Raw genomic sequence first — 67,665 nt, 5'->3', positions numbered from 1 at the left:
GTCTCTAAAACTCGATTTTCAGCGCAATTTTTTTTCTCCAAATCGAGACTTAAAAACTCGAGTTCCATCTGGAACTCGAGTTTTAGATACTCGAGATGTTATTTTTCAAAATTGTTTTGAAATATGACAATTAACTAAATTGTTTAATATTTATTGTTATTTTAAAAAAAAATTCCAGGGGCAGGACAAGGGAGAAAGCTGTCAACACCGCAGTATGGAGCCCTGCATCTGACAGGCCCATATTCCAGACCATGCTATTTAACATTTCCCAACCACCCCCAACCACTCGGATGTATGGATTGATAGGACGAGTCTGTATCTCAAAAAGCAAAACTTACACGTGGACACTAAATGGGAAGTAAACACTAGTATAAAAGGAAAAGAAAGCCAAGGGGGAGGGGGACCCCCCGAAGAAGGAGGAGAAAAATCCTACAAACAGGGAGAATGGGAAGGATATGATGCTCCTCAGCGAAGTCCGAGGACTAAAACCCTCCAAGCTACATCGATGTAAGGCTTAACTATTCAGGCCAAACCTACCTTCGTATGAGCTTCCATAAAAATCATGACCAGACCGCTGTCCGGCGACCAAGGTCCAGCCTTTCAAGCCCACCGTCTATAAATTATATTGTTCGGGCCCTTTACATGCGAGCCCAATGTCATTCTTGGGTCGTTAAAAATCGTGTCCCTAGAATTACCTTTTTGCAATTATTTTATCACTTTGGTTTTTGTAATTATGGATTTTAATAACATTCCAAACATGTTAAATTACTAATTTTCAGGAAAAATTTAATAAAAAAAATTTTTTGTAATATTCAATCATGTTTATATCTTTGATAGAGGTTTTTACAACCGCTCCTATACGAACCCTATAGTTGCGGTTGTATTTTTTCTGTAATAACTAATTTATAACAGAGTGTAAGAATGGGAGAACTAGTGGTTTTTATTTTATTTTATAGCAGCATTTTATAAAACTGTTGTTAAAGAATATCAAGTAGCAATTACCAATTCACAAAACCGTGTTAAAAATAATTTATACTAGAAATAAGGGAAGGGTATACTAACATTTTTAATTTTGTTTAGCAGCGGTTTATAGAACTGTTACTAAAGAATCTATAGCAACAATTACATAACCACTGGTATAATTAATTCTAAAAGGAACAGCCCTTTGTACTAGTGGTTTTTTAATTCTCTAGCAGCAGTTCTATGAATTGCTACTAAATAATCTAGTGCAACAGTTACGTAACCATTGGTACAAAAAATTAATTACAAAAGGAAGGGCTGTGTGTACTAGTGGTTTTAAATTCTTTAGCAGCAGCTACATGACCGTTGGTATAAACATTTTGTAGTAGCGGTTTAGAAAACCACTAGTATAGACCTATTTGACTTTTAGCAGCAATTTTTAATAGTTTTAATAGTGGTTACAACCACGGCTAAAAATCAAGTTTTTTGTAGTTACTACAAAAAACTATTAAAAGTCAGATAGGTCTAAAAGTTAACGCAAATTAACCTTAAGTTAATTTTTTTCAAAACTATTTTTAGAAATATTTAATGAGAAAATTATAAGAAATTTTTTTTTGACAACTTTTTATATTTCCTATAAAAAATGTGTCAAAATGATTTTAAAATAGTTTATTAACAATTGCCTTAAAAGCGCCCGTTAACATGACTTTTAATATTTTATGCTTGGTTTGGGTCAAGACAGGAGGAGGAGTTGAATTGTCAAGATGAGACTTAGGTGGCTGCGCATACAACATTACAATATTCATTTTTGGGTTTTAAGAATGCTAGGGGGCTGAGTGCATAGCGCATGCTTGGTCACAAATATTCATTTTTGGCCAAATTGAACTTAATTAGTTTGAGATAGGGTTGTTTAATATTGGAGGGCGTTAAATTGCCATACATTTAGTATATGCTTGATCACCAATATTCAATTTTGTGTCGAATCAGAGCTGGGGCTAACAAATTTGAAGTGTATCCATTGAATAATGTTTTGTGAAGATTAAAATAAGGTATTAATAGCATTCCTTTAAAAAAAAATTGTACCTAATTTTGGTAAGGAGCTAAGCTTGGAACTACTTCTCAAGGATTTAAATCAAAGAAAATGCACATAAACTTCCAACCAGATGTACATTATAGTTTCATTTTGAAATTATTTTTAGGTTTTTTTCTCTATTACCCGTGTATAATATTCGTTTTGTAAACATAAATTGCTACAAATAATAAAACTAAGAATACCAAAGTATTGGTTAAATAAATTCACAAATTTTTAATTATTTTGGCTAACTTAGATTTACAATAATCTTATAGTTGTCTAAATAATGTGTTTGTTTGTTTGTATTTTTTTTTTTTTTTTTTTAGTTTTACTTTTACTGGATTCTCTTGAATAGATTGCTAGTAAAGTAGAAATGTATTGGATCCAGTAAGCATCTCCTTCTCTCTCTCTCTTTTTCATTTATTTATTTATAATATATATGGATAAAGTTTAGATATAAAATTGGTTATAGCCTAAGATTATATAACATTACTCAATAAAATAAACATTACTACGTATTTTGAAAATCTAACGTTGAATTGTATATTTTTTGTGCTCTTAATATATACACATGTCAAATTTTGTGTCAATCGAATATTATTTACTATATGATCTATAAGCTTATATTTTATGCATAATTTTAAATTACAAAAACTTGTAATTTAAATAATTTATTGATGATACAGCTATAGATCTTTAACTTTCTATAAATTTTGCAAGCATTGAGGAAATAAAGAGAAGATGTAATCCAATGGTAGATTTATTGAAATTCACCTATAATAAAAATATATTGAGTAAGGTTGTAGTTCGAGATAAAAATTGACTAATCATAAAATCTTTTTGTGTTATGTTAACTCATTGTCCAACAATTTTTTTTTTTTTTTTTTTTAGGGTTTACTTGTAATGAAAATCAGCAACTATATCCATGATTTTTTTCCCTCACAAGGCAACGTGTTTGTGGTAAATTTTTCATAGAGATGCTACTTGACTATGTTCATATCATTTTCACAATAAATCATAGGTAGTTAGTTGTTATTGGTTCTAATTTAAACCTACAATTGAAATTACTTTTATACCCCCACCAATAACAACCCGAAATAACTTGTCATATAAAATTTGTTATGAAAATATGATGAACATAGTATTTCTCAAATTTTTCATTAATAAATGCTAGTATAAAATTTTTAAGACGGTAAGTCCAACAGTGTTGAATTGTGCAACCTGTGAGTACCTCCAAAAAAAAAAAAAAAAAAAACTCATTTTTTCTAACTAAATACTAATATATATTATACTATTATTGTAAGGACTCAATTTGTAACGATCCCAAACTGATACTGGGTTCGTACGTTAAAGGCCCAAACAATAAAATTTATAGAGCGTGGGTGTTCAAGAACTAGATTAACTTTTAAAAGTAAAACGATTCAACCTCACATTTATAGATGGATTAGCACCGATATAACAATTAGTTTTTCTTTGAAACAAGTACAGTTCTTTGGTTTCTAAGCTTTTTTCCTGAGTGTTCTTTGTGTCTTTTTTTATATTCCGATCCCTTTTCTACATGCTTTCCTTTCATGTTATATACTGCCCTCTTCATATCATCTTCACCACACACGTGTAGGTTGGGTTCAGGGGGTTTCTTTCTGTCCCATCTAACACATTCTGGAACCTCCTACTAGTAGCTGTAAGGCTGCTTCATCACTGTTCAGGCATCACCTCCACATTAATGCGGCCAGAGAGTTGGTTGAGAGGCAATTAATGCGGAGGCAGCTGTTGTTATAGATATTTGTTTGCCTTCTCTTTCTTACCCTTGGTCCCTTATTCCACCTTTAGTGGTAACGTAGCTCCGAAGTACGTTTGTAACAAGGTGGCGTTCTGTTCATCCTCGGATTCATATTACCGAGAAGGATTTTGTCCTCGGACGAATACTGAACTCACCTTTCGTGATATTCACTCTTCCTTTTGTTTGGTTACCCCTACAACCTGATATGGGCCTCCTCGGACAGATTTGCATCCTCGGATGGACCACAAGCCCAATTAACTTGACTTTAATAATTTTTAGTGACTAACTAGCCCCCACAATTATTTACTTAGTTACGTCTTTAATATTTTCAAATAGAATATTTAATGTTTAAATGGCCTCACCCCACCCCACCCCACCCCCACCTCCCCTCAATTATCAAATTACCCAAAAAATAAGACAATTTTTCCAAATAAATTTAAATATATGATTTTTTTAAAAACAAATTATGGGAACAAACATATGGTTTTATTAATCAATAAAGCACAAATAATAGTATTATATTTTTCAAAGACAATTTTTTTTATAAAGATAATTAAATTCAATGCATTTATATTTTTATATGTTTAAATTTAATTGAAAATTTAATTATACTACTTATTACCTAGCTAGTAATAGTAGTAGATATATTTTATCTTATTTTTGGCAGTGGAAAAGGATACAAACGTAGTTATTCGGTTAATTTGTCTTCTCAAAAAAAAAAAAAAAAAAATTAATTCCCTTTGGATTTTCCAAGTAGATTAAAATTTAAAATTTGAGTAATTCAAGTTCTGAACCATTTTAGATTGGCTGAAGTTCAGCATATTGGGCGAACAGTAACAGAATTAAAATAAAATAAAACAGTAATAGCTGAAGTTCAGCATATTGTGAGTTTGATTTTTTTTTTTTTTTTTTTAGATTAAAAATTAAAATTTGAGTGCTTGAGTTTTTAAGACAAGATAGTGTTTTAGATAAGATCAGATTTTTTTGATTGATGTTTTCAATTTCATTCTGGTGCAATGAAATGTGAGTTTGGATTTTTTTTTTTTTTTTTTTTTTTTAAACAAAAGAATTCCAGATTTGAGTAATTCAGTTTTTAAGACAAGATAACCTATTGATAAGATCAGATTTTAATTCTTCAAATTGAAACTTGAATAATATTTCAATTGTTTAAATTGAAACCTAAATAAAATCAGTTAGTATTTTGAAAAAACATGTTTAAAATATTTTAAAACCAATAAGATTATTTTGTTGCTTTTAAATAGAAAGCCCCTTAACCCAAATACTCCTATTAGACAAAAGAAATTACACTAACCGCTGTGGGTGGCTCTCCTCTCTTCCGTCTCTTCTTCTCATTTTGTATATTTTCTTTATTTAGATTTCTGGTTCTAGTATCATTTTTTTTTTTTTCATTCCATTGAATAATGCTTTTGAATTTTTAATCTCTGTACACAGGTGAAAATCAAATGAACATGGGTTCAACCTGATACAAGTTTGCTATTTCTGTTTCCATAGCACAAAGAGTTTTAGTTCAAGAGAGAAAGAGTGACAGCCATGGAATCCATCGAGCTTAGATTGCTACTACTTTGTGCTTTTGTTGCAATGTTTCCAACAATCATGAGGGCTCACATTGCTGATTTTGATGAGGTGTGGCAGGAGCGAGCTGAAGAAGCCAGAAAGGCAGCCCTCAAGGCCTATCAGCCAAATACTCAGGAAGTCCTTGATCATTTCAACCACCATGTCCACAAGTAAGACCATTTTCATGCATGGTTCAACGATGTAAAGGTGATTGAGTTCCCAATTATATCATTATGTTAAAAGTAAGACCATTTTCATGAATGGTCTATCACTAATTATGCATGTATAGGTGAATTTCAAATTACATCTTTAACTAATTTTTCATTTGAAGAATATTAATTTTGAGAAATTTATTGTTAGATTATACTTTCTCTCTATCTTTATGTTTGTAAAATATCATGATATTTGATTCATATGAATTTAGTTTTGTGTATAAGTGTTAGGTATAACAAGAACATGTAATTTAATGTTAAGATTGTAAAAATATTAGTGCAGTTGATAGTTATTGAGTGAATTAATATCAGCATAGAATTATACTAAATATAAGTGTATTACATAAACAAATATTAAGAGTTTAAGACGTATTTATATGAAAAGTAAAACTAAATCATTCTTTATATAGTGTTTTTTGTATGGCTGGGTTGGTAATTCTTTTTTTCTTTTTCTTTTTTGTCTTTTCCTAGAAATTTAAATAATTAGTTTGTCACTGTAATTTTCATGTAGAGCCTTGAATGGAACCGATAGCACAAGAAGAAACTTGGGCAAATATAAAGGGCCATGTTTGGCTACAAACCCAATTGATCGGTGCTGGAGATGCCAAAATGATTGGGCTAAACACCGTAAGAGGCTAGCTGATTGTGTCCTAGGCTTTGGGCGTAAGACAACAGGAGGCAAGCATGGGAAAATCTATGTGGTGAGGGATTCATCCGACGATCACCTAGTGAAACCTAAACGAGGAACCCTACGCCATGCAGTGATCCAGCCTGAGCCACTATGGATCATATTTGCTCACGACATGAGGATTAGGCTAAGCGAAGAGCTAATAATGACCAGCAACAAGACTATAGATGGGCGTGGTGCTAATGTACACATTTGCGATGGTGCTCAAATTACACTTCAATATGTGGACAATGTCATCATCCATAACCTCCACATCCATGACATTAAGTCAGGCAATGGTGGCTTAATTAGGGACTCAGTGAATCATTACGGCCAACGTTCGAGGAGTGATGGTGATGGGATCTCAATTTTTGGAGCCACAAATCTTTGGATTGATCATATTTCCATGTCAAATTGTGACGACGGAATCATTGATGCCATTCAAGGATCCACAGCCATTACCATCTCCAATTGCTTCTTCACCAGACATAACGAGGTAACATCAACCATAATAATTCAAACTTATACCAAAAAAAAAATTTTAAAAAAAAAAAAAAAACACTTTATTTTCTCAAGGATTTATTAATGGTAATGAGTTTGTGTTTATGTATGCAGGTGATGCTTTTTGGTGCAAGTGATAGCTTCTCTGGTGACGAAATCATGCAAATAACTCTTGCTTTCAATCACTTCGGTAACGGGTTAGTGCAAAGGATGCCAAGGTGCCGATATGGGTTTGCGCATGTTGTCAACAACGACTACAATCACTGGCTCATGTATGCTATTGGTGGTAGCCAACATCCTACCATTATTAGCCAGGGTAATCGGTTTATTGCTCCTTCAAAGGCAGGTTGTAAAGAGGTAAGCATACCCCAAGTGTAGGCATGCAAAATATTCACATGCGCACACACAAAATTTAGTGTATATGTAGAGATTATAATGATATTCATGTGGGTGTGATTTAGGTGACGAAAAGAGACTATGCACCTGAGAGTGTGTGGAGATCATGGAATTGGAGATCAGAAGGTGATTTGATGGAGAACGGAGCCTTCTTTGTCGAATCTGGAAGCCCAGTTAAAACGGAGCACAAGCACGATGTGATCAGTGCAAAGCCAGGGCATTTTGTAAGAAGGTTGACTCGCTTTGCAGGTTTTCTTAAGTGCATCAAAAATAAGCCTTGTTGATATACATATATGGATCTTAAACTAGACTGAACCCTGTTGTTAAAACAGAGGTTGTAGGGGTAAGCAATTAGGAGGGAATAACTTTAATGTTCTAATTGGTCATGTAGTTTCTATTTTCTGTGGATGTTTGAAAGATGAGAATGAAAGGAGCACTTTTAATATTCAGTGATATCTTTCCATAAAATTTGCAAAGTATGGTCAAGAAGAAAGAGTTCCGGTTTAGGAATTGCATGGAGATTTTGTTAGGTACATGGCTAAATTATAGTCTAGCCTTTAACTTTCTGCTTAAGCATTACCTGGTTAAATTTTGAAAGAGACTTAAATGGTGCGCAATATAACTGTTATGGGAAGCATTGCCCAATATAGACTCCCAGATCACTGATTTCATGTGCTATACACCTGTTAGAGATATATATTAGACATATTAGCCCAATGTAATAGGCCCAAGCCCATTCATGCTTGTACTAGTAGTCTAGGGTTTAGTCGCCTATATATACTCATGTTAGGGTTCATTGTAACATAGGAGATTATTGTACTACACTCTCATACAATAAAGATGTAGCCCTTAAGGGATTTCTCCGTGGATGTAGGCCGTCAAGGCTGAACCACGTAACCCTCGTGTTCTCAGTGTTCCTCTTCTATGCTTCCACCCAAAAATTATTAATTTTTGACTGTATGATATAAGCATCTAATACTGATATAGATTCTCAGATCATATTTCTGTGGGGAATGTGGCCAGTTACAAAGGCAAGATTAACTTAAATTAGCAAAACAATAGTTAGATTATTATTTCTGCTCACCAACAACCAGGTTTCAGACATGCGTAGCCTGATTAACAATGAATTTGAAATAAAATTTAACAGCAACCAAAGTGGAAAGATGGTTAAAACCAGCCAAATATGAAAAAAACTTGGCGGGTTTTCCACTTCAAACAAAGCCAGGTCAACAATCTGAACCTACAACACTATCTTTAAGAGCCAACGCTAACCACTATACTCCTCCATATTTTGATGTTAAAATTGTAAGCTAAAATATTTATTCTTAATAGGATTTGATGTTTCAACTTTCAACGAATAAAGCATAAGTCCTTTTTTTATATATAAAAAAAAATCTCAATAGTTATCACAGTGATGGATGGTGGATATAAACTTTGTCTATTTCCATTGAAAACATCATAAAGTACTAGTTACAATATATCAATAAAATAAATAAAGTTTCATTTTAATTTTTATCATAATTAATATATTTATAAATATTCATTGTATAATTTAATTGTAATTAGTCTTCTTTGAAAATAAAATATATATTTGGTTCAAAATTTGAAATTATTTCCTTGTTTATGTAATTATGCCATGTACTTATCTTTTTTATTTAAACTCATGTAATATGTTTGAAAATTATTTTACAATTCTTTCAACGATCTTTTTTTTAAACCTCTCCCATATTTGCATTTGCAACCAAAAAAAAAAAGTTATAAAGAATCATATAATATAAATACAAAACTAAACTAAAATTTCTTTTTCCCCAATAAAAATTAAAATGAAAAGAAAAAAAAAATCAACTACATCAAAAACTAGAGGTTTATCAAGAGATCAAATGGGAATTAAAAATAAAACAAGACAAAATTGAATTTTCCAGTTATTTGTTTTGAATTATTTGGTTTTCCAGAAATAAACCAACAATGTCATCCGATTGAAAAAAAAAAAAAAAAAAAAAGACCATGTCAGTATGTCTTAAAAAAATAAATTAATTTTTGATTAACCCTTGGTTTTTATATAGTTTATTTATTTTTATTTTTTTGACATTTCTAGTATAGGTAGTTGATTTTTGTCTTTGAAGTTGAAAGGAAAATAAAAGTTGATTTCGTTTCCCATTCATATTATATGGTTTTTTCGCCTTAAAATTCAATAAAATTTCAACATATGACATCCGGTTTCATGATGATTTATTTTTTATCATAAGGTCAAGACTACAATTAGTTTTTTGTGCAGACAAGATTCAACTCCTATGTTTCTTATACATTGAAAAAAGTTTTACCAGTTTATCTAACTAGAATTTACTTATTTAATTCTTGATAAATTTTTTTTTTTTTTAAATACAAATGCTAAAGTGAGTGCAAGTTTTTTTGTTTTTTTAAAAGACTGTTGTGAGAATCATAAAATGGATCAAATTTTTTTTCATTCTATAATATTGCGTATACCAATAAAATAATTAAACTTTAATTTTAATTTTATTATTACTATATTTATTGTTTTTAATTGTATATTTTTATTGTAAGTAGTCTTCTCTAAAAGAAAAGTATATATGTCTTTGGAATTTTTGAAATTATTTGTTGCCTATGCAATTATGCCATTGTACATGAAGTATTATCTGTATATATTAAGAGGATTCAGAAAGTTAGTTATTGCTTTTTTTCCTGTCAAAAATATCCCTAAATTAATTAACCAACAATTTAAAAATGTGGTTAAAATAGTAAATTAGAAAAAGAAAGTTAGTTATTGCTTTTTTTACTGTCAAAAATACCCATATCTAAAACTTAAAAATGGGGCTAAAATAGTAAATTGACAAAAATAATAAATTCCTACTTCTACATTGAAATGTCTTCCTACTTCTAATAAACTCCTACTTTTACGTTGATTTAAATTCCTACTTATATTCACTAATTCCCTACAAAATAGGATTACTCTTTTGTTAGTTTTAAAACTCCTCTAATCTACAAAACTCACCCTACGTATTATTATTATTTTTTTTACTTCATCACGATGTATTTGTTTCTTTGACCTCCTTTTTTTTCAATTTTTTTTTTTTAAATTTCATTACACCCTTAGTTTTTTTTTTTTTTTTTTTTGTAATTGGAAAAAATAGAAATTCCAAATTATAATAAATACAAATTATTAATTTTTACCCAAAAAATAGAAAAGTCTCTGAGCACGCGCGTGAGCGCATGCTCAGAGGCTAGTCTATATTATCATCTCTTTCTTTCTTTTTCGAACTTATATAATATGTTTGAAAATTATTTAAATTTTAGAATTTTTTAAATTAAGTTTACTATAATTGTCCTAATTAATTATACAAAAACTGAACACACGCATACAAACTAATGGATTCTTCAATGCTATTTTGGTTTTCATTTGTTGGAACGAGGTCTCATCACACTCCTAACTATATAAGTGATTGGAAAATGATAAACATGGTTGGACAAATGCATAAATCTAAATGAAAATTTTGACATTAAATCAAAAAAAGAAGTCTCTAAGCATGCATGTGTGTAGCGCTTGCAAAGAGGTTAATATTCCATAATTATCATCCATTTTTGTTCATTTGTTTTTATTTGAAATTTTTTTTAAGGGATTAAAGATTATATTTGTGGGGTCAATACTTTTTTTTTTTTTTTTTTTTGAGAAGGAATACTATTTTTGTTGAACCCAAAATTTTGGGATTCTCAAATTAAGGTGTCCAATAACTTCTTTTTAGGGTGGTCGAGACAGCTTAGTTTAAAAATAATTATTTATGTACTTTTTTTTTTTGCAAGGAAATTTTTTTTTCTTTTGCAAGTCAGGGTGTTCATCTCAACATGCCCCCACCCCTTGTTACGTCTCTATGAGACAATGCCCCCTCTCACCATCAAATACACAAAACAACCAAATCATGATATGAAAATGAGATAAGAAACTCGCAGCAATTGATGAAGAGATCAAAGACAAGAGAATAGCAATAGAAACGTAAGAAAACACATGGCAAAGAGTGGTGTACTGCCGCTAGGGTTGGGGTCAATGGTACTTATGTCTTTTACTAAGGCTAATATACATCTGGTTCATCTCAACCTTACATGGATAAGTACTATTTCAAAAGATAAGTTCATAAAACACCATAGGCCATACTCTACTCCAAAAAAAAGTCTACTACATTAAGTGTTAATACAACAATATAAATATATATATATATATATATATAGTAGTATTAGGCAAGATATCACATCCACAAGTTAAAATTGTTGCGATAATGACTTAAAAATGCTAAATTATTGCATCAACAATAATTAGTTGCAATAACTTATAATTTCAGATGGAATAGAAACTTTAATATGTTAGGAAAAATTGTTGCAATAACTTAAAATGAAAAAATCATTGCAATAAATTGATACCAATTATTTTTGCAAACTATTGCAACGAAAATTGTGAACTAATAGCTTATTGCAACAAAGTTATCATTGCAATAGTTTGAAATTAATTCTTTTACAATGCCTGACACCTTACCTTTGACAATTAAAAATTGTTGTGAAATTGTTATGGACATAACACTTTCCAAGTCTCCATTATTTGCCTACACATTAAAGTCACTAATATTTTTGTGCGCCCAACGCACGTGTTATAATTCCATATGTTTGAAGCAAAACTAAATGGAGCTAAGAAAGTGAAACACTGTCTGTTCCCTCTTTTTCTTCTCTTTTCTTTTCTTTTCTTCCATTCTATCGTCATTTTCCATAGCTATGAAGTAACAAAGCTAAGTCCTTGAAAGTGCTCTGAATCCGACCATGTCTCTAAAGAAGGTGATCCGTAAGTTCATTATCGAGTTTAGAGAAGCGGTAGTGGAGGTGGACTTGGTTGAGTGGACATCATTTTCACATAAACACACTACTAATGCCACTCACAACCTACCACTTCAACAAATTGTGCAAAAAAAATTGTTTAGCTAGACTCGTTGCTAAACTTATTCCTTTACTGAGTCAAATAGCAAAAATGTTTCTTTAATATTTGGTGATGTCTTTTCATAGAATTTTTAAGTATGGTCAAGAAAGAGTTCTGGTTTAGCAATAGCATGAAGCTTTTGATCTTTTGTTGGTTGCATGCTCTTTGACATTCTTGAGCATTACTCGGTTAAATTCTGAAATGGTGGGCAACCAATATATATAAGCAGAGATTTCATGTAGGAGAATATGGAATTGTATCATGTGACAAATTTCTTGAAATTACCTTCATTTAGACTTCTACTTCAACAAAGTTTGTATTTATATCAAAATATTAGTTCATTGAATTAAACAATAGAGTAAATGCATATATTAATTATTTATAGTTATGCTTTAATTATTTATATCAAATGAATTTATATGATTACTTTTATAAAATCTATATAAGAAATAATTTTTAGTTAAAATAATGATAATAAATTTAGAATATGACATTCTTTCTCATGTTTTGTTGCTTTGATAATAATTGACTCAAAAGGCATAAAAAATTAAATATTTGTTAATTCATATAGATGTGTTTATTGTATGTAATTAGAAAGATTAAATATGTTTATTGTGTTATATTAATTATTTTAAGCATAATAAAATTTTAATATCATTTTTCTAAGATTTATACGAGAAACAATTGAATTTTTTGTTATGTGAGAAACAATTGATTTAAAACATGTTATTCTTGCTCAAATTTATTTGTTTTTGTAAAAATTGAAACAATGTCTAACAAAAAGGGGGAAACAAAAGTAGTTATACACAATCAAGAATGTAAAAAAATTATTGAAGGACATTTGCATTTTTTAGTAGACATGAAACATGCCTATCTATATTATCCACTATATCATGCAATTTTCAATTTGTAAAACATATATAGTATGATAAAATCATTATCACACTATTCATAACGTTTTTCTATTTCGTCTATAAAAATAACTAAAATTACAATTTCTTACAAATAAATTTATTGAATTTTTTTTTTATGCATCGATAGTTAGGGTGGGGATTTAAAGCCTAGATGTCTCTATTAAAAACATTATGAAATATCAACCAGCTAAGCTAAAAGATTCTTACCAAAACTTATTGAAATATTAGAGAAAACTAATAATAAGTTGCACTATACATCGTGCGGAAATTTAGCTAATATAACTTAAAAGAATCATTGCCCAAAGTAGAATCTAGATCATGGAAGGCTAAACTAAGTGCATGAAAATGATTTTATTTAGGTTGCTTAAATTCTATCCCTCTGAGTGAATGGAACTCATGGTATTGGAGTTCAAAGGGTGATTTGATGTTGAATGGAGCCTTCTTTTTCCAATCTAGAGGTCCAATTAGAAATATGTACAAAGAAGATATGAAACCAAAGACTTTTGAAGTAAGCTCGACAGACTTTGCAGGTCATCTCAAGTGCGATGGGCATAAGCCTTGTTGAGATACGTATACATGTATATCTATATGGATCTCAAACAAAACTAAACCATGTGGTTAAAATAGAGGTTGTAGACAACTCAAGAGGAAAGAATATCATTTTTCTAATTGGCTTTGCTGTTTCTATTTTCTATAAATGTTTGAGAGATGACACAGAGAGAAGATTTGCATTCTTTATAGAATAATATTTTCCTGTTTTTTGGCTAATAGTACTTTATTAAGCAACTTTGACATGGACTATTCTCTTTTCATAACTTGTGGTAAATTGTGATGGTTAACATCACATTTACATGAATACTAATGCCACTCACAACCTAGCACTTCAACAAGTTGTTCAAAAAAATTGACTAACTAGATCTGTTGCTAGACGTATTCCTTTACTAAGTCAAATAGCAAAAATGTTTCTTTAATATTCGAAGGTTCTTTTCATAGAATTTTTAAGTATGGTCAAGAAAGAGTTCTGGTTAAGCAATAGCATGGAGCTTTTGTTTAACAGGTTAAATTTGAAAGGGCTTAAATGGAAGGGCAATCTAACTTAAAAGAGGTATTGCCCAAAATAGACTCCAGATCATGGCAGCTAAGCCAAGCCATAGAGCTTGAAGATGATTTTATTTAGGTTGCTTAATGGGCATAAATAAGCCAATCTGGAACTAAAATGAGTAGCTTTATCATCTATTCCATGGGCTATATACCCAAAAATAATTAATTCTGACTACTTAATATAAGCATCTGAAATAAATTCTCAGATTATATTTCTGCTAATACAGGAGTAGTTCTGACTACTTAATATAAGCATCTGAAATAAATTCTCAGATTATATTTCTGCTAATACAGGAGTAGTCAGTCACATGGGAAAGATTAACTTAAATTAGCAACGCAATAGTTAGATTATTATTTCTGCTAAATTCATTCAAAAACATCCAGGTTCAGAGATGCTTAGCAAATTAAAAATGAACTTGAAATAAAATTCAACAGAACCCAATGTGGAAAGACGGTCAACCAGCCAAAGATGAAAAAACTTGGCAGTTTCCATTTCAAACAAAGCCAAGTCAACAATTTGAACCTACAACACTAGCTCATGGAACTACGCTGGAGCGAAAGATTATGCAATGCAACTCAAAATAGGAATCAACCAGCAGGAACAATCCACTCTTCAATAAAGAAATCCAGTCTCCAATTTAGGACATCAGTCGCCACATAAATTTAAATTTCTAATTTGTGGTAAATTATTAACACAAAACCACTCAAATTTACAACCTCCAAGAGATGCAATTTCTGCAAGAATGTTTTGCTTAAGGCATGTCCCTCCTATATTTGAAGCCAAAAGGATACTGAAATAATACTACCAAGGTCACAGCTTATTTGAACAGGTATAAGACATGTAGATGTTTAACACATTCAAATTAAATAGATGTAATGGAGATAAGACTAGTTCTCCGGATGCTGCATAAGACTGAAGTTATATTTCAGAAGATCTGCGATGACATAATCTACCACCCTGCAACCTCATTTCCCCATGAATATTGCAAAGCCAGAGTTGCTGTATATACAGTTTGCCTATGATTATTGTAACTTCTCCAGCAACTTGACCTTTGTTTTAATGCTTACCACTGGTTACTACACCAATCTGGACAAATTGAACAATCAGAATAAGTTCTAAGAATTTTTAAGGAAAATATAGGGTACAACTAGTTTGGAACATATGAACTGTAATCTATTTGTCTCATCAACTCAGTAGCAAACTTCTCTCTCTGTAGAATTCATTGCGGATTCATACAAAGAAGAAAGAGAAAGAAACAAACTTATGTTCAGAGAATGCTGCAATCAAAAAAGACTATGTCACAGCGACTAACCTTTCAGTCTATACTCCTCAAGTTATCAACTTTTGGTGCAGAGGCACTTCAAGCTTAAGCAACTTGGTAAACTGCAGAACAGACATATATAAATGGCATTCAGCAGCGTGTTCCAACAGAGCTGATGATGATGCAAAAACATTGGCTCTTAAGAGTTGAAGCAAATACAAACACAAACACAATGGCTCTTAACAAAGTTTGTGCCCTTCACACGCATAAGCTTGGATACATATAAACCAGATTATAAAGAGCAACGACACACGTTCAAACAAACACACCTCACACACCCATGCAAAACCCATCCATATACATCCCCATCCACCCACCCATATGCAATTGCATGCACAGGTATACCTGAGATGTCTTGAGTTCCAGCTCATCCCACTCTAAAGATGGATTGCTTCCTTCCACTATCCCTGTTCCAGCATAGATCAATGCACCAAGACCCTAGGTTCCAAGTTGGTAAGCAGTAAGATGTTGGCAACAGCATGAATACAATTCTTATGAACATCAACGTGGGAGAGGTATTTATCCAAAAAAAAAAGTAGGAAACAGCAATAGAATTAACTTAGGTCAGCGTGACCCTAGATAAATTATTCTTACTACTACTAAAAGCTTACTATTAATAAAATTTCTCTTATTAGTTCTGCCCCATCTTAAAAAAATGGGGAACCACTACTCAATCTAACAACAACATCATAAGTTTTGAATGTAGTTCCTACTAGCTAAAAGAGAGGGAGAAAAAAATAAATAAATAAAAGAATTCACTTAGCTCACCTTTTCCACTAATGCTGACCTGATGCCAACAGCAAACTCACTCTCTCCTCCTCCAAACCAACCAACAGGCCCAGCATACATTCCTCGGTCAAATACTTCTAAAAAAGATATATAACACAATTTTACAAACATTAGCAACCAAAAACGCTCTTTGGTTTTAAAAAGTAGGTTTTAGAAGGCATATCAAATCTTTTTTTTTTTTTTTTTGGGTATAAGTTAGAAAATTTATTAAAGAAAATCAAAGAGCCTCCCAGTACACTAGATTTATACTAAGATGGCCAAACTCAAGCAAAGTCACTGCAATCTAGAAAATAAATAGAGGTAGGAAAGGCATGGCCTGGTAACACCACCATCTAATCAAACAGAAATGTAAAAGGATCAGCTTCAAATCTGTCGTACACCGTTCTGAATCTTCAAAGGCTCGCTTATTTTGTTCCCTCCAAATAGTGCACCTGAGACAATCTGCCTACGTACAGTACAGACATCAAAACAGGTGCTGAACTGCTTATACAATAAAGTTTCCTGCACTGTCCAGACCTAGGTGACCCATCTGCAGAGCAGGAGCACCTCCACAGTGTGTGTGTTTTAACTTTTTCTTTAAGTTACATGCTATGTAGCCCGATTAAGAGTACTTTATGTTTGGTCCATGAGGTATATGGTTCAATTCTTAATACTCTCACTTATTATACATTTTCTATTTCAATCCCAGTTCTTAGAATACAGTTCTTGCAAGTGCATAGGGTATCCAAAAACCATTTTGAAAGTAGGTTCATCCTCTCCTTTCAACAAATTGGGCTCCAAGGTCTAGGACAGCAGTACTACATTAAAGCCATAACTCTGTATGACACCACACCACAGTTCCAAATTTAGAAAAATCTAGTGCTCAATTTACAAATTCTACCAACACTACCTCCAACACCACTGCCCCAACCAACACCAACAAGACAGACTTTCTGTAGGACCACCACCACCACATAAACCACTTCATCACCACAAATAGCATAACCAGCACAAACACAACCACCACCTTCCCTTTCACACCCATCACTTATCAGTATTACTAGCATATCCCAGCTATTCCAAACATTATACACTTCCATGGTCTTTTATACAAGGTCTACACAGTTTTTGAGGTCTTGGTTTCCTTATCATGTTCTACCTTAGTTGTCAACTCAAGACAAAATTCTCTTCTCTTAAACTAACACAATCAAACAATACAGATCATTAAGCCAAAGGATTATGGAATGTCTTATTTTAAAAAACCAAAAAAATAAAATAAAGAAATTGAAGACAGCGCAACTGAAAAACTACAGTAAAATAGCAATTACCAGTTTCTGCAATAAACAGACGTGCCTCTTCTGTTGGAAACCCACAAACTGCTGGACTTGGATGAAGAGAAGCCAAGATGTCAAACTGGAAAATAGAAAGACAAAAAAGTAGAACTCTCTAAATAATACAGGTAACAGGGGAATGAAAGGAAAACTTCATTTTAAACCTTATAGTGTGGGGGTGGTTTCAAATTTAGACCTTAAACATTTGAAAGTTCCAATTAAAACCTTGAGTTTTTACATACATTTCAATTCACCCCCTCCATCTAGTTTTCTCTCACACTGTTTGCTAAACACGTGCCTAAAACAAGAAAAAAATTATGCAAAAACATCATTTTGATCCCTAAACAAACAAACAAAAAAGCCACATGGCCACCTACACACTGATCCAACCCTAGCCCCTACAATCCCCTCCCAAACAAACTATTGTATCTTCCATATATTAAAAATCAATATTTAAAACTTTTGGCCAAATTACATTTTAAACTTTATATTAATGGTTTCAAATTGAACCTTAAACTTTGAAATCTTGCATTTAAAACCTCAGACTTTCTTAACTGTAACAAAATTTCCTTAAATCTTTTGTTTAGGGATGACTGAGAAAGCCTAAGATTTTAAATGCAAGATTTTAAATTCCATGGTTTGATTTGCAATCACCCTTAAACAATTGGATCTAAAATGTAATTTGTCCTAAAACTTTGTGAACGTAAAGAAACTGCACTGTGATGTAATTTGGTTTCAAGAGAGTAAACAAGCAGGATGCGAAATATGCAAATTGAATCTGAATCTAAGTTCTACAGGATGGAAGGGAACTTATTATTTTGGACACAGCACTATATTGCTTTCACCTCATCATCCTCGCTTCTTAACCTGCCTGCCAATTGAGCATATAAATGCTGGACTCTTGGGAGTTTCCTTATCGCTTTCTTTGGTTCAACCACAACCCCATTACATACAGCCTGCAAAGCAGAATTCAACAGAATAAGAGTGTAAAGTGTGCACTACAAGGGTGCTGGTGTCAGCTGCTAATGCCATGTCACATGGCAATCTGCTTATATAGATGTTCTAGGTTTAAAGGCCAAAACGAAAAGGCAATTTATGAATGGTATCATAATTATCAAAATGCCATAATATGAAGAAAATGATGGTGGTTGCTTAGACAACAAAGAAAAACTCAAAAGTGCCAACAGGACTGCAAGAGATAAGCAGGTCACATATGGACTGCACTGGTCCATTGCCATAGAAAAGGCATGTGACTCAACATGGACAATTAATAGGCTTACTATCCACATACCTAGATCATCACAGTAGAGTATTTGAGTTTTAGGTGGAATGACAATATGAGATAAACTCTTTTACTCTATACTAGCCATACTCTGTCCAAGGAAAAATAAAAATATCCTCTCTCTCTCTCTCTCTCTCTCTCTCTCTCTCTCTCTCTCTCTCTCTCTCTCACACACACACAACATGAACTTGAAAGGGCCGAGAATAATAGATCAATTACAAACAACCTCTATGTTTTTTTCAAGTAGTTCAATTACATACAACTAATGGACAATATACAAAAAAAATCTATGCAACAAATCAGTTAAATTGGCAGCAAAATTAAACTTGCCTCTAATTTTTTTCGTATGCTTTCTCGCACTATTGTAAACTCAAGGTGGTCCTTGGGACTGCAAAATCAATACAAGAATAAGTTATTTAATACAAGTTGGATGTTAGCTAGTCACACGCAATTGAAATTATATCCATCATTGACAATGATATAAACATCCCTTCAAATGAACAACCAATAAGTTTAAAGTAATGAAATATTAACCTGGAAAGCAAGTCCAGTTCTACTTGAAGATCTAGAGTTGTTGATCTACCTCTACCACGGGTTCCAGCCAAAGCCTCACTATTAATGCTAAGACATTTTCTGTGAAATAGTTGCTCTGGCTATTCACAAATTTGATATAAGTTAAACTAAAATAAAAGAGGAAGAGACCAAGAAAAGAGGGAGAGGGCGAGGGAGCTTAATACTGAGTATAATTTAATGAACTTTTGTAGGACGGGCAAAGACAAATTTAGTTTAATTTAATTGGTTCATTGGATTTTATTAGCTAAGGGTTTAGTCATGGTAATCTATATGTGCATTATTATACTCCAACGGAGACAAGTTTATAACGAGAAACATTTCTATTGGAATTATTTCAATGCCTTCGTGCTGATTCCTAGATTTCTGCCCCCACTTGGTGCTAACTCCAAACAACCCTAGGTGCTTATTTCTAGATTCTATTTTTATTTTTCTGTTCTAATTGATTCACTGCATCAATTTTTTTGCATTAGATCACTCACTGTTCTGCATCAGTTTTGGTATCAAAGCGTAACTTGTTCCACATAATTTTACCCTTAAAAATGTTCCAAATGGACAATCATATAAATTAAAACTACTAATTTTATGCTTTCTTTGAATGAAATTGATATTAAACATCCCAAGAAGGATAGGAAATGAAGTTTAATGCTGGGCATCAAGTCCAAGGAATTTGAAAGTGAAATGATTGTCAAGTATCACCCAGTTATGGGAACAAGCAATGTAGCTGGTAGCTGAACAGAAAAATGAAAATTCTATAATAAAAAAAATAGTTCCTTTTTGCAAAATTAAAATGAAGGAAAGAATACTTCCTTCATGATCTAAGAAGAAACTGACTGCCTTGTTAGAAACATAAGGCATTGATAATATGTATCCCATCCTTAGGGAGTGATATAAGGTAAGAAAGTAACAATGAATCCTCACAAGGAACCTCTGCCTCAGCATATTATCTTAAAGTTGAGTCATGCTACCATCAAAGTATGAATAAAGAAAAAGGAAACCATGCAAAATCTATTTCATCAGCAATAATTTCAAATTGTGCAACACTGTTGTAAGGTTGAATTTATTCAACCATCTAATTGGCTTTATTCCGTGCCAAATTTGCTTGTAATTCAGCATTTAGTAACCCTGTATTTAGGTGGGATTGTTGTAAGGATAGTGAGTGAGATAGAGTGAAGATTGCTCAAGAGTGTGCAAGAAAACAGAGTGTCGCGGCTGGGACTCGCGGGTGGACTCGCGGCTGCAAGTCGCCAGAAGCTGCACACGTGCCAAGCATGCTGGAAGATGAACAGTCATGCTAGCTAGAGCACTACAGGACAAAACAGGACAACTGGCCATACGGTTAACTCGCGACTGGATCTCGCGACTTGGTCAAGCCGCGAGGTCAAGCCGCGAGCCACCCCTGTTTTGGAAAAACCTGACGTTTCACATTCCTCTTCACTCCAGTATAAATACCCTTTTAACCCACGATTGAAAGAGAGCTTCCAGAGAGAATTTTGAGAGAGAAACCCTAAAGAAAAACAAGATTGTTTCACACACAATCCCTACCTTAGAGTCTCATCAAATTCCCTCACTCTCTTCCTCTCCATTGTTAAAACCTTGAGAGGCATTATACCAAACCTGGTTCTCACCATCATCATCTCTGTGAGACAGTCGTTTGGAGTTCTGGGAAGCAATTAGGAAGGAGCCAATCTTCATTGGTTGATGCTACGGTGTAGTAGCGGAATCCGGAAAGCTAGAAAAGAAAAAGGTTCGGCGCAACCTCGTTGGAGCAAGAAGCTTGGAGGGCTTAAGTGCACTGGGTAGATTAGGCTTGGAGGGTCTATTGCTGTCCTTGTATCCCAACTGTATTTTCTAGTGAATTTATTACCGCTTGGAGGGCGGCGGAGAGGTTTTTCGCCGAGGTCTTCGGTTTCCTCTTCGATAACACATCGGGTGTTATCTTTGTGTTTGCATCTTCCTTCCTCTCTATCTCTGCCTTTATATTATCTGCTGTGATTTTATTATGTTATGGCTTAGATAGTTTTTATCCTATTTCACATTATAGCATATGTTAAGTTTCCGCACACTTGTTGTTTAACATATTGCTTGTGTTGGTTAAGTTAATTTTTGGGGGTCTAAACGTTCAAAAGTGTATTGGTACACGTTTTTGAACTTTCAACTGTATAGAGAATAACAGAAAAGCTGTGTACAAAAACATAAGCTTAATTAATGTGAGATAAGACATGTAACCCAGTTACCGTGTTTCCAATAAATGCCCTTGCATTAGGTGGCTGTAGGCAAAACTGATAAGCATTTTCCCCTTCAACCTGCAAGTTTAGCTCATGTATGCTAATCTTAATTTGTTACTACAATTTTTACAGAAGTAATCCATTTATCAGTGAAGAAAGATTAAAACCCCCCCCTCACCCCCCCCCCCCAAAAAAAAAAAAAATAGTACCTGTAAACAAGCCAACCATGCTATAGGGTCAATATCAGTAGTGGTTACCACTCTGCTGCTTCGTGCAAGTACAACCTGAATTTTCAAGACAAGATTGATGTTCACAAGTAAAGAAAATGAAATCCTCAAATACTAATACTAAAGAGAAGCTCAGCAGAGAGATTATTTAGCACCTTAATCAGTGCTGAGTTTCCTGTGTCTATCAGCTGCAAAGCTCTGTTAACAGCAAGATCCCAATAGGTCTTACTGGGAATGTGATTATTGCTTAGAATAAATGTTTTAGGAACTTCTTTCCGCAACTTTACAACAATGGCAGAAACCTGCTTCATTAAAGAATGCATAAACAGGATGGTGTAAAAGACAAACACCCAATATCTAATCATCGTCAAACCAAATATATGGACCTGGCACATTGTAGCCTGAAGTGCATCAATAGCCATTGCCCATGTCCATGAAAGGGAAGTGTCCCATGCAACAGTTGTGGCAAGCATTGAGCTTCCTTCAAGCTCATCTAGCTCAACCTGTCATTCAGTATCTAGCAGCAGATAGTATTAATACTAACAAGAAACATGACCTAAAGTTACTAACTACATCGTGAAAGAATACAACTTCTCTACCTGAGGGACCATAAAGTAAAAGGAACCAAAATCCTTCCATTCAGATGATATGTTAGACCGTGCATCAAAACGGATAGCCCCATAAGCACGGATTAAAGGGCACTTATTTGAAAGAAACCTTCAAATAAAGAAAAGAGAAATCAGGATTCCCATTTATATGCTGGCTTTTAAAATGCAGAAACACCAACAATATAAAATTGATCATTCACCTTAAAATTAGTCCGTGAAATAGACTTGCATTAGTTGTTACTATGTTTCTTGTCCAAGTAAACTAACTACTTGACCATTGCATGCACCAAGCACTAGCAACACTTCTTCTAAAAGAAAAAACAGAAATTTACACCCTTCATTTTGTAACATGCAGATGAGTAGCTAACAATTCACTCGGAGTCTTCATTGCTAATTCTTTAGAAATATGAAGTTTGAGCTTACGAACGACAAGGATTCCTCCAAACCATTATATGGCAATTCATAAAACCATTTACATGTGTTAAATCAAATGACACATTAAATAAATCATGTAACTAAAGTTCATGTGGATGGCCGTTTTTTTCTCCAAATCAGTTAGAATGCATGCAATTAATGAACCGTTTACAAAAACAACTTTCATGTGTTCAAAAAGAAAACAATACAATAAATACGGTAAGGTGGTTGCTGAAATAAGGCCTATTCTAGTCTAAACTTATCACATTTTCCAATTTGCTATTCTAATTTATAGAGTAATACAAATCTAATTATTAGCACTTAATAAGTAAATGATCACATGAGATAAGAGTGTATGAGTTGGATAGTAAATAACAAGAATCCGATTAGCAAAAACAAAAACATTAATGTAATTATAACAGAAAGAAGAAAAAGAAGAATTTCTTGCAATAAAATTATGGTCATGTTAACCTAGGAAGCACAGACACTGCATTTGGACCCATATCATACTAATATCCTATATGTGTCGTACTAGTGTCGTACTCATATTATAATTTTTCAAAAATTACTCATATCATACCAGTGTCGTACCTGTACCCATGTCCTTGTACTTCCTAACCATGAACAACTGCTTTTAGGGCATTTGGTAATAGAATATTTTAAAAAATATCTCCAAACTAATCTATCTCTTAACTTTTCCCATAAAATTATTCAAAAAAATATATATATATAAAATGAGAATAGAATGAGAAGAATACCTCTTAATGGACTTCCAATCGGAATATGAGAAGGGATTGATGTGGCGAAAGAAGATGGCGGAGCCGACACCAGCGACACTGACCAAATTGTGAGATTTGGGGGTTGAATTGTGGCCATTTCCGTTGAAAATATCGGAATTGCAAGTTCGAGTTCGACCAGAGAAGAAGCAGCGAGGAAGAAGAAGGTAGTGTTGGGCGTGGAGCCAATCAATGGCTTCGATTTTCTGTTGGATTGGTACCTTCACTCACAAATCACAATCAAAAGGGTTTACAAAAATTGAATCGGAGCCAGGAATGAATAGAAAACTGGAAGTTGCGTTAGTTATGTGCGCGGGAAAGGAGTATAGTACCCGCCGGAGTTTTGTATTATTTGTTGTAAAACCATGGGAAACTCCTTCATAATTTGACAGTGGCAATATAATACTTGTATTAGAACAATTTTAATGTGCCCTCTTTGTGCGATGTTTATTAAAAATTGTACCGTTAACGGCCACCCAAATGGATTTCATTTTGAATGGAAAAAAGAAAAAGAAAAAATAGGCACGCTGATAATGATTTTGAATAATCAAGGATATAAATTGTGAATAATATCTTTCAATCAAGGAAAAATATATAGAATTAATGTTCACATGGATGTACTACTTATTCTATTTTCAATTACAATTGACCACTATTAAAAATTTTAAAAAAAATTAAAAGTCACTTCTAACTATTTCTAATTTACTATTAGTACCATCTTCTTGGGCCTAATTTTTTTTATGTGGGGATAATTTTCTTGCATGACATGCAATAATTACATCTTTGTACAATGTTTATTTCACGAAAAATGCTTAAGTATTTTCAGACTATAGTGAAATTATACTTCCTCTGCTCACATTTATAATAAATTTCACCATAAATTTAATATGTAAAGCCCATTATAAACGTGAGAGGAATAAATATTATTCTCATGACTATTATTTTCGCACGCAACAATATACACATTTTGAATTCACGATTTCGTTGCAAATTGTAGTCCACAATCACGACGGTATTTTCCCATACCACTTATGGTCGGCCTATCCTATGCACTGTAGATAGGATAGCGGGATAAGGAACAATATATTCATAGCACACCAGCCAGCCACGTGGCAGAATCCATTTATCTTTCACTAGGCCACTACAGATAATTCCAAGTTCCAATACTGTGTAGTGGCAGAGCTCATTGGATTACACGAAATATAGAAGTTTACCTGGAGACGAATAATTCCAGATGTAAATGGCGGTGGATCTGATTTTAACTGTGAAATGGCCGAGTTGAGGGTGTCCATAGCCAATGCAGGTGATGGAACTGTTGGAAAAGTGCGCGTTTCAATGGTTCCGATTGGTGCTCTGGGGTCTCCTCGGCAACCATTCATGGACAATGAACATGATTGATATTTCTGCATTAAGAAACATACATATATATGTGTGTGTGTGTCAAAGCTGAGTTTGTAAGATACAAAGAAATATACAGACATAACCATAACATGTTGTTGGGGATAAAAAGCGTGGCTTACATGGTGAAAGAAATGAATAGATGATTGTCTACTGCAGGAAATTGGTGAGGCAGAAATACTGCATTTTGCTGGTTCTGGATCGATGAAACGTGCAAGAAAGTGCCCCGAAATACAAGCTGTGGCCATGGAGAGAGAGAGAGAGAAAGAGAGCTTTTGGACTATACTACTTTTTTGATGGAATGGTCTATACTACTGTAGTTGATGGCATAATCCGATATGATAGGATATGTGTAATAATAATACCAAATCATAGGGAGAGGGAGGATTAAAATGAAATACATATGCACGGTTGTTAATGTGACACGTGATAGGTCTTTCACTTTCTGTAATCCATCATTCTCTATGTAAAAATTTGATGTCCCTTTTTTTCTTTAGGTAAGTAATTTTAAGTCCTTAATGGCCATAAATTTTTTTTTCTTAGTAAATGATTTCATTGAAAGAAAAGAAAATAGCCATAAGGGACTCGCATATCTCACTCTTTAACAAAAACCCAAGAGGGTAAAGGAGATGGGTATAGAACCCCAGACATTACAAGATATGTGCTAGATTATGGACAAGAGAATTAGACTGTCTTGGGGAAATGAGAAGGTTTACTGTGCCACTGTTAGGTAGCAGCGATATAGGAAGAAGATAGTTGAGCAATGGCAAAATTATCTCTGTATCTATTCGACCATATTTACTTCATAAGTTCATATGTCAAGCAGTAGCAAGATAGGAGGGAGGTTGTAGAAGCACTTGTCTGGATCTCCATTCGGTCACAGAGAGAGATTAAAGAAAGAGAGAACATTTTTTTACCAAAAAAAAAAAGAAAGAAAAAAAAGAGAACATTTGAAAAGTGTTATTTGTGAGTAGGTTAGAGGGATTTGGATAGGAAATTGTACCCGTACAATTCACCCCTCCCCACACAAACATTTTTACTATTTTTACATTTTAATTTTAACTGTTTTCACTTTTTTTTAATTCTAACTGTTTTCAGTTTTTTTTAATTCAAGGACTGAGATTAAAAGTTGTTTTTTTAACTCTTAATCTCAACCTTGATAACAATTGAGTATTGCACTTGATGTCAATAAAGATAATACAATAGGAAAGAGAAAAGAAATATTTTAAAATAGTAATTAACAAAAAAAACATTAATCTAGGAAAAATCACAAACAAATAAGATTACACATCACTTTATATCGGGTGTGTACTCTCAAACAACACCGGTACTAAAATGTTCCGTTCCAGTAACCAATCTAAAACGGTCTCTAAAAAAAATTCGAAACTTCAAATAACTAACACTCGAACATGCTAAAAAAATTACAAATTTTATTACATAACTTTGACAAACTAACGTAACAATAAATATAATTAGTGAATTTCAAATTTATGATAAATAAATGTTAGAATTACTTTTTTTCTTTTAATTGATGCACAACAATTTGTAAGAATTACATAGTAAAATTTATAGTATCCTTGGCTACACTCATCTGTCAATAGTTGGCTAACAAGTTACAACAAAAGAATGCAGACGAGAATACAACACAATCGCTCTTCAACCAAACCCTCACTCCAATTACCAACCCCACATCCTAGTGTTTTGATCCACCCTTATGCCTAACATCACTGACATCAAAATCAATCCAAACCCTCACTCCAATTCCCAACCCCACATGCGAAGTATTTTGATCTACCCTTATGCCCAACATCACTGATGTTAATTGTTCGGTTATTGCAAAGACACATGGTGTTCCAAAGCCCAAAGGTTCAAAATGACAAAAAGTCAAAAAAAAAAAAAAAAAAAAAAAAAAAAATGTAAGAACAAGCAACGAACAAACAATTTTACTTTGCAAAATTTTTCATTTAGTTATTCTAACAAAAATTATTATTACAACAACATGAAATACAAACCCTCGCAATCAGAAGATTGTGTGTATGAAAACTATTCAACTTCTAATCAATCAGTCCCCATCCTGACGGTGACACTATATGATTGCAGAAATGGGACTGAACCACCCTTTCCTCAACCTCTGCACTAACCACACCAACCCCGCCCCCCCCAAAAAAAAAAAAGAAAAAAGAAAAAAAAATGATGATACAAGGTGAATTAGGTAAGCATCATTAAATGTACTTATTCCTCCTCCAAACCAAGTCCAATCCGTTGTCGTCTTCTGTCAAAAACTAATTTAAATGATTCACGCTCTGCACGTAATCGCTCTTGGAATATGCTCTGCCTCTTTGACTCACCAGCACCAGAACTTGGTGCTGAGGTTTCTTCACGTAATGGGTTGGACTTCTGCAAGTGTTGAAAGCAAACATGGCAAGCTTACAACTAATTACGATTAAGAAATGAAATAGTAATTTATTTTTGCAGAGAAAATACACACAAGAATGGCAAAAAAAAATATTCTATGCTACAAGCACAAAAAGTACACATTCGTGTAAAACAGATATTTTCATGATAGAATGCGGAGTAAAGTAACTTATCCCGAAAGAAAGAAAAATATGAATATAAATAAATATATATATATATATATATATATATAGTTTAAATTAGTCTTCTAAAAAATCCAGATAGTCACTAACCAAGTTGTACCCAGTGCCAGGTCCAATCACTAAAGATGACACATCTGCCTTCTTGGTTGCATGTAAAGAAAATCCAGTGTTGCCTACCTGTGGAGGGGGTAGTGGGGCAACAAAAGATACAAGCAGCAAAATTAAAAAGCGTAGGCATGCAACTAAACCCAAACCAAAAGTAATTAGAAGAAGCCTTCAGCTGTTAGGATAGATAGCCACCAGGATTATGCAAAGCAATCAGATAGGAGGCTAATTACTTTCTAAGCACACAAGCAAAATCAAAATCAAAACATTTGTAGCCTTATTCCTTTATTTAAGTGAAATAACATATTCACCTCTTAGAACAGAGTAACACTATTATCCCTCAAATAGGTCTCTATCAATCCCATTTTTTAAACATCTCTCACTGACACTTAAAAAAGATAAAATGCCTAATAAAAAATAGACTTACCAAAAGAATTATACATACAGAGGCAATCAAAATTGCAGAGCCACAATTAACAAACAAAATTCCCCCCAAAACATGCGTAGAAATTTAACATTGTCACAAATGGGATATAGCTGCAGTTCCTAGAAGTCATCCAGCAGAATTCAAGAAGATAGAGAACAAGCCTTCAGATGCTTAAGATTCCTCCAAGTTAACCACTTCATGTAGTCTCCAATCACTCAATTCATCAAATGCACAACTAATTTCTCATTTTTGAAGTGCCTTGGGTAAACTCTCACCACATAGTTCCACCACAAAGTCCATTTAGCCATATATCATGATTTTATTCATCAATACAAACATATGGTTATGAGCTTTACATTAAAACTCAGTACCTAATTTAATCACATTGATCTCTCATGCACATGTCATTCTCGATAAAATAACCATTTAGTTGCTAACCCAGTCATCACAGAAGATAAAACTCCCATTTAGTTACATTACAACTCAGTACATAATTTAATCATACTGATCTCTTCTCCGCCTCTCATTCTCAACAAAAAAACCATTTAGTTGCTGACCCACACTGTCATCAATAGAACTGCTACATGTCCAATTAAAATCCAAAAGGATCTATATAGTCTGGTGACTGCCTCTATGGCATAGGTAATTGAAGGTGATAGTCATGAACCACCACAGATAATCAAAAATGTTTAGGCAATCGAAGGTGGTAGCCATGAACAACCATGGATAATCAACAATGTAAACATATTCTACCTATCACATCACAAAAGATACTCAAGAACTAGATTCCAGAGAGAAATCATATCTTATATCTGCACATATGCATCATACAGTTATTGTTGGTGCGGACAGGGACCAGATAGAGGAAAACACTATTTGGGTGGCAGTAATCTTGATACATATACCATGATATATGTCTTGATTGAAGCAATCCTTCATGGAGATTACCAGCCTGGTGACACTGCAGTCATTGATTTGGATGCTTCTGGAAATCAGTTTGTCATAAATCTATCAGATAGGAGACACCGTGTGTCTGATTCGGCACCCATGTTGTAATTAATTTTTGATTTCACGATGTAATTTTATAGGCATATATATGTCCAACTGTTGTTTGTAGTTTAGATGACAGTCATTCAAGTGTAAATAACTAACATATATCCCCACTGACTATTGAAACCTACTAGCATATTACTTAACTAACTCACCCAAAACAATATACAACTCACTTATGAGAGCCTAATTGCGTTACAATACAATGTCAAAGAAATTTGAAGTTTTCCATGTCTGTTTCTCAATTCTCTCAAACACATAACAAATGCACCAGATACCAACATGCGCATATTAAAAATAGTGAGAATCAGTTTAAAATTATGAATCAGTTTAAAATTATGATCAAGCAAAATACATGAACATTCATATGTAATCTAAAGTGGTAAAAACTAATAGCACTAACTAAAAACAAAATACCTTGTCAGCCCAACGTACAGATTTTGCACCCTTGCCATATGCTTGAATCAATCCAGAAAGAGCATTTACATTACCTTTCACACGTTCAGTTCTTTCAGTATCTTCTTCATCTAAATCATCTGACCATTTACTCCTACCTAATTCTTTCACTTCTTCCGTCAGATGGTCTCCTTCAGAGTCCCATCTATTCCCATCCTTTGAAGAATCTAAAGATTAAAATACTCAAGCACATTAATAATATTTTTTTTATCACAGTCAGTCCTTAATGGATTTAAGAACAATGAATTAAGCAATGACTTCTGTATTTGTACAATGCGGAGAAGGATTTTGCAATATTAGTATTAGATATTTCTTCTATAAAAAATTTGGTACTTGCCTAGGGGACATTCTAAAAAGTAAACAACAAACAATTAGATTTTTTTTTTTTTTTTTTGAGAAGGAATTAGAATTTAAATTTGATAGTACAGAATAATGAACAAGCACACTCATTAGAGATCAAATCATACCTAGACGTATAAAGTTCATCATTTACCCAGCTGACCCAGCCTTAACCAAGCTTAAACATTAAAAACAAAAGGAAAAGGGGAGGTGAAAAAAAGAATAATCAATATAGACAATGCTAACTCCAACTGGCATGACACAATCCTTGTTTTCAATGAGTGTCTTGATTTTTTTTTTTTTTTCCTTTTTATCCTTTTCAATTTTAATTGTAGATCTTCCACATCCACATTCCTTGATTTCTTCTTATGTCAAATGTGGTTAGAGATATATTAACAAAAGCGAATTTTTTTATGGAAAACAAGTCAAGAAAGAAAAATTATGGAACATTTGTGTAAAATTCATTCTTACCTAACCGGATCAATCCAACCCAGCCTTAATGCAAGCTCAAACATTATACAGGAAAAAGGCACATAAGAAATAGACACACTTTTAAAGAATCTATTATAAGGATTCTAAGTGTAAAGCAAAGAGTGGCGTTAAAGATACAAAAGTATACTTGCTAAATGCATATAAATGCAGAGGCAGTAATACTATGGAAAACACACAAATAGAGATACATACAACCCCCGAGTCAAACCATATCAGATAAAATCAATATTATGTAAGGTATAAAGCCAAGGATTGATGCATACCATCAGGTGTATCTTCTCCTAGAGGAGGTACTATGTTATTCTCAGGCATTCTTTCTTGCAGTCCAGATAAATTTCCATCAACATCCTCATCTTCCATGTCCATTTCTACCTGCCAGAATTACATGCAAAATGAATCTTAGATCAAAGCAATTAAAACACTGACTAAAAAGTTCCCTATCCCATAGGAAATTAATTAATAAGAAGCACAACACTAAACAATGAGAGGCTATAGCTCATATTTAGATACAAAAACAGAGTAGATTTTACAATTTTTTTCCTTAAAAGGCTAAACTATTCCTATAAATTATACAGCAAAACAAATAATCTGTCAGAAAGATTGCACTGAATATAAGCACCAACTATTCTGTATAAATAAAAGTGAAGAAAGCTTTAAATTCATACCAACAAATCTTGAGTGGTATGGAAACTAATTTTGATTGGTCCAGATTGAGATGACTATAACAGCCCTAAAGGCCATAATAATTTTAAAAGTCCATGCTACATGGTTTGAGGGCCTCAAGGCTTCTTTATTGTTAAGTTGCACATGCAACCTGTGGTTCTTGAACCAATAACCTCACCCTCAATCCCATAATTATGAAAGGAGGAAGTGCCACTTGAGCTATAGCTCATTGGAAAATATCCCAATATAAAAGTGAAAGTCATAATTGGCCACCCATCTCTGATATATCTCTCATAGAATTTGACAATAATATACCTCCATCAGCCTGCAACAAGTATAGAAATAGATAGGGAGAGAGGGGGGGTCGGGAGACCCAAAGCTCAGTGAATGTGTGTATTATAATGAGAATCATGCCTTGTATGGTGTTTCACTTGATAATATAATAATCAACAAAACTAATGAAAATAAATTTTCATTTACATTTGGTAGAATTGATGGGCATGTTTTAGCTATTCAAGCATTTCACACCAGAATATATGCTAAAAAAATTATATTTTTAATAAAGAATAAAAGAAGGTAAGTAATACTCAGTTACCTCTTGAATTCCACTTTCTTTCAGGTCATCCCCATGGAATAATGTCTGTCAAGACAGCAAAAATACAGCATCAATATCCAAGTAGCGAAGCAACCACAAATTGTTTCTTAAAAATCTTCAAACTTCTTCGGTTAGTGCACTAACTAACAGAATACAGCATTTTCTTCTATTAAAAATGACCAAACTAGTTAAGTTCATCTGAATTCCATTAAATATTTTTACCCACCCCAAAACAAAAACTGAGACCATTATTACAACAAACCTTGACATCAAGTTGCAAGTACAAAGATGGAGCTTCCTCCCATTGCCTGGCCATTTTTTCAACATCATCTTGGGTAAAACCATGCACATTCCTAGCTGCACAGCCCTAAAATCCAAAAACAAAAAAATACAAATAAAATCATTCCTCAATTTTGAGATAAGTTTTTCTACTTCATACAGAGAATTACTAAATGCCATCATTAGGACCCCAAAAAAGACACCTTTTACCAAGACCAGGAAAAAGCAAGCAACACAATTGAACCACTAGACCATTCTTGCGCTAGAGCATCATTTAAACAGACTTTACATGCAGGATGCCACCTAATAAAATGTATGCCAATTTCAACAGGAAATTTGACTGGCAAGAATACGAACTGAAATTCTTGCACTGGACATAATAGAACCAAACATTGAATGACAATATCATGCAGTGAATGAAGGATAATTTAAAATGGTGATAAACCAAACTAGTAACTGTCAAGTAACACAAACTTACCGCAGGGTCCTTATATGTAGCTTCTAATATGTAAACTTCATAACCCGAACTCTGGCAATAAAGAAGAAAGGGAGCAATGAGTGAAGCAAATAATAAAATAATAACACCACAAGCTACCACTGCTTCAACCATCCTCAAAGACATAGAAACACACTAGTAGGAAATAGCAGTAGAAAGAACATTGGTTTCCAGATGGAAACAGTAAATGAAAAATTCTCATATTTGGTGCCTGCATGGATCAGCTTCCTTATAACAGGCAAAGATATTCACATAGACAATAGTTCCTTGAATATTCACCAACTCCCACCATCTTATGATTAATAAACAACACATGCAAACAGCATTATCATATAGTTTGGAAAAGAAATAAAACATTAGGCGAAACAGAATTCAAGGTAGCTGCTTGCATCGAATAGCATGAAGACATGTACAGGAAGATGCATCCTTTTGTATGAAAATTCAACCAAATTTTCTAATATTTTGGCAAGGGACAAAAAACCATTGAAATTTTGTCATCAATTTTTCTTAAAGTATAGTTATCAGATTCAACCAAATCTTTGACTAGCCACACCAAATTTAAGAAGAAAAAAAAGGCCAAAGGGCAGCTAGGCATTGCAAATTTTGAGCCAAAACAAATTCATGCACAGCAAAATACCAATAACTAGGTTAATTATAACAAGACCCAACACCATGCAACAATGCAATACAAAATCTATTTTTATTACTTCTTCTCGTTTAAAATGTAACCAAACAATTTCATCTACTACAATTCACCATATCAAGACTGGACAATATGATTTGTTGTGTAAGACTGTGAAGAATGCCAAAAGACAAAATGCACTATTTACTATAAAGTCAAAAGTACCCAATTAGCAATTCACAATAACATACAAGAACACCTTCCTCAAAATATGACAGCTCACAAGCACACCGAGACCTTACACACAAACAAGACACTGAAAACTACACAAGTAAGCTTGGCAAAACAAGTACCACCAGCACAATCCACCTTACACCTGACACACTGCCACAGGGACTTTTCATAACTCACTCATAAGTCATTCCTAACATCTCAAACACGTACAGTGTAAGGCATGTGTGATTTTTCTAGTGGCTGAAAATTAGTCATTGGGGAAAATATCTAAGAAGGAGAACTGCTGAGAGCAAGCACTGATTTTCAGGTATGGTTTTTACAGAACTATGCAAAGAATTATTTTGTGCAGAAAATTATGGATCAGATGCAAAACTTGAGGTCGGGACAAACCATATAAGGCTCATTTTATGTGTCCCCAAACAGGAATGTAAGTCTCCTATTTAACTTGAATAAAACCTTTTAGTATAATAAAAAGATTTATCCAGGAAGACCATTGATAGAAAACAGAACTTGTGAATATTACAGCATTGAAAACATTAACACAACCATAACTACAATAAACTCACTTTGACCAATTTCCAAAATAAAAAATAAAAATAAATAAAAGTAAAACAGCCCATATTCACAGACTGGGCACATCAGTAATTTCCTCTAACAACCATTCCAGATAAAGTCAAAGTAAGAAAGTATATATCAACAGTAAAATCAGCTAAGGTACATGAAACATAAGCTACCATCCACGCTATGTTGGGTGTATTTCAATTTTATTGAGTCTTCACTTCAGAACACATGGCAGAGGTTGTTAAAAAGAGAGAATTGAGGGTATACCTTTCCAATTGCCCAAAACTGAGCAAAATCAGCTACCCGCAGATTGCGGTCATCCACTAAGACGAAGCACACATACCACCAACAAAAGGGTCAATAGCCGAAGAAAACTGCATCCGTTGTTAGTGAAAATGAAGGCAGTGCATGGGCACTGCATCACCACTTTATCTATAATCAAACTATATTATTGAACTTATTGAATGCTGAAACAAGCCAGCATAACCAGCAGAACCATTTATACCTTTAATTCCTTTATCTTATATCTATGCCGAAGGTCGAAATTTTTTTTTAAAGAAAACAGAAAAATATTTCACTTTCTTGAATTATTAGGCATATCTATATACACCTGTGCTCTACAGGAGATAAATTCATAAAAGCCTATGGCTTGGTGCCAGCACTAGCATCAAAACCAAGTAATTTAATATGACTAGTAGGAACCACGTCAACATAATTAAATAAGAGGACATGACGTCACCAAATTGAGTACAAGATTTAAAACAGAAAATGAAGTAATTACATCTTCTAAACTCTCAATAAAGCAACTAACTTAGAGATACCCATACCATAAAGAATGGAAGTGATAAAAAAATTAAACAATGCTATAATTATTTAATCTTCGAATTAATCAGAGATTTAGAATAGAAAATGCTTACCAATAATGAAGGTGAAACCCCCCTCCTCAAGGGTCTTCTTGAATGCTTTCAACATGCTTGAACGATATGCCTGTCGTATATTGCATTAGTATTTGAGAAAATATAAAGAAATATACATTTAGACGCACAAACCCACATGCATATACACAATACATCATTTGGAGGCAAGTGCTTAATAGATATCAGTGATTACTTGCATTAACAGACAAGTGAAAATATCAACAGTTTGAGGATGTAAAACCATCTCTCATGATAGGGAAAAAAAGGAATTGGGGGAAGAAATGACAATGGTAATAGTTAAAAATAAACCTCAGAGAACTTGATTTGCCAATCTATTCATATGCATTGGTAAGTTTTACATGTTGAAACAATGTTCCAGACAAAACAAAATGCATACCTCCTCCATTTCAGGTTCATAACAATACTCCATCACCATCTTCATTATTGGTTTCTTGCCTCTAACAGAACTCTTTGAAGCATCACCTTCCTCAATCTTCAGGGCAGAAAAAAAAAATCTTACTAATATATTATATATTTTGGTAAGTATATATTCTATATTGTTTAAACCTTACAAAACAAAAGGCATGAAGGGACTCCTTCTTGTTTTAAGTTAAGAAAATGATTTTATTCAAAAGAGGAGAGATATCAAATGTACCATGTGTGCATCTGAACCACTCCTAAATAATTACAAGCTAGAACTCAAATGATTCTATATTGATAATCAAACAGACAAAAAAAGCCAACAACAAACCTTTTCAACCTCAGTCATGAAATAATCATCCATAGAATGAATACGTGGAGCATGACCACCGTTTTCCACCTCAAGGTCACGTAACATCTTTGCTAAGTAGCTCTTCCCACTACCTGAAAGTATGAGAAATGCAACAAGTTTTCCATAATATGATTCATAAACTTGGAGACTTGGTTGACTGGAAATGAAGACAAATTTTCTCACACACACACACACGAGGTATGAGTTTTGTTAAATAATACAGAAGAAAATAAATTTTTTTTTTTTAAAAAAAAAAAGGATTAAGATTAAAACAACATTTGTTTACAGATGAAGAACAAGTATTCACAAAATTTACAGAGTATATTAATCATTATTAACTTTACAGAATTACAGCAACATCATTCCTCAAAGTCTAGTAATGAAACTAGCAAAAGATGCATAAAAGTGCACAATCAAAATAAGATACCTGGAAGCCCTCGAAGGATTATCACAATATGATCAGGGCGGGTAGCTCGATGTGGCCGCTTAAATAAGTGGGAAGCATCAATAACTTTTGGCTTATCTGAAGATAATTGCTTTAGAGAAAAAGGTTGCCCATCCCCCACAGCCTGCTTAGAAAAAATTCAGTGGATCGTTTGAGATTTCTTAGAAGTAAAGAGTAAAGAGATGAGTCAAGGGGCAGTGCTGAAAATACAAAACACATGTCACAAGGCAACCATACCTCTGAAAAAAAGCCAGTGGAAGCATGCATAAGAGGTTTATTATGGTAATAGGGTGGTGGGCTCAAAGAGTGGGCCTTGGGAATGGGTTGATAAGATGTAGGCACCATGGCCGATGAACTAACAGCAACAGGAAAAAGAGAAGCAGTTGTTTTAGGTGGTGAAGAGTATGCTTTCAACTCTGAAGAAGGGCGAAATGTCGGGTCAAAAGGAAGAGGTGGTGGTGGAGAAGCTGGAATAGGAGGCTGCCCACTATAAAACCGAGTAGCCTCCGTTTGACCCGTATTTTCAAAAACCATGCTACCACCAGAAGGTGATTGAAAGTATCCTCCACGCTCATTCAGATTTGGAGCACCATGTTGAGTAACTCCAGGCATACTATGATGCCGAATTGGACCACGATTGCCATCTTTTGATTGAAAACCAACATCAAGTGGCTGTCTCGTATCAACAGGATACTGCATTCCATAGGGTTGTTGTTGCTGCTGATTTTTAGGACCACAATTATCCATTGCAACACTGCCTCTTTGTTCAGGGTACATAACACTTGGTCCATGCCAATTGTTCATATGAGAATACCTCAATTCACTTTCTGGCACAGAATCACTAACTTGACGCCATTGCGGATTATGGGTATTATGATAATGATCATTAGGAACTTCAGAACCCGGATAAGGTGGCACGCGCTGAGATATATGCGGAGGAGGAGGAGGAGGAGGCGCCTGATCCACATTATTAATCCCATATCTAGACGAATGCACAAATTCTTCTTCATTGAGAAACCCATTCCTATTACTCTGCATATATGGTTGCCCTACTCTATCACCGGGACCAAACCTCGGGTCATGGAAATTATTCATCTCCATATTCCTAACACCCATTGGTCCCAATTCACTCCTACTCTCCCAAGAACCATCAAATTTCCCATAATTCCCATCAAAACCTAAACTTTCTTGAACATATCTATTGGTTTCGTGATTATTCATCCCCAGCATCGGTCCACCCAATGAGCTACCATGATCACGAATTAGCTTCAACCTACGCTCAATATCAGAAGAAACCCCAACAGAATTCTGATTATTAGATTGCATATCATCAACCCTAGGTCTTTTAGAGTTCCTATCATACTCATTTGCGAATCCATTACTGTAAGACTGCTGTAATTGAAATTGATTGTAGGGTTCTCTATCTAAGCTAGGGTTTCTATGCCACGGCGAGCGGGGCGGACCCGTGGGCAAAAGGTGCGGGTCGAATGGGGGTCTAGGGTTTTGAATTTGATTGAAGGGAGGGCAAAATGGGAAGTGGGAATTTGAGCAGGTGGGGCAGATGTTACCTGGAATTGGCATGGGACGCCATTGTTGTTGATGATGATGATGGTGGTGATGGTCCATTTTTGGATCTTGATCTGACCGATTCGGAGAAAGTAAGAAAACCCTAGAATTTTTGGGGGAGATTGAACCAGGAATTTGAGGAAAGAAACAGAGAAGAAGGCAGAGTCATGTGTGGGGCTATATGGAAGCTTCCAGAGAGGGAAAAAAGAACAAGAAAGAAAAAACCCTGCTCTTTTGCATTTGTGTACTATTTTCCTTTTCTAACACCTAACTGTACAGTCCTCTTGTCTTGTGATAGAATTTATGCCCACTAATTAAATTCATTCAAGGTGCAGAGATTTAACCAGACCAAAAATAAATAAATAAATGAGCATGGCAATTGCCATTGGCCTCAGTAGCCTATAGGCACCCAGGTACCCGTTTGACCTGATGTTCGGGGGTTCTAACCCTTGCAATCACCTAGCAAAAAAAAATGAGCATGGTATTTTTTTTTTTTTTTTTTTTTTTTTGGTGTAGTGTAAAATTGCTGTGGAGTCAAAGAATTTGGCAACCTCGATCCACTTTATACTAAGCCCAAGCCCCAAGCCGAGGAGGAAGAAATGCCCGAGGACGAACAAAGAAAGCTCAAATTGTCTAGAAACATCGTCGAGGACAATCCTGTTCTCGACCAACTGAGATCATAGAAGGGAAGAGCAGCACGCCATCGAAGGCAGCCTCCCAGAGCATCCCAAGAAAAAGACAAGTACAGTGGGTCAGCCATGGGAGCATGGTGAATGAGCAATTTAAGGAGAAATTGTCACCTCCGCATTAAATGCCCATAACTAACGTTCTGACCTCATTAATGAGGAAATGACCCCTGAGCAGTGCTGCCTTGGTTGCTGCAACTCACAGAAGATTTGGACAGGCGACTAATGAGACAAGCACTCGAGTAGTGACCAGCATGATCAATAGATGGAGGGCTAAGATCGATTGGAATGGGATATATAATGTGAGAATTCCTCTAGGAAAAAGGGGGGATCGAGAATTAGAAATAGATAATATTGTAGTAGTTTGTATGATCTTTGAAACCTTTGCGACCAAGCACTGAAGAAATAAGAAGAAAAACAAGCTCCTCGGATGAGGGCTGAGGACTGAATTTCACACTTTAGTCCACGCCCTTATTACTCAACCCACTAATAACCATATCTGGTTGTTGTAACCCTCACTTAGACCTAGTTCTTAAACCCACTCTCTATAAATTTATTGTATTGGGCTAATTAGGCCTGAGTCCACTCATCTAATAGAAGAAGTGCTCAAACCTAGTCCCTACAATTGCTATTAATTTTTTGTTGTACTCTTTATAAAATTTATTTTTTATAAATAAAATTGTATTGATGATTTTAAGGTAACTTTCTTATAATTTTATTTAGATATTTTAAGACAAGTGAATTAAATTTTGTTTCATTATCCCTATATATTAATAGGATTCAGAAAATTAATTATGACTTAAAAAATGTCAAAAATATTTATAATCTAATTAAATAATCATTATTCTTAAAAAGTAAAAAAATAGAGTTAAAATTGTAATTCAACAAAATTTAAAAACAAAAAATAACTATCTGATAAACTTTTTTCCTAAAAATTAACACACTCTCTATTTAAATATATCTCACACATGTTTGATACATTTTTTCTTAAAAACTAGCACTCACTAAACCCATCAATTTATTCATTTTCAAATCTTAAATTTTAATTTCTTAAAATTCTCATCCTATATAATCTCACTAACAATAAATAAATTCAAATTGAAAAATCATATTAAACTCAAAATAAAAAATAAAAAACTTCATTGCATGTTCGGAGGCTTTTTATTAAATTTCGTTTCATTATTAATATTTAAAAAAAGAGAAATGATATGTTTACAATATTTTTACAACAAGTCCTAAGTGGCAAGTTGTTACTAGTTATTATTGTTGGGGTAAAAAAGTAATCTTAGCGTTAGTTTGAAATTTGAACCAATAACAGCTAACCACTTGTGATTTGTTGTAAAAATGTTATAGACGTAGCATCTCTCTTAAAAAAAAAATATTAAAATGATGATATCAACCTTTTTTTAAGGATATATATTGATGTTTATTATAATTCCAAATCATTTATTTTAAAATTAAAGGACTTAGCTTGAATCTAGTGTCAAGTTGCACTGATCTATCTAACACATATTTACAAGTACATATAAAATAAATTTAGAATAATATAAAATCTAGATAAAATATTTTTAAATAAATAGACATTTTTAAGAGCTAGGATCTAATTATACCTTTCTATTCCATAAAAAGGGGAGGGGGGGGGGGGGGGGGGGGGTGGGGGAATTAGGTGTGGCGGTGTAGGTGATAATTAATAGTAGGCTGATTATAAGCGTAAATTGGGGTGTTTTATTTTTTTAAGAAAAGTTTAAAAATATTAATTGGTTTCCCTTTTTTGTTTTTAGAAAACAAAGACAGTATATTTATTGGTTTCCTAAACCTAGTAGACATAGGAAATATATTGTTGTGGTTTTTAATTTTTGTTATTTCCTAAAGCATAAAGTTATAAAAATGTGTTGGTAACTTAATTGGTCTCCGAGGAGGATTTGGAAATTGGAACTCTAGTCGGTTTCCCCAACAAGGCCATATATACTACTTGCATAGGCATAGGTTGGGTCTCAAATCTCAATCAAAAACTCTCAGTTTCTCTCGCAATTTCTTGAAATTGTTACCATATTAGCATCCTCTTATATACGTTGTCTTTCCCTGTTGCTCGTTGCTTTCCAAGTAAACATTCAACCATGCCTCTCAACTTCTCCAGAACTTATGGTTTCCAGATATGGCAGAGGCCAGGCCAACCCACCAACCAGCAACAGCCTCAGATTGAGGTGGACGACAAGTCCAATGTCTTCCTCATCGAATTTCACATTACTAAGGTAGATCAGCGGAAGAACTACATCGGCAACAGCCAAGAACCAGTGTCTTCCTACGAAGACACTAAATCCTATACTGAATTGGTATTTCTTTCCAAACGTGAAGTGATGTCGCAAGATATCAATGGTGGTTGCTTGTGCTCTTTGCTTAGAAAGTTCGAGATCCCAGTGGAAGATCATGGTACTATGATTCGACAAATTGTTGGATTGGCCGGGACATCAACGATGCCCATTGTTGTGGACATAATACACGTGTACTTGATGGAAATAGTGGTGCATATTGTGGATCTGGTGCGCGAATATTACGATACCATAATTTTGGACTCCATGGAGACTTATGAGCCTAAGTCCATTCCAGCGACTAAATCTTCTGTTGAGGCTTTGGAGAAGATTATGTATCAGCCGAGTTCAAACTCGATTCAAGAATGTAGCATCTGCTTGGAAGAGTTTCGTACAGGTTTCGTAGTCACTCGCATGCCGTGTTCACATGTTTATCACGGAAACTGTATCGCCAAGTGGTTGCAGACGAGTCACTTCTGTCCTTTGTGCCGATACCCAATGCCACATTATGCCTCATAGAGCTTTTGGGTCAATGTTGTTTCTTTGTATAGATTAGTTGTTAATTGAAGTTTGTATTTTTTTAATAGTAGCCGTTATGAAAAATTTTGTACCAAGATCTTGAAATCGTGAGAGTGAGTTCAAAACTCTTAGACTAATCTTTTCTTGATTAATTGTCCCCTTTTTTTTTGGTGAGATTGCAATTTCAAAATTTCTATTTTAGTTGCTTCTTTTTACTTAATTACCTAGTTAGAGAGCTTTAAGAACATTCATTCTTTTGAATATACATAATTGGAATTGAACCTTTAATCTTTGGGTTCGGATTTAAGAATTAAGCAATTTAAATTAAAAAAAAAAAAAAAAAAAAAAAAAAAAAACATACCGAGAATGCCTAGCTAATGTATGGGCTGCCCGGTTTGCTTCGCATCTTGTGTTACAGGTTTTCCAAGACCAAAAATAATGTAATCTTTATTTAGCTTCTTAAACCAAGTGCCCCTAACCATGGGCACTTGGACTGAAGCATCATAAATATTTACAATGAGTCACCTTCCAAAATAATGTCTCTAATGTTAATTCATCTTCAAGAGGATCCTGTTTTCTTAGCCCTTGTGCATGCACTCATGGCTAGAAAGAATTACTCTCTCATCTCTAACTAGTATCCCCGAGCCTGTTGAGTACTCTTTAAAAATTGCACCCTCAAAAATTCACTTTGTACCAAGGCAAATTAAGTTACTGGTTGCCAACTATGTTTATCGAGCTGACCTTGGACTTAATGGCCCCATAGGCAATTTGAATTCATTTAGATACTCATTCGCCTCTGTTGGAAGTATATTTGGCGTTGAGGGCTATTTTTCGGCCTTTGTGTTATTTTATTGGGTTGGAAAAATATAAATAATTATTGGGTAAAAAATAATGGACTCAAATAATTCTTAGCCCATTTATGTTCGGCCTATATTCTCTTTGCTACATGGGTTGGAATTCAAAACCCACAAATACAAGTGAGCTCACCATCAGTTTCAAAAGAAACCCAAACAGAATTTTGATTATTAATTTGTATATCATCAAGCCGCCATTTGTGAATCCATTACTGTAGACATGGCAAAACGGGCGGGTCGGGTCGGGTTCGGGTCGGGTCAATCGGGTTACGGGTCAAACGGGTCACGGGTCAAAAACGGGTCATTTTAAGCGGGTTGAAAACGGGTTCGGGTCAATCGGGTTGCGGGTCGGGTCGGGTTGACCCGTATTTTTCACATGAAATTTTTTATTTTTTATTTTTTTTATTTTTATATTTTTTTTATAAAGAAAACAATATGTATTTGCCATTTGGATAGTTATGCAACATATTACTTGATGTAAAATGCATTATTTTGAATTCACTACTTATATCAAGAATAAACTCAGTTAAATTTATTAATACTTATTCAATAATTTTAAAATTATACAAATCCTAACATTGCTATCTAAAACAAAACAACACAAAGATAAGTAAAACAAATATACAAGTTTTATTTTTACACATTATCAACATTCCAAAAAAAATAATTACAAATGACTTATTGGATAACTCATTTGATAAAGAATAAAAACATATAAGAAAGTTACAATTTTAAAATTTAATTTTATAATCTATTATCAATTGTGGTTGACACTCTATTTCAATTTGAGATATACATTAAAGTTTGATTGCTTACTTATTTACACATAGTCTCTTTTATGAAGATCATATCATTGTTAAGCAGCACACACTCTAGGAAATATCATAATTTATTTTGAAAAACCGTTTATTTTGAACATAAATTGTTAAAAAATAGATCTAAGCATTCATAATTTATGCTAATTTGATACTTTGGCTTTACTATTTTCATACTTGTGAATGTGTCTCACACATATCTACAATTTTAAATCTGTTTTTAACTTTACTGTAACCAGATTATCTTGACATGTACTTTGTTATTTGATATCTAAAAATCTTTACTCATTACAGAATGCTCAACCATTTATTTTTCAATTAATTTGCATGTAGTTATGTAAATGTATCAATTGTTTCCTTAAAGCTCACAATAAACAATTAAACCAATATTGTCTTAATTTCACTATTTTTTTACCAAAAAAAAAAAAGTTTTAAAAAAATGGTTCGGGTTCGGGTCGGGTCGCGGGTCGGGTCGGGTCGGGTTGACCCGCAAAAAACACGGGTCGGGTCACGGGTCAACCCGTTTTTGCTTCGGGTCAAAAAAATCGGGTTCGGGTCGGGTATTTTTCGGGTCGGGTCGGGTCGGGTCAGAAAATTCTGACCCGTTTTGCCATGTCTACATTACTGTAAGACTGTTGTAATTGATTGTAGGGTTCTCTAGCTAAGCTAGGGTCTCTATGCCACAGTGGATGGGGCAAACCCGAGAAAGAAAAATATTCATGCTTTGTATAGATTGTTATGCTGTACTGTTTTTTATAATATCAATGATGATAGTACCAAACATTTTGCCACAATATGGTATGATGGGCAATAGAGAAAAATTGTGGGTTTGCGTAAATGGTGACAATTTGTCACGTAAGATAACTCTGATGTAACAAACTATGAGTGGTAGAGAAAAAATTGTTGATTCATATGAAAATGAGACAACCAGTCACAGTCATCTACATAAAATAATTGTGAGAAAATGCGTGGTAAAAATTGTAGTATTTGATTAATTTTCTTAAGATGAAACTCTAGAAGTTAAAAGGGGTATTGTACAATTGGGGTAAATTTTTATCATGATTATAGTTTTATTAAAGATTTTAAATTGACTCTTTTTAACCCTTATAATTTTTTTTTTTTTTTTAATTTAGCATGCTCAGTGCTACCAAATGTTAGGCTATTAAGAAACTAAATATTTATAAAATGAGTGTAGCTAAATTGAAAATGTTAAGATGGATAAATAGAAATACATGGAAATGTAAGATTCGAAATAAAGAAATTCACTTAAAGATAGAGTCATATGAGTAGTGCTTTTTAATGAAAATATGAGGGAAAGTCACTTAAAATGGTTCAATCATGTTCAAGGAAGAGCAACTAATACACTAATAAGAAAGAGTGAGTTGATCTAAGTTGAGGAAACAAAAAAAGATAGAGGAATAACAAAAATCACATTTTTAAAAGTAATAAAAAAAAATAACATATCAATTAAAGGAGTAACAGAGAGAATGACTCTAGACATAATAAAATGGGGATATATATATATATATATATATATATATATATATATATATATATATACGAGTAGTGACCATCACACTAAAGGTATGCGTGGGTATTAAATACTTAGTTTAGAAGTATTCATTAATTTCATTTGTTTCCAAACTGAATTTTGATTATTAATTTGTATATCATCAACCCTAGGTCTCTTAGAGTTCTTATCAAACCACCATTTGTGAATCCATTACTATAAGACTGCTGTAATTGATTATAGGGTTCTCTAGCTAAGCTAGGGTCTCTATGCCACATTGGATGGGGCAAACGTGCGGGTCAAATGGGTTCTAGGGTTTTGAATTTGATTGAAAGGAGAGCAAAATAAAAAGTGAGAATTTGAGTAGGCATGTCCACGGGTCGGGTCGGTTTGGGTTTGGGCCTGAACCGAACTCGACCCTTTTGAATCGGGTGGATGGATCTTAGACTCGTATTCGACCGAATAGTCAGGTTAGATCCGGTGCTTCGAGTCACTGGATGGGCGGGTCGGAGTTGTCGGTTAGGCGGGTTGGGCCATTAATATGGGCCCAGTTTTTGAACTTCTATGAAATTTTTGTTAGTAAAATTTTATCAGCCCTTTTAGCCCAAATTAAGGAGTTGGCAGTTTTAAAAATTATTTGGGTGTCATAATTTTTGAACTTTCCATATAAAACAGATTGGGCCTCCGTTTTCCCTAATTTTTTTAAAAAAATGGGGCTTTCAACTAAACTTAAATTAAGCAACTTCACTTCCAAATATATTGGGCCTTCAGAACAAAAACTTCTTGGAAAAATAACCTCACCAAAGGTCACAAAATAAGCTAATTTCTACCACCTGTTAAGCATTAAATATCATGAACAAAATACCCGACAACAACACAAAATAAACCTATTTTTACAACATCCGTTCAGTATCCACACATGGACTACAAAAACTAAACTCATCAATATATATTGTAAAACCTAAACAAAGAGCACAACACAAGTAACACACAAAATCCTATTTTCACCACCTGTGACTTGTTAAACAGCCACATTGACTACCCAAAAATTACCACAACAAATAACTTGGACAAAATAGCAATACAATACACAAAACGTGTATTTCCATTCCAACAACCACACAACAAGTGATTAATTATAAGAAGGCAATAAAATCAATGTTTCCACAAGGCAGTAAATCATAAGGCAGCAACCTTGCTGGCTATACAATGTTCCTAGCAATATAATTAATTACAAATTATAAAATACCACAGGTATTTCCAAAAAAATAGCTTTTCCCAAAACATTAAATGACAAATTCTCAAGCTTATAACTAATAGAAAAGAAAACCTATATGATTTCTAGGATTTCTTTCCTATAAGCATTAAGACTAGTATCGTTAGAAAAGCAATTTACAAAAAAGCTTCCAAAATGTTCCCAAAAGGTTCTGCCTCCTTTACAAAATAAGTGATTTCGCCTACAAAAGACAAAAAAATATTTAACAAATAATACATTACTACCAAATACAAGACCAAATATAAAGGCCAGCAAGCCAGCAAGCTTATAACAGTAAGAGGCCAAAGGCAGTAACATACCAAGTCAGTTATCAATCTTCAACACTAATTATGGGTCGTTTGCCTGAGCTAGAACCCAATTTGGAGCTGGTACTTGCTGATGCACTTGATGATGACTATTGATTCAAAACTAGAAAAGAAAAGGAGATAAATACAACATATTAAATTTTGTTTGAACATGAGACATAGACTATAGGTTCTAGAATTTAAACATATTACCTAAATCATGAAATTCCTCCTCCAATGCCTCAACCTCATCCCTTGATTGGCGATGAGAAATTGGTACTGTGGCTTGAAGCCAATTTTATACACATACAGGGTTTTGAACCATGAGAGGAGAGAGAGAACTTCGAAATGGATCAACAATACGGCCTCCGGTGCTGAATGCTGACTCAGATGCAACAGTCGAAACTGGTACAGCCAGCACATCCTTAGCCACTTTGGACAACATTGGGTACTTACTAGAATTGTCCTTCCACCACCCCAACACCTCAAAATTCACATCCCTTCTACCATCATAATTTTCAGCTAAATACTTGTCAACCTCATTACTACAACCTATAGATTGCTCAACTTCTAAGAAAAGCTCATATCGAGAGTGAACCATCACATATGGATCACTTGCATCACCTACCATTGGTGTCCTCTCACCCCCACTTGGTTCTTGCACATTTGTGGAATTAACAGAACAGAAAAAAGTATACAACTTCATCAAAAGAGCTTTCACCTTATCAACCATCACATTCCCCACTTCATTCCCATAAATTTCAGAAAAAGAGAACTTCAAAAACCTCAATTTTTTTGGTGGATCAAGAACCACAGCCACATACAAAAGAGGATTAATTTTATCACCTTCCCCCCAGTACTTCTCAAATTTAGTTTGCATGTTTGTGGCTGTGTTTTTCAAGAGGGTGTTTTTGGATTTAACTAAATGAGAAATACTCTCTTAAATAACAAAGATCTCATCAAAAAAGGCATTTGAGGTCACATACAAAGAGCCAGAGAACTTCTTTGTTGCATTGTAAAAAAACCTCAAGAAAGTCACAAATGCCCTACAATTTTGGAAATCACTCATACAAGGAGATCCCAAACCACCATTATCTTCCTTGCTCCTAAAATATGATGAATAACCATCATCTTCAAAGTCCATCCTAAGGAATACTTTCTCGAATTTTTCAGCAGTTTCTAATATAAGGTAAGTTGAGTTCCACCTAGTAGATACATCTAGACAAAGAAGACTCTTGGACTCCATACCTACCCTCTCCATAAAATTCCTAAAGGTTTGATTTCTATTGGGCGAGGACTTCACATACCTCACAGCTTCACGCACCCTAGCAACAGATGCATCAATTTCTTTCAAACCCTCCCCAACAATGAGATTTAGGATATGGGCACAACACCTCATGTGCATTAGCTCATTTCCTAAAACTGTCCCATTCCAATCTTTTGTTACCCTTTGTAAAAATTTAATTGTGGTTAAATTGGAACTAGCATTATCCACTGTCAAAGTGAATATGCCATCAATACCCCACTCACGCAAAGACATCTCAATCTTTCTATCTATAGTCTCCCCCTTATGATCTTCAACTTGACAAAAATTTAAAATTCTCTTATGCAACTTCCAAGCATCATCAATAAAGTGACATGTGAGACACATATAATTCAAATTTTGTAGAGAAGTCCATGTGTCCGTAGTAAGACACACCCTACAACCCTTCAAGGATTTCCTTAGCTTCTCTCTCTCACTATTATAAATTCCAATCACATCTCTAGCCACAGTTTGTCAAGATGGAATATCTTTTAGACGAAACTTAGGTTGTAAGGTAGTTACATATTTCTTAAACCCATAACCCTCAACACACCTAAAAGGCAACTCATCAATTATTATCATTTCAGCGAGTGCCTTTCTAGAAGCCTCAACAGAAAAAGTTGTTGACACAAGTTCGAACCCTTCATCTCCATCATTTTTGGGTTCAAAAGCTAAGGTTTTCTGCCCTTTATCTTCTTTATTAGGGTTCTTAGGACAGATTGTCACATGAGCTAACAAATTACTAGTACCACAACTCTTACTATCAGACAGATATTTTTTACAATAATTACATACAGCCATAGTGACACCCTTGTCTACCTTTACTTTTTCAAAATGATTCCAAGCTAAAGACTTTTTCCTACCACTACCAGTACCAGTCTTACTCACTACACTAGGTGGAACTAGGGGCAACTCACCATCAATAGCTTCAGTTTGGGTTGCAGCAGCAGCCTCTTGGGTGGCAGTGGCAGTGGCAGTAGCACCATCCGCTTGGGTGGCAGTAGCACCATCCGCTTGTGTAGAAACAAAGGGAGCATTAGTGGAGGAATCTATGACCTAAAAAATCAAACATAGAAATTAGCAAACTAACAATTAATAATAATAATCAAACAAACCAAAAAGGAAAATCTTTGATGCTTGAATCTAGATAACAACATTCTACATAAAACTCTAACAAAAAAAAAAGAACAAAATCCCAACTTTTAACACAAAACACAAAGGGAAACAAAAATCATACCTTAAAGAAACTAGGGGTGTTGGAGTTATGAATTTGAAGACTGAAAACCCCACTTGGACAACTTTCAATTCCTGAGTAAAATTAAAATAGGAACAGAATTAATCAAACAAATAAACAAAGAACAAAAAACTTGGGAGTTTATTTGATTTTTAATAGTATAAATTTTACTAAATAATAAAAGCTGAAACATTGAACACATCCACAACAGCTTAAGTTACATGCATCAACTCTACGTCTCTAACAAAAAAAGAACAAAATCCCAACTTTGAACACAAAAAACAAAGGGAAACAAAAATCATACCTTAAAAAACCGTGGGTGTTAATTTCAAGTTTGAAGACTGAAAACCCCACATGTACAACTTTCAATTCCTGAATAAAATTTAAATAGGAACAAAATTAATCAAACAACTGAAGTTACTGAACAAAGAACAAAGAACAAAAGTAAATGGTTAAGGTTTCAACTATTTCTAGTTAGGGTTTCAAATTATAAAACTTAGGGTTTATTTGATTTTAACAGTAGATTTTCATAACATATATAATCAATGAGAGACTGAAAAAAAGAGAGATGAGAAAAGGAGAACACATACCCTAGGTTCAACCCATATGATCGGCGGCAGGGAGAGGAGTGGCTACTGGTGGTGGTGGCAGCGGCGGCGGCTAGGTGTGAAGAACTTGTAGTGAGAAGCTAGGGTTTGGACCTTGGAGTAAAGAGAGGCAAAGTGAGAACTGAGAGTTTGAGAGTGTGGTATGTTCATTGGTGAGAAGACCGAAGATGAAAGCTTTTAAAGAGTGAAGATTGAAGACTGATGAAAATTGAAATGATGAAGATTTGAGATTTCGTATGAAATTGGTGAAGGGACTGCAGAGATTAGAGAGTGAGAGACAGAGAGCATTTGTGTGAGACTAGAGGATTTGGTGAAGAGATTTCAGGTTTTGAGGATTTGAGATTGAGATAGAGAGAGAGAGAGAGAGAGAGAGAGAGAGAGAGAGAGAGATACAGAGAACGTTACTTTGAGCCTGTGTCTGAGAGTGAGAGATATGAGGTTGCGATTAGAGAGAGAGAGAGAGAGAGTGAGCTCTGAGCTGAGGCCGTGGATTTGGTGAGAGAGTGATTAGGTGAAGACTGAAGAGAGATTGCGGCCGTTGATGACATGTTGATCACTTGATCTTAATTCAGTGAAGACTGAAGAGTGAGAGAAAGAGTTGGGATATGAGATTAAGATTGAGTCATTGCGATATCTAATCAAATATTTCACCTTTAATTGTGACCGTTAGATTGTGATATTAGTTTAATTTTAACCGTTGATTTGTAATTGTTAGGGTTGTAGAGTTTAAGTGATAATTGTGATATGATGTCTCTGACTCTCTGTGCTATGCTAGGGGGCTGTACTGCTGTAGAGTAGTATTATAACCGTTGATTTTAAACAGCTGTTTCTTAAAAAAAAAAAAGTTTTAATGGTTGGATTTGAAATTGGGAAGTTGTGCCCGAAAATGGTTGATCAGCAGTTCAGCACGTTACCCACTAACCAGCTCATGACATGACTTATATCAGACTGAGTGGACTGTGGAGAGTAGTTTATTACTTTATTTTACCAAATATTCGGTCGGGTCGAGTTATTCGGATTTTTTATTGTGTAACCCAAAACCTGAACCAAATAATCGGTTCCTCTTAAAACAACAACCGTAACCAATCCGTACATGCACTCGGATTCACCCGTGGACCTTCGGGTCGGGCGAATATGGTCGGGCGGGTCAGATATCACGGGTCACTAGACAGCCCTAAATTTGAGTACGGGATTGGCATGGGACGCCATTGTTGTTGTTGTTGTTGGTGATATTGATGGTCCATTTTGGATCGTTTCTCTTAGCAAATTTGGAGAAAATAAAACTCTAGTATTTTGGAGGAGATTGAAGTTAGGGTTTTGAATAAAGAAATTAAAGAAACAAAGAAGAAGGCACAATTATGTGTGAGCTACAAATGGAATATTATAGACAAGGAAAAAAAAAACAAGAAAGAAAATATTCATGATTTGTATAGATTGTAGTGTTGTACTATTTTATAATATCAATGATGATAGTACCACACACTTTGCCACAAAACGGTACAGTGAGCAATAGAGAAAAAATTGTGGGTTCATGTAAATGGTGACAATTTGCCGTGTAAGATAGCTCTAATATGGCAAACTATGAGTGGTAGAGAAAAAAATAGTGGAATCATATGAAAGTGAAACAACCAGTCATAGTCTTCCACATAAAATAATTGTGAGAAAATATGTGGTAAAACTTGTAGTATTAGATTAATTTTCTTAAGATGAAACTCTAGAAGTTAAAAAGGGTATTGTACAATTGGGGTAAATTTTTATCATGATTATAGCTTTATTAAAGATTTTAAATTAACTCTTTTTAACCCTTATAAAAAAATTATTTTTTATTTAGCATGCTCTGTGCTATATACCAAACATTAGGCTGTTAAGAAATTACATATCTATAAAATGAGTGTAGCTAAAATGAAAATATTAAGATAGATAAATAGAAATACACAGAAATGTAAAATTCAAAATAAAGAAATTCACTTAAAGATAGAGTCATACGAGTAGTGCTTATTAATGAAAAGATGAGGGAAAGTCACTTAAGATGGTTTAGTCATGTTCAATGGAGAGCAACTAATACACTAGTAAGAAAAAGTGAGTTGATCTAAGTTGAGGAAGCGAAAAAAAAAAAAAAATAGGAATACCAAAAATCACATTATTAAAAGTAATAAAAAAAAATCAATTAAGGGATTAATAGAGAGAATGACTCTAGATATAATAAAATGGGGATATATATATAAATATAAAAAATAGTCAACCCTAATTAATTTACTGAAGATCAATAGTTGACTTAAAAATTTTGAGACCAAGAGTTTGTTTGTTGTTGTTTTTGTTGTTGTTGTTGTTAGGGTCATATTTTCTATGTAATTGGCTAATCCTTTGACAAAACGCACATTTTACTTGTAATTAGATAGATTTAAGTAAGGTTTAATGTATCAAAAAGTATGTTGTTTAAATATATCAAGTGGTATCATTAAAGACATGAAGTTTGATCTAAGAAACAAGTGAAAGAAAAAAAAAAAAAAAAGGTTGTTTCAGTAAAGCTCAACACTAGCTCGACTCTAGTTGCTATCGAGGATTAATGAAGAAGCTAGACACAAGCTTGATCTATCGATAATTACGATTTCAAAATTCTCAGATCTGAAATTCGGCCCATGATGACTTGAATAATTAGGGTTTCTCTCTCTACAACCCTAATAATATAAAAGGCTTATTTTAAAAGTCATCAAATGTGGAAAAGAGATCCATAACCCATATAATTTGTGAGAAACTATTGCATTTATATGCCTTAGGGTTTTGTAACCAAATGTTTCATGATCTTCATTATTTATAAAGTGAAGAACTTTGCAGCCAACAACGAACAATCAAGTTGTTAGAGTTAATCGCATACTAGGATCCAGGTAAAGGAGTTAGTCACAAATTGAAGATTTGTGCAAAGTGAAAAAGTTTACTACAAGATCAAGTTCAATTGGGTATTATAGCAAATATGTAGGTTGGTATTTTGAGATAAGTTAGGGTAGTGGTAAAATTTTTCATACTTATAACCGCTTGATTATTGATTAGTAGATTCTTATGAGTGGTGACTTGAATTTCCCTCAGTGAGATTTTTGCCTACCGAGAGGTTCTCCCTATTCGTCAATAAATTACTCTATTAATTTAATTTCCGCTGCATTTAGTTTATTTGATAATTTGTTGATGGCTCCACGATTTACATGTAATTTGACTTTTTTAATCAATTTGGGTAATTGAATTAATTAACCAGAGTCAATTTTATTTAACACAACATTGTTTTTGTTAAAGTAATTTTTTATATGTGTGTTAAACTAATTTGGTACTTAAAATATTATTCATTTATTTTAAGTGAATTAAATTTTATCTTATCATCAATATTTTTTAAAAATATATTTAATGATGATAATCAATAATTTTTAAAAAAATAATTGCCGTTGAAATAAAATCTAACCCACTTGCCTTTTAAAGGATTTGACCAAGAGTTTAAGAATTTTATGGTTGGAATATAGGAGATGTTATACTTTTCTTCAATAAAGAATTAATAGAAAAAGAATTAACAAAAAAAAAAATACTCTTTTTTTTTAAATTATTTTTGTGTGGGGCTATGTTTACTGTTAAGTACTTTTTTTTTCTTTTTCTTTTTTGGTTCATGCTAACAAGTGCCGATACTCGTTAACAATTCATTTTAAGAAAATTTTAACATCACTTTTATGAGAAATTAAAAAAGCTGTCAAAACATTAATTATTTTTTTCCTTTTCCCATAAAAACTTTCTTTAACTGGATTCTTAACCGGTGTCCTAAAGACATTCGTTAGCATTTCCTTTTTTTTTTTTTTTAATACTAACTATTTTAATACACACAAAGAAAAAGTAGAGAAAGTTTTCAAGAAACTGTTAAGTACTTAGTTTAAGTATTCATTAATTTCATTTGTTTCCTAAATTTTTAAAAATAAAATAAAAAACAGTTTACAAAATTTTCTTTCCTAGACCTATTAGGAATATGGAAACTCTATTCCGCAACCAATTCGGTAACCCAAGTCGGCAAGTCCCAACACGCAGCTATATAAACATACACAGCCTTGGTATTAGCAATTCTCTTTTTTGTTTCCCAATTTCGTTCGTTCCTACTTCCTAGTAATCACTTTCAAACCATGTCTCAATCACATTCAGTAACCAGTCCCTTCTGCAACGAAGCTTATGATATCCGGGTATGGCAGCCAAGCCAATTCGGGGACGTGCCACCACTACTTCAAACGACGTTGGACTGCCGGTTTGATGTTTTCTTCGTCCAATTTCGTGTGCAAAAGGTGAAGCGAACGGAGAACTACGTCGGCTACAGCGAAGCACCACTGACTTTCGAAGAAGCGTCACCAGTTCTGAGAAATTCGTTCTCTCTGACCAAACATGAGTTGATGTTGCATGATAATGGTGCTGTCTTGTGTTCTTTGTTTCGCGGCCTCAACATCCCAGAGGAATTTCACAGTACCGTGTTACGACTAATAGCAACTATTGCATTATCTGCCGGGACTTCAAGGATGCCAATTTTTGTGGACTTGTTGAACACGTTCACGGTAAAGAGGGTGATGGTGATGCCTCAGTACTCATCTCATGTGGATGAGGAGCTTGATACAGTAATTTTGGAGTCCATGGAGAATTATGAGCCTAAACCCACTCCGGCGACTAAGTCTTCTGTTCGGGCTTTGGAGAAGTTTAGATTTCAACAAGGATCAAGCTCGGTTCAAGAATGTAGCATCTGCTTGGAAGAGTTTCCGAACGGTTCCAAAGTCACTCGCATGCCGTGTTCACATGTTTATCACGGAAAATGTATCGTCAAGTGGTTGAAGACGAGTCACTCCTGTCCCTTGTGCCGATACCCAATGCCCACATGACTGTTGAGATTGGAAATTAATCATCAATAATTTCTTGATAATTTTCGTTTCTTTGTTATATATGGTTTTGTGCCAATCTTCTTAGTTGCTATTGAAGTTTGTTTTTTAAGATAGTAGCCGTTGATTGAAAAATTTTGTACCAAGATGATCATGAAATCGTGAGACTGAGTTTGAAATTCATAGATTAATCTTTTCTTGATTTGTTGATTTTTTCTTAATATTTCATAAATTAATACAATGCATGGATAGACATCTTTTAGTACTACACATGTATAAACAAAATAAAATAAAATAACTCCCAATTTAATGAGTCGTATAACCCATAAGTAAAGTTAATTGGGTAGTTGCATATAACAAAAAAAGTTAATAGGTTATTGTACAAAACGTTGCTTGATTGGTCGGATCATCAAGTATGCCCATTGTTGCGGACATAATATACAAGTAGTTAATGGTAATGAGGACAGGTATAGATGTGACTATTGAGGAATTGGTGCTGGATACCTTAAGTTTGAACACCACGAAGACTTACGAGCCAAAGTCCATTCCAGCGACTAAGCCTTTACATTAGAAGTTAAAAGGGTTCACTTTAGTCAATTAAAAGAGAAAACAGAAAATTTTTGAGTTAATTTTTCGTTTCTACATAATCAAACAAAGGTATGTAAGGAAAGATATATAAGTTTTGAGATTTGAGTTTATTTTCCTTCAATTTTCACATGGAGCAAACAGAACTAGTAAAAACTAAAAGGGTCAACAACATCAGTTCACAGGAAAAAACTCATTTTAACATTTAAAATAGAATACCAAAAAAAATTAATTAAAAAGAACAAAAAACCAGTTTTGGTCACTCTATTTACCAAACTGCCACTGAAAATCAATTTTGAATTTTGAGTGATGGAAACAATACTAAAAAACCAAGCCAAACATTCTTTATTCTGTGAGTCCCACAATATTTGGATTATGGATGATGAAAACTGAGTTATATAACTCAGTTTCCATCACATCCAAACAGCCTCTAAATCTTATATTGAGGCTTTGGAGAAGATTAGGTTTTAGCAATTTCCTTTTCTAGGTGTTTCACCACTTGAAATTTTAGCATTTGAAATTTTATTTCAATGTTCCAGCACTTGAAGTTTCAACATTTGAGACAGATGATTGAGCATTAACCTCTAAGTCTAGAACACTTTTTTTAAATATATATATATATATATATATATGCATCAATTGTAGATAGTTTCCTCATAAATTATTTGCAATATGAAATCCTGATCAAATTGAATTTTATAATCTCAATATCTCAAATTGATAGAATAAACAAGTATATAATAATTTAATTTAATTACCCAAGTCATTACTATCAATTAAACAAACAATTAAAAACCAAAACCATGGAGGACTTTGGGATCTGTTAATCAGAATTGCTAGACTTAGAAAAGAAGGACCAGAAGAATTGCTTTTGCTTATGAAGCCATCAATCTCCAAAGATTTTCCATTTTCTCAAGTGGTACCAGTTGTGCAGCAACTGTTAGGCTTTTGGTTAATCAGAATATAAAGAAAGAAGAATGGGAAAGTGAAAGGAAAAGGAAAGGAAGAATTGAATAAAAGATTATTAGTTACTTTAAGGGTAACTAACTCCTAGCAGAGAGAGAGAGAGAGAGAGAGAGAGAGAGAGAGAGAGAGAGAGAGAGAGAGAGAGAGAGAGAGAGAGAGAGAGAGAGAGAGAGAGAGAGAGAATAGAATGGAACTGAAAGGGAAATTTGATTAATACACTTCCTCCTCTTTATTTCATATCATCCCACATCTTTATACAACACATTAATCTTCCCGCCAAAACTAACAACCTAACTAACTAATAACAACCCAACTGCAACTAACTAACAAAACTTTTACTAACTAACATAGCACAGCTACACAGCTTTACTTAGTTACAATGCCACTCAATTACAATCCTAATCACACATTCTACTAACTAGTTCCCGAACATAACTTCCCCACATTAGAACATATTGCCCCCAAGATGAGGAAACTGATGTTGAAGACAAAACAGGTCCTCCCAAGTGGCATCTTCAACTGAACCTCCTTGCCATTGTATGAGTAACTGAGTGATTGTCCTCCTCCCAAGTTGATGAGATTTGGATTAAAGTACAGCTGCAGGCTCAAGAGTGAGGATGTCTTGAGAGTTGACAGAAGGCAACATAGAAATTGAAATGTTGTGATTGCCTAATTTGGCCTTCAAGCAAGACACATGGAACATAGAGTGAATTGTAGACTCAGCAAGGAGATCCAACCTGTAAGCAACCTCTCTAATCCTCTCCAAAACTTTGTAAGGACCAAAAACCGAGGGGAAAGCTTATTATACCCCCTATAGCAATAGACTACTACTTGTAAGGAGATCACTCTACTCCAAGCTTTTATTTACTACCTCAATTTAACGATCTGATTGAGGATGACAAGCAGATGACATGGCAAGTTGAACACCTTGAAGTTTAAGCCCAAAACATAGCAGTAAACATAGGATCTCTATTAGACACAATGGAAGTAGGCATGCCATGTAACTTGAGGACATGCTGAGCAAATAGAGCAACCACTTTAGCAATTGAGTAAGGATGGGACAACCCTATAAAATGAACATATTTGGTTAACCTATCCACCATTATCGTAACTACAACCAATCTCTAGGATTTAGGCAAGCCCACCTCAAAATCCATGCTCACTGCAGTCTAAGGCTTATCAAGTATGGGCAAGGGTTGGAGCAGGCCAGCAGGATGGCAAGTTTCATGCTTCATTGGCTGACACACCCCACACTCCCTTATATACTTCTTCAAATCTGCCCTTATACCAACCCAATAAAAATCTTGCTTCAATCTATGGTAAGACTTCAGAAATCCTAAATGGCCGCCCAAGGACTATCATGAACCTGCTAAAGGACCTTAAACTTCAATCCACAAGAAGGGCTCATATACACCCTGCCTTTATACAAGATCAAACCATTATGCAGAGAAAATAAGTTAGGCCTATCAGAACCATCTTGTAACTGTTGAAGCAAGGACAACATAACTGGGTCAAACTGATAACTTGTCTTGAGTTCATCAATCCAAGAAGGGTAAGGAAAAGAGATCAAGCATAATGAAGTAGGAGTGTTTGCACTAGCAATGGAATAGTCTACAAAAGCTAAATCTAATCTCCTAGATAAAGCATCAGCAACTTTATTCTCACACCCTTGCTTGTATTCCACCACAAACAAGTAACCCAAGAGCTTTGTTAACCACTTCTGTTGAGCAGGTGTAGCAATCCTTTGCTCTAAAATTTACTTCAAACTCTGTTGGTCAGTTTTGATGATGAAAGGCCTTCCCAAGAGATAAGGCCTCCACTTGTGTACAACAATGACCAAAGCAAGTAACTCCTTCTCATAAGTTGATAGTTGTAAGGCTTTTCCTTTAAACAATTGGCTATGAAAAGCAATAAGCCTTTGATCTTGCATCAGGATAGCCCCTAAACCCAAACCTAAAGTATCACACTTTATAGTAAAAGGAAGATTGAAATCAAGTAAAGCCAAAACTGGAGGATGACTCACTGCAACCTTAAGTTGTTGGAAGGCAACCTCATCCTGATCAGACCAAACAAAAGAGTTTTTCTTCAAGAGTGTAGTGAGTGGGGCAGCTATCTGTCCATAATGCTTTATGAACTTTCTATAGTAACCTGTTAAGCCCAAAAAACCCTTCAAGGCTTTAACAGATGTAAGGAAAGGCCAAGACACCATGGTAGTAGTTTTTTTAGGATCAGTACTCACACCCTAGCCAAAAATGATGTGACCAAGATACTCCACCTCTGAACTGCCAAATACACATTTACTTCTCCTGGCATACAATTGATGGTGCAACAGCAACTCCAATACAATTTTGAGATGCTGAAGATGTAACTCCAAGGATGGGCTGAAAATAAGAATATCATCAAAGAAAACCAGCACATATTTCCTCAAGAAAGGCCTGAATACATCATTCATTAAAGAATGAAATGTTGATGGAGCATTGGTCAAGCCAAAGTGCATAACCAGAAACTCATAATGTCCATCATGTGTCCTAGAAGCAGTTTTATGAACATCCTCCTCTCTCATACGAATTTGGTGATTTCCAAACCTTAAGTCCAATTTAAAAAGATTGTGGAACTAGCAAGCTCATCAAGCAACTCATCCACCACTGGAATAGGAAACTTGTCCTTGATTGTAGCCTAATTCAAAGCCCAATAGTCAACACACATTCTCCAAGAGCCATCTGCTTTCCTCACTAACAACATTGGAGAAGAGAATGGACTCTATCTAGGTCTAATAGAACCAACTTCCAACAATTTAGTTACTATCTTCTCAATCTCAACTTTCTGAAAATGTGGGTATCTATAATGTCTTTGACAAATAGGGCAATACCATCCTTCAAAAGAATCTGATACTCATGACCTCTACAAGGAGATAAACCAATAGGTGTGGCAAATACTGAGGCAAACTCAGATAAGAGTTGCTCAATAGCAGGGTCACAAGGTTTGGAAGATGTAGTGACAGACCTCAAGGACATAATCTACAAAAGAATGCCCTTTCTCACAGGTTGTTTAAAGAATTGTTTGCCTTCTTGTAGAGAGTGATCAGTAGGGTGCAGTCCTACCAAAGTCATTGTGGTACTAAAAACCAATTCACAGTCACCTAGGGGCAGAACATTCAAATCCACTGCAAAGGCATGTCCTTGCATAGAAACTCTAACATTTGCACACATACCTTGAGTCTAAATGGTAGCACCATTAGCCACTTTCACCTCAAATATTAAGATAAAAGATAGACAAAGACTCTAATAGAGAGACTAGTGAGAAACTTACCACACGTCCATAGTGAAGATAGATCGAGCAACAGAGGAGAAGATAGCTTGACTACTTGCTGCTTTGGGTAGTTGTTGTGGCTAAGGAAATTTAGATCTTTGGGGTTACCGGGTTGGGAGGTTTGGGTTGTATTTGTGAAGTTTTTTATTTTTTCTTTTACCATGTGTTGTGACTTTAATGTTGTGATTTGTGTGTATTTATTTAGATTTTATAGTCCTAATTTAATTAGATTTTGAAGTCCTACTTTAATTCGGAATAAGAATCTGACTAACCAGTGATTTCTTTTTTCTTTTTCTTTTTTTTTTACCAAAATTGTTTATGGAACAAAGAATGGGCTCGGTTTTAAAACTGGATTGTTATATGTATTTTTTGTAAAAAAATTTGGGGGGCTAGTAATTAAGTTTCTTCCTAAATTTTTATTTTTTTAATCTATTTTTAGTACTATTATTCTGGAATTTTTTTTCAAAACTCGGGAGGGCCCTAGCCCCCCTGGTCTTACAAACACCACTATAGGCCCTTGTAAGACCAGGGCCTATAGTAGCGTTTATTAAACGTTGTTAAAGGCCCCTAAAATTTATTTTGAGGGGGTTGGGCTATAGCAATGTTTTACAAACACCACTATAGGCACATTGTAAGACCAAGACCTGTAGTGGCGTTTGTAAAATGCTACTATAGGTCCTTTTTAAATTTTATTCGTAAGTCCTTTTATATATATATATATATATATATATAAATAAATAAAAACTCAGCCAATAAAAAAAATAACCAAATTAAGAAGTGCCTATAGTGGTGTTTATTAAACGCTGCTATAGGTCCTTTTTTCTTTTTTTGAGTGTTGGGGTATAGCAGCATTTTCTAAACACCACTATAGGCCCTTGTAAGACCAGGGCCTATAATGGCCTTTATTAAAAGTTGCTATAGGTCCCTTAATTTTTTTCGGGGGTTAGGCTATAACAACGTTTTACAAATGTCACTAAAAGCCATTGTAAGACCAGGACTTATAGCAACGTTTGTAAAACGCCGCTATAGGTCATTTTTAATTTTTTTTCATAAGTCCTTATTAAAAAAACCCAAAATAAAAAAAAATAAAAAAAACCAAAATAAAAAGTGCCTATAGTGGTGTTTATTAAACACTGCTATAGGTCCCTCAAATTTTTTTTTTTTAGGGGTTAAACTATAGCAGCGTTTTACAAACGCCACTATAGGCCCATTGTAAGACGAAAACCTATAATGGTGTTTCCGAAACGCTACTATAGGTCCTTTTTAAAATATTTTGTTTTTCTCAATTGTCTTTTAAGATTTTTTTTTTTAATAGACCTATTGTGGCGTTTGTAGAACGCTACTATAGGCCTAGTGTTTTAAAATGTTGCTATAGATATGCCTATAGCAATGTTTTTTTGTAGTGGTAGGATTGAAATTCAAAGATTAATCTTTTCTTAAACTGTTTCTTCTTCGTTTTTGGATTGAATATTTCAAAGATTGTATTTAAGTAGCTTCTTCTTAACTTACTCACTTAGAGAGCTTTATGAGCATTTGTTCTCTGGAATGTATTACATAGTTGGCTTTGAACCTTTGGAATTGGATTTAAGAATCAAACATTTTAAGTCAAAACCAATGAACTATTATGCATTCATTCTCTTGAAAATACATAATTGGCTTGAACCTTTAATCATTGGGTTCAGATTTAAGAATTAATCAGTTTAAATTACTTTTGGTAGACTGTTTTGTTTAAATTATTTTGGAAAGTTTTGATGTAGATTTAACTGGATTTAGAATACCTACAGTATGACTTTCTCAAGTATTGGTGTTCCTTTTCTTTTTGTTAAGGCTTTGCATACTTGCCATTGATCCATTCAAAGGGACAAAGAAGCGTTTAAATGTTGTTGTATAACAAAAGAAGTGTTTTTTTTAGAGAGAGAGAGAGAGAGAGTGAGAGAGAACGAGATGTGAAGGGGCAAAGTTTATGTCATTATCTATAAATAATACATAATCGAAACCTTTGACTATTTGTTGACTTCTCTATATTGTGCCACATAAACTTTGAAGTTCTACAATTTTCCACATCACTATTTGTATTTAATTTTTTCGTTTTATTTTTTATTAAACTAAATTATTATAAAATAGAAAAAAATTACTCTCTCCCTCCCCTAATACTAGAGGCTTTGACTCTACCCCTTTCCCTCTTTCAAACACACACTCTGCCCCTATCCCTCCCACTAATCTATTTTTGCCTCTGCTCCTCCAACCAATAAGTTTTTTTTTTTTTTTCCTCTCCCTCAAGGCAAACACAAATGAATGGAAAATGGGAATTTGAGCAGGTGAGGCAGATGTTACCTGGGATTGGCATGGGACTCCATTGTTGTTGTTGTTGATGGTGGTGGTGATGGTCCATTTTTTGGATCTTGATTTGATTGATTCGAAGAATAAAACCCTAGAATTTTGGGGGAGATTGAAGTTTAGGGTTTTGAATCAGGAATTTGAATAAATATAGAAGAAGACAGAGTCATGTGTGGGCTTTAGATATGGGAGCTTCTTGAGAGGGAAAAAAGAACAAGAAAGAAAAACTCTATTCTTTTGTTTTGCAAATTTCTAACACCTAACTATTAGATATTGTACAACAAATCTGTGCTCTCTTTTCTTGACTTGTGAAAAAAATTTAACTAGACCAAAAAAAAAAAAAAAAAAAAAAGAAAACAAATGAGCCCAATGAATTTTTTTTTTGCTATGGTGTAAAAATTGCTATAGGGACACTGATTTTTGGCCCCTCCCCCGAGGAGGCTATCTCGAATCTCTACAACAATAGTTAACACAACTTAAACAATCAACAAGGAATATACACTCCACAATGGGAAACACAAGCAATGGATTTCTATCACCATTTCTGGCCTGATTACAATTACAAGTGTTAAACTTAGAAACTATACTGTTCTTGTGGTGACACCCTTAGTGCTACTGTTTCTCTCTTTCTATTTCTCCCTCCCAGAAGATTTTTCTGATCCCCATTTACTTTACCTCTCCTCCTCCTTTTATAGTTTCAATCCTTGCTCTTATCGCTACAGCTGTCTTGTTGTTTACCAGAACCTCAGGGATATTTTTCTCCACTTTATCAGATTCTTCCTCTCCCTTATCCTAGAACTCTGACTTCTGGGGGTTGCTGCTATTGTTCAGGCTGTTTCACTTGCATTTAATGCGGCAGAGGTAAGGTAAGAACCTCATAACTGACGCGAAGGTAAAGATCTTCAACCTTCTTGCATGTTCCTGAACCTTCCCATGGTTTCAGGAATCTTCAAGTAACCATACGTGGACCACCTACACCCCTCACCTCGGGTAATGTAGCACCTCATCATCTTCACAGGAACTAATCTTTTGCCTCACTCATTTTTCCCATGACGCTTGGGATGACCTTACTATTCTCATTGCATGATTCGCTGTCCATCGAGCTTTCCTTCTAAACATAGGTTAGGCCCAATTCTTTCCCATGGCCCAATTGCTCCTTGGGCTTCAAGTCCGGGGTGTGACTATTCCACTCCCTACAATTGCTATTTGTACTCTTTATAAAATTTTTTATTTTTAAATAAAATTGTATTGATGATTTTAATGTAACTTTATTAAAAAATTATTTAGATATTTTAAAACAAGTAATTAAATTTGTTTCATTATTAATATTTAAATAAATATATTAAAATGATCATAGTCAAGCTTTTTTTTTTTAAGATGTTAATGTTTATTATGATTCTAAATTATTTATTTTAAAATTTCAAGGATTTCCCTTAAATCTAGTGTCCAATTGCACTAATCTATCATGATGGTAATATATGCCCAAAACTATGTGTCCATCTTTAAACACGTGTCATTATCTTAGTAGGTCTAATGCAACTACACATTGGGCCTAAACCTTACCCAAAATCTTGAGTATAATAATAAAATCTAAATCAAGTATTTATCTTTTTCCTATAAAAAAAAAAAAAAAAAAAATTGGAAAACAAAGACAGTATATTATTAATTAATTTCCTAAATCTAGTAGAGATAGGAAATATATTCTGGTGGATTTTAATTTTTTTTTATTTCCTTAAGCATAAAGTTAGAAAATCGGGTGGGTATTTCTTGCTTCTTGCCTTCTTGGTAACTTTAGTTGGTATCCGACTAGGAATTGGAACTCTATTCCGAGACCAAACCGGTTTTCCCAACACCGATATATACTTGCCTAGGCATATATTGGGTCTCAAAAACTCTCAGATTCTTGAAGTCGTTACCATATTAGCATCCTCCTCTTATATACGTTTTCTTTCCCTTTCCCTATTGTTCGTTGCTTTCCAAGTAAACATTCAACCATGCCTTGCAACTTCTTCAGAATTTTTGATTTCCAGATATGGCAGCGGCCAAGCCAACCCACCAACCAGCAACAACCTCAGATTGAGGTGGACGACGAGTCCAAAGTCTTCTGCATCGAATTTCACATGCTTAAGGTAAATCAACAGAAGAACTACATCGGCAACAGCCAAGAACCAGTGTCTTCCTACGAAGAAATTACATCCGATATTGAAAGATTGTTATGGCTTTCCAAACATGAAGTGATGTCGCAAGATATCAATGGTGGTTGCTTGTACTCTTTGCTTAGAGAGTTCGAGATCCCAGTGGAAGATCATGGTACTATGGTACAACAAGTTGCTGGATTGGCTGGGACATCGAGGATGCCCATTGTTGTGGACATAATATACGTGGAGTTAACGGAAATAGAGGCGCCTATTGTGGATTTGGTGCTCGATTACGATACCATAGTCTTGGACTCCATGGAGACTTATAAGTCCAAGTCCATTCCAGCGACTAAATCTTCTATTGAGGCCTTGGAGAAGATTAGGTTTCAGCCAAGTTCAAACTCTAACTCAATTCAAGAATGTAGCATCTGCTTGCAAGAGTTTCAGATAGGTTTCGAAGTCACTAGCATGCCGTGTTCACATGTTTATCACGGAAAATGTATCGGCAAGTGGTTGCAGACAAGTCACTTCTGTCCTCTGTGCCGATACCCAATGCCACATTATGCCTTTTAGAGTTTTGGGTCAATGTTGTTTCTTTGTATAGATAAGTTGTTAATTGAAGTTTGTATTTTAGAATAGTAGCCGTTATAAAAAATTGACGCAAATGCACTTTTAATCTCTACATTTTGACTTTTTTTCATTTTAGTCCTTACATTTTATTTTTACCACTTTTAGTCCCTAAACCAATTAATGCGGGACATTTAAGTCCTTGAAGCACCATTCTGTCAGTCAACTAACGGAAAAACTGACATGAGCATTAAAATAATAATAAAATTTTTAACCTTCTTATTTTTTTAAAAAGAAAAGAAAAGATTTTCTATTAATTTTGTTTCTCTTTTTTTGGGAAGAACATGAAGAATCTAGAACATGTGTTCTTCCCGTTAATCATGTTCTCCGTTTTCTTCCCAGCAAACCTTGCCCAGAAATTTAAAAAATCAATATTTTTTTTTTCTTTTCTTGTATTTCCTTAGCTACGAAACCCATAAAATCAATCAGATTTACAAACACAAAGAGATCGGGTTGAGAAGAAAGAAATCATTTGCTGGGTTGAGAAGAAAGAGATCGGGTTTAAGAATTTATGGGTTTGAAGGATATTGTGGATCTAGCAATGAGATGCATCATGGCAATCAAATTTCTCTCCACAACCCAACCTACCCTCAGCCCTTCTCTCTTAGTCATCACTAATTCCACCGTCTTCATCACCACCCATCACCGGTTCCACCCTATTCGACACCACCCATCACCGACTCCCTTCACCATTGCCACCCATCACTAGCTCCATGTCATCGGCGCCACCACTAGTTCTCAATCTTGTTCCTTCTTCAATATTATTTAGCTGGGTTTCTAAAGGTTGGGTTGTGGTGGGACTTGCTTTTAGTGGGTCGGAGGTGGATCTGGTGATCAAGATTGTACAGTTTTTGGCTGATGGATTGTGGGTCTCAGTTGTTTGAAGGATTTTGGGTCTCAGTTGTTTGATCTGGTAGCTTGATGGACGGCATGGGTGGGGTTGTTTTTCATGGGTCTTAATCTTACTTTTTAGTGGTAGATTTCAATTGTTTCAATTCTTTTGCTTGGGTTTGATCTTCATGTTCTATGATTCGGTTGATTCGGTGGTGGTGATTAGGGGTTTTTTTTTTTTCCAGTGGATTTTTTTTGTGTTTGTTTGCCAAGAAAATTTATGGGTTTGAAGGCTAAGGTTTGCTTTATTGGGGATATGGATTTGGGGTTTGGTTAGGATCTAGGTTTAGGGTTTGTTTTTTGTTGGAGATAATCATAGGGAAGAACACAATCAACATGAACATGTTCTTCTGAAAAAAAATAATGAAAAGAAAAAAAAAACAAGAAAGAAATTTTATTTATTTATTTTGTTTTGATGTGTTTGGTTATAAAGAAAGTACAAGAAAGGAAAAGAAAATGATAAGAAAATAAGGATTAATTTGGTAAGAATATGAATTGTGGGGCCAGAGAATTTGTGGTCCCGACCCACTTTCCATTAGGGCCCAAGGCCCGCGCCGAGGAGAGTAGTTGCCGAGGACAAGCAGCGAAAGTCCAAATGGCCTAGAGGTGCAGCCGAGGATGACCCTGTCCTCGGTGTCCCGAGGCCTAAAAGGGAAGAGCGACACGTTATCAAAGGCAGCCTCCAAAGCGCTCCCAGAAGAAAAGGCGAGTAGAATGGGACTCACACGGAGGTACAGTGTGGGAGTGGTTCAAGGGAAAGATGTCACCTCCGCATTAAATGCGCCAACAAACGTCCTAGCCACATTGATGGGAAAAGACCCCTGAATAGTGTGGCTTCGGTTATTGCAACTAACAGAAAGTGGGGGCAGGCGGCTGATGGGACAGGCACTCGAGTAGTTACCTGCCTGATTGACAGATGGAAGGTCAGGATCAACTGAGAAGGACTATATAATGTAAAGATTCATACGCCAAAAAGGGAGGCTGAAACAATGGTACCCAAAAAGTGAAAGGAATAATAAGAACATTAAGCTCAATAGACAAGGTCCATGGACAAACTTAGTTCATCTCTGTGCGTCCACCATGAACACCATGACTAACCACTGTCCGGTGACCAAGGCCTAGCCTTTCAGCCCACTCTCTACAAATTTATTGTTTGGGCCTTTAACGTTCGAGCCCAATAAACCAATTTGGGGTCGTTACAAATTGAGTCCTTACATGAATCATATATGGGGAAGAACATAAAGAACATGAATATGTTCTTCTGAAGAAAAAAAAGATTGGAATAAAAAAAAATCATATTAATTAAAAGAAAGAAAAATTTTTGTTTGAAAGAAAATAAAATTTTTTGTTTTTTTTAATTAAAATTGAGTAATTAATTTTTTTAATTTTGGCATTTAAAAAATGTTAAATAATTTTTTTAATAATATTTTAATGCCAACGTCAGTTTCCCCGTAAGTTGGTTGACGAAATAGTGTTTCAAGGACTTAAATATCCTGCATTAATTGGTTTAGGGATTAAAAATGGTAAAAATAAAATGTAGGGACTAAAATGGAAAAAAGTCAAAATGTAGGGACTAAAAGTACATTTACGCCTAAAAAATTTTGTACCAAGATCTTGAAATCGTGAGAGCGAGTTCAAAACTCTTAGGCTAATCTTTTCTTGATTAATTGTCTCTTTTCTTTTTTTGTGGGAATGCAATTTCAAAATTTCTATTTTAGTTGCTTCCTTTTTACATAATTACTCAGTTAGAGAGTTTTAATAACATTCATTCTCTTGAATATACATAATTGGAATTCAACCTTTAGTATTTGGGTTTGGATTTAAGAATTAAGCAGTTTAAATTAAAAACAAACTTTTAAATGTTTTTATTTTTTAAAATCTGTAATTTTATTTTTTTTTAAAGTCAAGATATATAGTAACCTTCATTGACTAAAACTTAAGGCAGATACATCAGTATTTAGTTGCACTCTACAAACTGAGAACGCCTAGCTAATGTATGGGCTGTTGGGTTTGCTTCGTGTCTTGTATGATAGGTTATCCAAGACCAAAAATAATGTAATCTTTGTTTAGCTTCTTAAACCAAGTGTCCCTAACAATGGCCACTTGGACTGAATCATCATAATTATTAACAATGAGTCACCTTCCAAAATAATGTCTCATATGTTAATTCATCTTCAAGGAAGATGTGGTGTTAGCCCATGTGCACTCATGGCCACAATTAGTAACTCTCTCCTCTCTCTAATTAGTATCCTCGAGCCTATTGAGCTAAGTGGTTGCCAATAATGTTTATTGGGCTGACCTTGGACATAATGGCCCCATGGCCATTTTGAATTCGTTCAGATACTCATTCGCCTTTGTTGCAAGCATATTTGGTGTTGAGGGCTATTTTTTAGGCTTTGTTTTATATTGGGCTAGAAAAAAACAAATACTTATTAGTTATAAATAATGGCTCAAATAAATATTAGCCCATTTATGTTCGGCCTATATTTTGTTTGCTTTATGGGTTGGAATTCAAAACCCACAAATACGAGTGAGTTCACCATCAAAGGAGTCATCATGAGCTCACTATCAATATCAAAAGACCTAATAGAATTTTGATTAGGGCATGACTTAGGTACAATATTTAGATGCTGTTCCTTAAGTTTTCCTCTTAAGATTCTGTTATGTGGGTTTTTCCTTATGAGATTGAAGTGTATTTTTTAGTTAAGTAGCCACATAACTCAATCTTAAGTGGGGAACCTAAAAAACGGCACCTAAAGTATTGTACCTAAGTTTTGTCCTTTTGATTATTAATTTGTATATCAACAACCCTATGCCTCTTATTAGAGTTCCTATCAGACT

At 34.2% G+C, this 67,665-nt stretch overlaps 6 protein-coding genes across 8 annotated transcripts; 4 read left to right on the top strand and 2 right to left on the bottom strand.

Annotated features, from left to right (window-relative positions):
• The first annotated feature begins 5,363 nt into the window (after window positions 1–5,363).
• On the top strand, window positions 5,364–7,447 carry LOC126702369 (pectate lyase-like). Its single transcript, XM_050401063.1, has 4 exons — window positions 5,364–5,557; window positions 6,111–6,762; window positions 6,882–7,124; window positions 7,229–7,447. The coding sequence occupies exons 1-4, from the start codon at window positions 5,364–5,366 to the stop codon at window positions 7,445–7,447; spliced, it is 1,308 nt and encodes a 435-aa protein (XP_050257020.1).
• Window positions 7,448–14,732: 7,285 nt separating this feature from the next.
• On the bottom strand, window positions 14,733–25,417 carry LOC126701729 (isochorismate synthase 2, chloroplastic-like). 3 transcript variants are annotated; one of them, XM_050400067.1, is made up of 16 exons: window positions 25,197–25,417; window positions 24,891–25,079; window positions 23,659–23,897; window positions 22,478–22,595; window positions 22,265–22,381; window positions 22,034–22,180; window positions 21,861–21,935; window positions 21,661–21,729; window positions 19,388–19,506; window positions 19,184–19,241; window positions 18,417–18,527; window positions 17,569–17,653; window positions 16,241–16,338; window positions 15,818–15,910; window positions 15,464–15,534; window positions 14,733–15,227 (listed from the first exon to the last, which is right to left on the bottom strand). In XM_050400067.1, exons 1-15 carry the CDS (start codon window positions 25,320–25,322, stop codon window positions 15,481–15,483), a joined length of 1,698 nt encoding a protein of 565 aa, XP_050256024.1. In that variant the 5' UTR covers window positions 25,323–25,417; the 3' UTR covers window positions 14,733–15,227; window positions 15,464–15,480. The 3 variants fall into 3 exon arrangements, with proteins under 3 accessions (XP_050256024.1, XP_050256023.1, XP_050256025.1); XM_050400066.1 differs by having other exon boundaries at window positions 14,733–15,237; window positions 25,197–25,416; XM_050400068.1 differs by lacking the exon at window positions 21,661–21,729 and having other exon boundaries at window positions 14,733–15,237; window positions 25,197–25,416.
• Window positions 25,418–27,006: 1,589 nt separating this feature from the next.
• LOC126703068 (uncharacterized) lies at window positions 27,007–37,981 on the bottom strand. The gene is made up of 13 exons (XM_050401979.1): window positions 36,362–37,981; window positions 36,107–36,248; window positions 35,659–35,771; window positions 35,305–35,400; window positions 34,908–34,977; window positions 34,258–34,313; window positions 32,556–32,606; window positions 32,061–32,165; window positions 31,799–31,843; window positions 30,804–30,912; window positions 29,671–29,876; window positions 27,762–27,848; window positions 27,007–27,471 (listed from the first exon to the last, which is right to left on the bottom strand). Exons 1-13 carry the CDS (start codon window positions 37,748–37,750, stop codon window positions 27,307–27,309), a joined length of 2,634 nt encoding a protein of 877 aa, XP_050257936.1. The 5' UTR covers window positions 37,751–37,981; the 3' UTR covers window positions 27,007–27,306.
• Window positions 37,982–40,306: 2,325 nt separating this feature from the next.
• Window positions 40,307–41,308, top strand: LOC126702474 (uncharacterized). Its single transcript, XM_050401174.1, has one exon. It carries the CDS (start codon window positions 40,494–40,496, stop codon window positions 41,202–41,204), a length of 711 nt encoding a protein of 236 aa, XP_050257131.1. The 5' UTR covers window positions 40,307–40,493; the 3' UTR covers window positions 41,205–41,308.
• Window positions 41,309–53,236: 11,928 nt separating this feature from the next.
• Window positions 53,237–53,974, top strand: LOC126704178 (uncharacterized). Its single transcript, XM_050403202.1, has one exon. The coding sequence runs from the start codon at window positions 53,237–53,239 to the stop codon at window positions 53,972–53,974; it is 738 nt and encodes a 245-aa protein (XP_050259159.1).
• A 9,188-nt stretch (window positions 53,975–63,162) lies between these two features.
• On the top strand, window positions 63,163–63,879 carry LOC126704177 (NEP1-interacting protein-like 1). Its single transcript, XM_050403201.1, has one exon. It carries the CDS (start codon window positions 63,163–63,165, stop codon window positions 63,877–63,879), a length of 717 nt encoding a protein of 238 aa, XP_050259158.1.
• Window positions 63,880–67,665: the final 3,786 nt, after the last annotated feature.

This window comes from Quercus robur, chromosome 10, assembly GCF_932294415.1.
Source record: "Quercus robur chromosome 10, dhQueRobu3.1, whole genome shotgun sequence".
Classification (NCBI taxonomy): Eukaryota; Viridiplantae; Streptophyta; class Magnoliopsida; order Fagales; family Fagaceae; genus Quercus; species Quercus robur.
The sequence above is the reverse complement of the archived record's forward strand: the minus strand, read 5'-3'. Positions and strand labels throughout refer to the sequence as shown.

Bases quoted from the DNA above. Each gene is read 5' to 3' on its own strand.
- LOC126702369 (XM_050401063.1), top strand. From the start codon at position 5,364: ATGGAATCCATCGAGCTTAGATTGCTACTACTTTGTGCTTTTGTTGCA. The intron at 6,763-6,881 runs GTAACATCAACC...TTATGTATGCAG, and splicing joins TCTTCACCAGACATAACGAG to GTGATGCTTTTTGGTGCAAG. The intron at 7,125-7,228 runs GTAAGCATACCC...GGTGTGATTTAG, and splicing joins CAAAGGCAGGTTGTAAAGAG to GTGACGAAAAGAGACTATGC.
- LOC126701729 (XM_050400067.1), bottom strand. From the start codon at position 25,322: ATGGCCACAGCTTGTATTTCGGGGCACTTTCTTGCACGTTTCATCGAT. The intron at 25,080-25,196 runs GTAAGCCACGCT...TTCTTAATGCAG, and splicing joins CTATTCATTTCTTTCACCAT to AAATATCAATCATGTTCATT. The intron at 22,596-23,658 runs GTATTCTTCTCA...CTTTATTTGAAG, and splicing joins GATTGGAAGTCCATTAAGAG to GTTTCTTTCAAATAAGTGCC.
- LOC126703068 (XM_050401979.1), bottom strand. From the start codon at position 37,750: ATGGACCATCACCACCATCATCATCATCAACAACAATGGCGTCCCATG. The intron at 32,166-32,555 runs GTAAGTTTGTGT...TTTGGATTTTAG, and splicing joins CTACATATAAGGACCCTGCG to GGCTGTGCAGCTAGGAATGT. The intron at 31,844-32,060 runs GTTTGTTGTAAT...CTGTCTTGACAG, and splicing joins ACTTGCAACTTGATGTCAAG to ACATTATTCCATGGGGATGA.
- LOC126702474 (XM_050401174.1), top strand. From the start codon at position 40,494: ATGCCTCTCAACTTCTCCAGAACTTATGGTTTCCAGATATGGCAGAGG.
- LOC126704178 (XM_050403202.1), top strand. From the start codon at position 53,237: ATGTCTCAATCACATTCAGTAACCAGTCCCTTCTGCAACGAAGCTTAT.
- LOC126704177 (XM_050403201.1), top strand. From the start codon at position 63,163: ATGCCTTGCAACTTCTTCAGAATTTTTGATTTCCAGATATGGCAGCGG.